Source organism: Lepidochelys kempii, chromosome 23 (genome assembly GCF_965140285.1).
Source record: "Lepidochelys kempii isolate rLepKem1 chromosome 23, rLepKem1.hap1, whole genome shotgun sequence".
Classification (NCBI taxonomy): domain Eukaryota; kingdom Metazoa; phylum Chordata; order Testudines; family Cheloniidae; genus Lepidochelys; species Lepidochelys kempii.
The window spans coordinates 8,804,094-8,875,399 of record NC_136402.1 but is presented as its reverse complement, the minus strand read 5'-3'; the positions used below and the strand labels follow the sequence as shown (position 1 = coordinate 8,875,399).

Below are 71,306 nucleotides of genomic sequence, written 5' to 3'. Positions count from 1 at the left end.
CCTGCCCCAGCCCTGAGCACCTCCAAAACCCACAGCACCCTTCTGCACCCCAAACTCCTCATCTCCAGCCCCAACCCAGAGCCTTCACCCGCCCTGCACCCCAACCCACTGCTCCAGTCCAGAGCTCTCTCCCACACCCTGAACCCCTCATCCTGGGCCCCACCCCAGAGCCCTCACCCCCTCCACACCCCAATCCCCTGTCTCAACCCGCAGCCTCCTCCCACACTCCAAATCCCTCAGCCCCACCCCTCAGCCTGGAGCCCCCTCCTGCACCCCAAACCCCTCATCCCCAGCTGGAGCCCTTACCCCCTTCTGCACCCCAACCCCTCCCCTAGCCCAGTGAAGGTGAATGAGGGTGGGGGAGAGCGAGCCACCAAGGGAGGGGAATGTAGTGAGTGGGGGCGGGGCCTTAGGGAAGGGAAGGGGAGGGGAGGGGCTAGGGTGTTTGGTTTTGTGTGACTACAAAGTTGGCAACCCTATGCTGACCGGAGCCGCCAGGGTCCCTTTTCAACTGAGTGTTCCGGTCGAAAACCCAACACCTGGCAATCCTATCCCTGCCTCAATTAATTCTGCCCTGCCAATCTCCAAATCAGTCCTGCCCCCTAAAAATCAGTTCTGTTCCCCTAGGATCCATCCTGCCCCCAGATCAATCCAGCTCCTATATCAGTTCTGTTGCCCCCATCCCCAACCTTACCTCTGCTCCCCCTGGGGTTCTTCACCCCCCTCTCTCAGGCTGGGAGGGCAGCTGCATTCTAGTGCCCTTGCTCCCTGCCCAGGGAAGGTGTTGCAGAGAGGGAGAGGGGAGGAGCAGAGGAGCCCTCCCGCTGCTCACAGGAGTGGACGGGGAGGCATCCTTTGTTACAGGACTCTTTCTGCTTCCTAATTCCCAATTTCTCTCCCAAATCATTGGTCATGGTAGCTGTGCCTGTGGGAGCTTGTCCAGAAACACTCTAGCAGGGAAAAAGATTCAAACAACCACAAAAGTCCTGCTATGTTTTGAGGCTGTCATTCCATTTCCTGCCTGAGAAGTATGTCCTGGGAGCAGTGATTTCCCTACACACACCCCCGAATTTCCCCAACACCCCCCCACCCAGTTTTGTGAACTAGTTACATGCCAATTTAGTGACTGTTTGGAAATTTGAAATTAAATTGAAACATTAATACACACTTTAAAAGCCTATACAGTGTATGATAAAATACATGTATCTGAAAAAGTATAATAGATTTGACAAGTATGACCATAGACCAGCTTCCTTATACAGCTGTTGTTTTTTATGACAATGTCAGTGCATTCATTTCGGTGATGTTGGCCAACCGAATCATTTCAAATGATGATTTGTAAGCAAAGTCAAAATGAGCTCTCCCTGACAGCTAGTGATGAGCTAGGGGCTGGGGGGGAAAAGCTTCAGGACCAGATTGTATTTACATTCACACCTAATCTACCTAGGTATCCAGCAAACAGAGCTGTGTTGCTCAAGTGATAGATTTTGGCTGGGGTTGGGTTACAAATCTCTTGAATGCAGAGGTGGGGGGTGGGGAATGAAATGTTGTTGTTCTTATTGTATGAGTAAAGGGCAGTAGAACTGTACTTAGCCTGTGCTGATTGAGGGCAGCAAGAGAAAGGGTGGGGACAGGTGTTTTGCTTCATAATCTGTCTGAGACACAAGTACTATTTGACCTGCTCCTCTCTACTGTTTAAAGACAGAGCTGATTAGGATCCATAGAGAGTCTTTTGTTTTGTTAAGTGACCACTCCATGCATCCGATGAAGTGGGTTTTAGCCCACGAAAGCTTATGCTCAAATATATTTGTTAGTCTCTAAGGTGCCACAAGTACTCCTCATTCTTTTCACTACAACTGAAATCACTGATAATCAGGTCTAAGCACTTAGTCCTGCTGTGGGGAGAGTGTTGCTGTGGAAGAGACGGCCCAGACTGCACTAGCTGCGAGGTTCCCCCACTGAGAGCTCAGCTGAAATCACTGAGAGCTGGGTGGAACCTGAAGAGACCAACTCGCAGAGGTCATGGGGCAGGGGGCAGCAGAAGGTGATGGCGCAGAGCCACTGGCAACAGAGCGATGGAGTGAACGGTGGCACAATGAACAACAATGGCCAGAGTGAACCGTGAGCAGCTGGAGGAATGAGCAAGGTGCCTTCTTGCCCCCCACCTGGGAGGTGTACTCATGCGAAAGTACCTCTGAACTCTGAGTCTCCACTGACTAAGGACAACACTGGTGAGTGGAGTGACGTGGAGGGAAAAGTGAGGGGCACGTTAAATAAACATTTGTTTATTGGACTATATTTTAGTGACTTTGCTCCAGAATGCTAGATTTGTGACTGGGAATGGAAATTTACATAAATGTAAAAAGAACAAGGAGTCCTTGGGGCACGTTAGAGACTAATAAATTTATTTGGGCATAAGCTTTTGTGGGCTAAAACCCACTTCATTGGATGCATGGAGTGGAACATACATTAGGTAGATTGAGAGAGATACAGAGAACATGAAAAGATGGGGTTGCCATATCAACTCTAAGAGGCTAATTAATTAATTAAGGTGAGCTATTATCAGCAAGAGGAAAAAAATTTTGTAGTGATAATCAGGATGGCCTATTTCAAACAGTTGACAAGAAGGTGTGAGGAACAGTAGGGGAAAATTAACATGGGGAAATAGACTTCAGTTTGTGTAATGACCCAGCCTGTCCTAGTCTTTATTCAAGCCTAATTTAATGGTATCCAATATGCAAATTAGTTCCAGTTCAGCAGTTTCTCGTTGGAGTCTGTTTTTTGAAGTTTTTTTGTTGAAGAATTGCCACTTTTAGGTCTGTTTCTGAGTGACCAGAGAGACTGAAGTGTCCTACAGGTTTTTGAATGTTATGATTCCTGATGTCAAATTTGTGTCCATTTATTCTTTTGCATAGAGACTGTCTGGTTTGCCAACGTACATGGCAGAGGGGCATTGCTGGCACATGATGGCATATATCACACTGGTAGATGTGCAGGTGAACAAGCCCCTGATGGCATGGCTGATGTGATTAGGTCCTATGATGGTGTCCCTTGAATAGAAATGTGGACAGAGTTGGCAGAGCACTTTGTTGCAAGGATAGGTTGCTGGGTTGGTGTCTTTGTTGTGTGGCATGTGGTTGCTGGTGAGTATTTGCTTCAGGTTCATGGGCTGTCTCTAAGCGAGGACTGGCCTGTCTCCCAAGATCTGTGAGAGGTCAAGGCCAGGTGCTTCAGAGGGTATGACAGAACAGGTAATCATCAAGCGATCCATCCCCTGTTGCCCATTCCCACCTTCTGGCAAACAGGCTAGGGACACTCCGAGCATGGTATTGCATCCCTCCCCATCCTGGCTAATAGCCACTGATGGACCTATTCTCCAGGAATTTATCGAGTTCTTTTTTTAATCCTGTTATAGTTTTGGTCTTCACCGCACCCCCTGTCAAAGAGTTCCACGGATTGACTTTATGTTGTGTGAAGCAGTACTTCCTTTTGGTTTTTTTAAAACCTGCTGCCTATTAATGTCATTGGGTGACTGCTAGTTCTTGTGTTATGTGAAGGATTAAATAACATTTCCTTATTCACTTTCTTCACACCAGTCAAGATTTTATAGACCTCTATCATATCCCCCCCTTAGTCATTTCTTTTCTAAGATGAAAATTCCCGTTTTAATCTCTCCTCCTGTTACAGACCCCTAATCATTTTAGTTGCCCATCTCTGTACCTTTTCCAATTCCAAAATATCTTTTTTGGGATGAGGTGACCAGATCTGCACAGAGTATTCAAGAGGTGCATGTACCATGGATTTATATAGAGGCAATATGATATTTTCTGTCTTATTATCTATGCCTGTCTTAATGATTCCCAACACTCTGTTTGCTTTGTTGATTGCCACTGCACGTTGAGTGGCAATTTTCAGGGAACCATCCACAATGACTCCAACATCTCTTTCTAGAGTGTTAACGGCTAATTTAGACCCCATCAGTTGAGATTGTTTTCCAAAGTGCATTACTTTGCATTTATCAACATTGAATTTCATCTGCCATTTTGTTGCCCAGTCACCTGATCACTTTAGATAAGCTATTACCAGCAGGACAGTGGGGTGGGAGGAGGTATTGGTTCATATTCTCTGTGTATATATAAAGTCTGCTGCAGTTTCCACGATATGCATCTGATGAAGTGAGCTGTAGCTCATGAAAGCTTATGCTCTAATAAATTGGTTAGTCTCTAAGGTGCCACAAGTACTCCTTTTCTTTTTGCGAATACAGACTAACACGGCTGTTACTCTGAAACCTGAGATCCCTTTGTAACTCTTCGCAGTCTGCTTTGGACTTAACTATCTTGAGTAATTTTGTATCATCTGCAGATTTTGCCACCTCACTGTTTACCCATTTTTCCAGATCATTTATGAATATGTTGAACAGTAATGATCCCAGTACCGACCCCTCAGGGATACCACAATTTCTCTCTTTCCATTCTGAAAACTGATAATTTATTCCTACCCTTTGTTTCCCATCTTTTAATCAGTTACTGATCCATGAGAGGACTTCCCTCTTATCCCATGATGGCTTACTTTTCAAAAGTCAATTTAAATTAAATACACTTTTTTAAAATTATATTTTTTTAGAAATCTAGACCTGTTATGTGTTTTGGTGTATTTTGCATTATCCTTATGTTTAAATTTGCATTATACTAACAAAACATTTAATTTATTCATATCTCTTTTATATGTTGCAGGTCAAAGTGAAAATGAAAAGACAAAAAATAATACAACAATTTTTCCACTCAAAGACCCCAAAAACTAAACAAGGTGAAGAACATATCAACATGTCATCTGACGGGTCAAGTGGTGTATCTACATCCAGCCAGCCCGAGCTCAAATACAGCTACCTACTGAAGAAACAGTGTCTCCGAAACCTAAAGGCAGTTCCCGATGTTTGTCGGTCAAAGTGTTCCCATTTATTGAAGTTACAAAAGATGGCTACTGGTGCACCGCTTGCTAAAAAGCTTATGAAGAAGGAAAGCTTCCCAATGCTATAATTGGTAAAGGTGGAGGAGTTTGGTTTGTCAGACCGATCAGCAAAGCCAATGGTGACAAACTACATGAAAAGGCAGCAAAACACCATGCCTCTGGAGTGCATCAACATGCAGAAAGCCTTATAAGCCCCCTTTCAAAGCCAATTTTATAAGTACTTAATGAGGCTGTTAAGAATGCTGGAGACACAATATAGTTCATGTGAACAAACGTGGCTGTGGCATCCTACTTTCTATTTAAGCAAGAGATACTACACACTACAAACTGGAGGCCAATGTTAAGTGCATGGTCACTTGATCATCCTGAAGTTGAACACTGGTTTCGAACAAGACCAGCAAATGCTCACTATCTTTCTGCAAGAAACTCAACTGACTGGCTAGAAGCATGCGGTTCAACAGTTGAAAAAGTGAAGAATGCTCTCACCACATTCAAAACCTTTGCATACATGGCTGATGAATGCACCGATGCAAATGGGCATCAAGTATTAAGTCATTGTATACGTTATCTTGATGTCGGTGGTAGGCCGGTAGATGCATTTCTAGATGTTCAAATTATAGAAGACACATCCGATGCATCTGTGACAACCCATATCTTAGAAGAGTTAAATGCTTGTCAATTGGACCCCAAACAGATGGCTGCTTGTGCATTTGATGGAGCTGCAAACTTCTCTGGAAGACATGGTGGAGTACAAGCTTTGCTCAAAGAAAAGTGCAACCCTAATTTCTCCTATACACACTGCAGAGGCCATCTACTCCAACTAGCACTAGTATGAGCTGCAGAATCTTCAAAAGACATTTAAAAAGCTACAAATGTAATGTCTTCATTATATTTTTTCAGCAAGAGTCCAAAAAGGCTGAGTATCTTGGAAAATATAGAAGATACACTGGGACTGAAGTTCAAATTAGTCCAACCCGGGAAAACCCGCTGACTTTCTCATGAGCAATCCTTGGCTGTTGTCTTAAAATTACTCCAGCCGTTATTACTGGCTTTGGAAAGTATCTACCAAGATGGGGTGGATCTAAGTAGCGAGGCTGGTGGATTACTTTTGCTACTACATCCAGAGAAGACTATTGCCATTCTCTCTCTCTCTAAGTCTACTGTTGAAACCACTTGGGTCATTGTAGCAGATGCCTGGATGGCATTGTTTTAACAGTAGTAGATCTTTGTCCAGCAATAGAAGTTACATTTGGATCAATCAGAGAGCTATTCACCCACAAAAGCTTATGATCCAATATGTCTGTTAGTCTGTAAGGTGCCACAGGACTCTTAGTCTGGATCTGTAAAAGCGGCAAACACGGCTACCCCTCTGCTTAACAACATTCAGGTTATTCCCAGTCCCAAAGGACCAGTCACTTACCCCAGGTCAAGTGTAGATCTCAAACCAACACTTGTCACGAATCTTATATTAAATGAAGTAAAGATTTATTAACTAGGAAAAAAAATGGGAGTTATTTACAAGTTTAAAGCAGGGAAACGTACATGCACAAATGAGTTACTGGCTTAAGTTCCAAAGGGCGATAGTAGCAGCTGTATATGAAAGCTGTATAGGTCTTTTTAAGCAGATTGGGGATCCCTTGCTTATGCTTCGAAATATTGCCCTCTCTGAATTATAAACAGCATAGTGATACAGCATAGTGATTCTGGTCAGGCATTCATATTCACTTCAAACTGATGGAACAAGCATTGGTGCCTGCCTCCTCTTCGTGGTGAGGGGTTTGTGCATGGGCGGTGTGCTCTATGGGCCCGTGGTGCCCAGCTCCAGCACAGGTCTCTCCCTTGGCCCCGCCTTCCACCCTGTGTGTCCCCCGAGCCATTTAAAACAGCTCAGGGCCCCCATTCACCACCGACAGCGGAGCTGAGCGGCTTCCTGCGCGCTTGCTCCATGTGGCTGCCGGCCCCTCCCTGCAGCCCCTGGGTGGGGTGGGTCTGTGTCCCGCCTCCAAGCGCCCCTGCGGCTAATGGGAAGCTGCAGGGGCAGTGCCTGGGGGTAGCAGCACATGGAGACTCCCGGCCAGCCCTGCGTAGGAGCTTCAGGTAAGCACTGCCCTCTGGCACCCAAGCTCCCTCCCAGAACCTGCACCCCCCGCCTTTGGCCACCAAGCTCCCTCCCAGAGCCTGCACCCCCTCTCATCCCCAAGCTCCCTCCCAGAGCCTGCACCCCCACCCCACACCCAAACTCAGTCCCAGAGCCTGCACCCCTCATCCCCTCCCAGACCCCAACCATCCTTCACCCCAATCCCCTGCCCCAGCCCAGGGCCTGCACCCCAGACCTCCTCCCTGCACCCAAATTCCCTCCCAGAGCCTTAAGCACCACCAAAATTCTGCAAACCTGCTGCCCCTGTGTGTGTGTGTGGGACGGCAATCAACAACGTCTTTGTCCTCTGTTTCACAAAGGCTTATTTGGTTTCAGTTGGCCTTCTGGTGTGCAGGATCAGCACTTTACCCTTGTTAATTCTTCTTTCCTGTTTGGTGAGTTCCTCAGGTACAGAGGATTACAATGCAAACACTCAATATAACTTCATATCATGGGCTACAGCTTCTGTAAGTGAAATCAATACATGCAGCATCCTACAAGCATTTCATAAAGTCTAAGCACTTAATACATTTTAGAGGCTAATATCTAGTTTAACAATACTTACACACAGGTGAGCCAGACTGTTTTCCAGCTGTCAGTTGCAAGGGTTCAGTGTAGCCTCGGCACAAGCTGGCACCTTGCCTCCAGCTTTGCATGGTATAATTATTATCCATGCGAGCTATTTATTATCATTCCCTTCCTCTCCCACTCTCCCATCCCTCCTCCCATTTTCTAGGCCTCTCAGCCTTCAATTAATTTTATTTGCTAAGCTTTTAGAGAGCATTTCCATATTTTTCAATGTATTTAACATGTTTTCGTTGGTAAGGAGCCTTGGGGCTTTGGCAAGGGTAGTAGGTAGCTTGTGTGATGAAGTGGGACTGTTCTTAATGTTTCCTCTGAATAGTATGGGGGTGCCTCAGTTTCCCCTAGGCAGTTCTTAAGTATCTAGGTGGTGGGGTAAGGGTGTATGATCATTGCAGAGCCCTAGAGGGCCGGTGTGTGCAGGAGTCTGGACACAGAGAATGGCCGACACCCTGTTTCCTGGCAACTGATGGCCTGGGCCCTTCCCCCCTGCGAGGTGAGAGCTAAAGGGTTGGAGAACAAAGGAATCAGGTGACCACCTGGCCCAGGAAAGGAACAAAGCCCAGAGGAGGAGGGGCTGGAGGGGGTTTCAGTTTGGGGCTGGCTGGGACATGGAGTGAAGTGAAGACGTGGTCGTCTGGCTCACTGCCCCCCAAAATGGACCCAGCTGAGGGGTCCCGTTCTCTGCACCTGCAAGCTCTGTTTTAGACCATGTTCCTGTCGTCTAATAAACCTTCTGTTTTACTGGCTAGCTGAGAGTCACGTCTGACTGCGAAGTTGGGGTGCAGGACCCTCTGGCTTCCCCAGGAGCCCCACCTGAGTGGACTCGCTGGGGGGAAGCGCACGGAGGGGCAGAGGAGGCTGAATGCTCCGAGGTCAGACCCAGGAAGGTGGAAGCCGGGTGAGCGGTGTGTCCTGAAGACAGGCTGCTCACAGAAAGGCGACTACCCCAGAGTCCTGACTGGCTTCATGGGGAGCAGTTCCAGAGCATCGCCCAGGGACTCCGTGACAGCTTGTAAATTCATGTATTAATATTATTCAACTGGGAGAGCTCTACATAACATGTTTGATAGAAAGCCCCAGCAAGGGATGAGTGTGTCTGACTCCAGAGATTAGAAGGTGCACAATGGCAAACCCAAGAGGGGCAGGGTTGGATGAGCTGAGAGGGGCAAGGGTGGAGCAAGAGGGGTATGGGCCAGCAGAGCAAGCTGAGAGCTGTCTGGTGTAGGCCAGGTGGGCTCAGAGGGGCTGGGGAAGGCTGGTTGATTTGTTTTGGGCAGTTATAGTATTTGAGAAACAGCTTGGAATCATGTATAAAGACTGAATTATAATGCTACAGATCCAGAAGGGGGCAGAGTTAAGGTTGCACTTGTACCCACCTCTGCAGCATTTTGGGTGCTTAACCATGCATCCTTGACATTGCTGGAACAGAATATTTATCATTTAATTTCTTAGACATATTAAAAAAGGAGAGAGGGGACCATAATAAGGACCTTCAGTTTCCAGAACTCAGAGGTCTGAAGGCGTGGCAGAAGGAACATAGGATTTCCACAGCTGGGAACACCACCCCAATACCAAACCCATTTCAAGGGTCTCATCTTCAAAGCCCTGCAGGAGATTTTCCCACACTAGTTGGAGTACCACTTTGCCATGGATGACCAGGGTCTCCCACGACAGCTGCATGCCACTGAAACAATGGGACTGCCATCCTCATGAGTGAGGCTCAGGTGTGCAGGACAAAGAGTTTGCTCAGCCTCTGATCCCAGAGGCGATCCGAATGACCACAACTCTCAGTGCCTACAAAACAACATGCAGAACTCACTTCTATGCTAACCGCACCTGACAACACCAAATAATTCCTGCATGCAGGGGGGCCAAAGAGAAGAACAGATCTGTGTGTGTGCTCACGCAGCACTGAGCGAGTGCCGCGGTGCTAGAGAAACAGACAGACTGCAAGGGGTGAAACGCTGAAGGCAAGATGCACGAAGGAACTTCGCCACCTAACTGCCTCTTTAGGGGCAGCGCCCCCAATCAGCTCCTTCCTCTACCTCCAACCCCTGCATCTCCCACCTGCCACTGATCAGCTGTTCAGCGGTGTGCAGGAGGTGATGGGCGGGGGGGGGGGGTTGTGGGACAGAGAGGAGGGGGCGCGCTCGGGGAGGGGGCGAAATGGGGTGGGAAGAGGCAGGGTGGGGGCCAGAGCAGGAGTCGAGCACCCCGCAGCAACTCAGAATGGTGGCACCTTTGCTGCTGACAAAACCACTGCTCAATTGCTGCCTCGCCCCGAAGGTGCCGGAGTTCTCGCTGGTGGGCACGCGCTGAACCCCTCAAGCCCTGACCGGGCTGCACAGCCAACAAGCTGCTTGAAGCCCTAGCACAAGCCAAAGCCTCTGTGGGATTGTCCAACGAGCCATTCCCCCACCTATCTTGCCTGGGGGCCCAGTCTGGTAGGTGAGCTGTGAGAATGGCTACTGGATGAAGGCCCACACAAAAGACAACCAAAGGGAAGCAGGCTAGAAATTTTTCAGGCTTTGGCTTGTGTGTGTGCTTGTCCCTAGAATACCCAATAGCCCAGGGCTTAAGGCACTCACCTGGGAGATGACAGCCTGATCACAGCTGAGTCCTCCAGCCCCTGGGCCCTGGGGTGTATCTCACTCCATCTCTCCTGTGGGAGCTGTTCTGCTTTGTATAAATAAAATATTCATTGGAGCAGGGTTTGACTCTGAGTCTCCCACATCCCAGCTGAGTGTCCCAATCACCAGGCTTTTTACACAGCCCCTCTCCTGCACCCCAAAAGTTCCCGACTTGTGAGGCCCAATCCAGTAGCTATGCTCTGACAACATCTACCGGATCAGGCTCCACTGGAGAGAGATGTGGAACAACACCTCGTACGAGAATCCCTCTGAGGTGTAGGTATGAGCTAGGGCTCTGAGGAGCTTGTTAGCTGGGAGGAGACAAAAGGACTTAGGCTGCTTTGCCTAAGGGTATGTCTACACTACGGAATAAGGTCGAATTTGTAGAAGTCGTTTTTTTAGAAATCGGTTTTATATATTCGAGTGTGTGTGTCCCCACAGAAAATGCTCTAAGTGCATTAACTCGGCGGAGCGCTTCCACAGTACCGAGGCTAGAGTCGACTTCCGGAGCGTTGCACTGTGGGTAGCTACCCCACAGTTCCCGCAGTCTCCGCTGCCCATTGGAATTCTGGGTTGAGATCCCAATGCCTGATGGGGCTAAAACATTGTCGCGGGTGGTTCTGGGTACATATCGTCAGGCCCCCGTTCCCTCCCTCCCTCCGTGAAAGCAAGGGCAGACAATCGTTTCGCGCCTTTTTTCCTGAGTTACCTGTGCAGACGCCATACCACGGCAAGCATGGAGCCCGCTCAGGTAACCGTCACCCTATGTCTCCTGGGTGCTGGCAGACGCGGTACGGCATTGCTACACAGTAGCAGCAACCCCTTGCCTTGTGGCAGCAGACGGTAGATTACGACTGGTAGCTGTCATCGTCATGTCCGAGGTGCTCCTGGCCACGTCGGCTGGGAGCGCCTGGGCAGACATGGGCGCAGGGACTAAATTTGGAGTGACTTGACCAGGTCATTCTCTTTAGTCCTGCAGTCAGTCCTATTGAACCGTCTTATGGTGAGCGGGCAGGCGATACGGACTGCTGGCAGTCGTACTGTACCATCTTCTGCCGAGCAGCCATGAGATGTGGATGGCATGCAGTCCTTCTGCACCGTCTGCTGCCAGCCAAAGATGTAAAAGATAGATGGAGTGGGTCAAAACAAGAAATAGACCAGATTTGTTTTGTACTCATTTGCCTCCTCCCCTGTCTAGGGGACTCATTCCTCTAGGTCACACTGCAGTCACTCACAGAGAAGGTGCAGCGAGGTAAATCTAGCCATGTATCAATCAGAGGCCAGGCTAACCTCCTTGTTCCAATAAGAACGATAACTTAGGTGCACCATTTCTTATTGGAACCCTCCGTGAAGTCCTGCCTGAAATACTCCTTGATGTAAAGACACCCACTTTGTTGATTTTAGCTCCCTGAAGCCAACCCTGTAAGCCGTGTCGTCAGTCGCCCCTCCCTCTGTCAGAGCAACGGCAGACAATCGTTCCGCGCCTTTTTTCTGTGCGGACGCCATACCAAGGCAAGCATGGAGGCCGCTCAGCTCACTTTGGCAATTAGGAGCACATTAAACACCACACGCGTTACCCAGCAGTATATGCAGCACCAGAACCTGGCAAAGCGATACCGGGCGAGGAGGCGACGTCAGCGTGGTCACGTGAGTGATCAGGACATGGACACAGATTTCTCTGAAAGCATGGGCCCTGACAATGCATGCATCATGGTGCTAATGGGGCAGGTTCATGCTGTGGAACGCCGATTCTGGGCTCGGGAAACAAGCACAGACTGGTGGGACCGCATAGTGTTGCAGGTCTGGGACGATTCACAGTGGCTGCGAAACTTTCGCATGCGTAAGGGCACTTTCATGGAACTTTGTGACTTGCTTTCCCCTGCCCTGAGGCGCATGAATACCAAGATGAGAGCAGCCCTCACAGTTGAGAAGCGAGTGGCGATAGCCCTGTGGAAGCTTGCAACGCCAGACAGCTACCGGTCAGTTGGGAATCAATTTGGAGTGGGCAAATCTACTGTGGGGGCTGCTGTGATGCAAGTAGCCCACGCAATCAAAGATCTGCTGATATCAAGGGTAGTGACCCTGGGAAATGTGCAGGTCATAGTGGATGGCTTTGCTGCAATGGGATTCCCTAACTGTGGTGGGGCTATAGACGGAACCCATATCCCTATCTTGGCACCGGAGCATCAAGCCGCCGAGTACATAAACCGCAAGGGGTACTTTTCGATAGTGCTGCAAGCTCTGGTGGATCACAAGGGACGTTTCACCAACATCAACGTGGGATGGCCGGGAAAGGTGCATGATGCTCGCATCTTCAGGAACTCTGGTCTGTTTCAAAAGCTGCAGGAAGGGACTTTATTCCCAGACCAGAAAATAACTGTTGGGGATGTTGAAATGCCTATAATTATCCTTGGGGACCCAGCCTACCCCTTAATGCCATGGCTCATGAAGCCGTAGACAGGCAGCCTGGACAGTAGTCAGGAGCTGTTCAACTACAGGCTGAGCAAGTGCAGAATGGTGGTAGAATGTGCATTTGGACGTTTAAAGGCGCGCTGGCGCAGTTTACTGACTCGCTTAGACCTCAGCGAAACCAATATTCCCACTGTTATTACTGCTTGCTGTGTGCTCCACAATATCTGTGAGAGTAAGGGGGAGACGTTTATGGCGGAGTGGGAGGTTGAGGCAAATCGCCTGGCTGCTGGTTACGCGCAGCCAGACACCAGGGCGGTTAGAAGAGCACAGGAGGGCGCGGTACGCAGCAGAGAAGCTTTGAAAACCAGTTTCATGACTGGCCAGGCTATGGTGTGAAAGTTCTGTTTGTTTCTCCTTGATGAAACCCCCCGCCCCTTGGTTCACTCTACTTCCCTGTAAGCTAACCACCCGCCCCTCCTCCCTTCAATCACCGCTTGCAGAGGCAATAAAGTCATTGTTGCTTCACATTCTTGCATTCTTTATTCATTCATCACACAAATAGGGGGATGACTACCAAGGTAGCCCAGGAGGGGTGGTGGAGGAGGGAAGGAAAATGCCACACAGCACTTTAAGCACAGCACTTTAAAAGTTTACAACTTTAAAATTTATTGAATGACAGCCTTCTTTTTTTTGGGCAATCCTCTGTGGTGGAGTGGCTGGTTGGCCGGAGGCCCCCCCACCGCGTTCTTGGGCGTCTGGGTGTGGAGGCTATGGAACTTGGGGAGGAGGGCGGTTGGTTACAAAGGGGCTGCAGTGGCAGTCTGTGCTCCAGCTGCCTTTGCTGCAGCTCAACCATACACTGGAGCATACTGGTTTGGTCCTGCAGCAGCCTCAGCATTGAATCCTGCCTCCTCTCATCACGCTGCCGCCACATTTGAGCTTCAGTCCTCTCTTCAGCCCGCCACTTACTCTCTTCAGCCCTCCACCTCTCCTCCCGGTCATTTTGTGCTTTCCTGCACTCTGACATTATTTGCCTCCACGCATTCGTCTGTGCTCTGTCAGTGTGGGAGGACAGCATGAGCTCGGAGAACATTTCATCGCGAGTGCGTTTTTTTTTCTTTCTAAGCTTCACTAGCCTCTGGGAAGGAGAAGATCCTGTGATCATTGAAACACATGCAGCTGGTGGAGAAAAAAGAAGGGACAGCGGTATTTAAAAAGACACATTTTATAAAACAGTGGCTACACTCTTTCAGGGTAAACCTTGCTGTTAACATTACATACATAGCACATGCGCTTTCGTTACAAGGTCGCATTTTGCCTCCTCCCAACGCGTGACTACCCCCTCAACCTTCCCCCCTCCCTGTGGCTAACAGCGGGGAACATTTCTGTTTAGCCACAGGCAAACAGCCCAGCAGGAATGGGCTCCTCTGAGTGTCCCCTGAAGAAAAGCACTCTATTTCAACCAGGTGACCATGAATTATATCTCACTCTCCTGAGGATAACACAGAGAGATAAAGAACGGATGTTGTTTGAATGCCAGCAAACATACACTGCAATGCTTTGTTCTACAATGATTCCCGAGTACGTGTTACTGGCCTGGAGTGGTAAAGTGTCCTACCATGAAGGACGCAATAAGGCTGCCCTCCCCAGAAACCTTTTGCAAAGGCTTTAGGACTACATCTAGGAGAACCGCAAATGCCAGGGCAAAGTAATCCTTTCACATGCTTGCTTTTAAACCATGTATAGTATTTTAAAAGGTACACTCACCAGAGGTCCCTTCTCCGCCTGCTGGGTCCAGGAGGCAGCCTTGGGTGGGTTCGGGGGGTACTGGCTCCAGGTCTAGGGTGAGAAACAGTTCCTGGCTGTCGTGAAAACCAGTTTCTCCGCTTGCTTGCTGTGAGCTATCTACAACCTCCTCCTCATCATCATCTTCTTCGTCCCCAAAACCTGCTTCCGTATTGCCTCCATCTCCATTGAAGGAGTCAAACAACACGGCTGGGGTAGTGGTGGCTGAACCCCCTAAAATGGCATGCAGCTTATCATAGAAGCGGCATGTTTGGGGCTCTGACCCAGAGCGGCTGTTCGCCTCTCTGGTTTTCTGGTAGGCTTGCCTCAGCTCCTTCAGTTTCACGCGGCACTGCTTCGGGTCCCTGTTATGGCCTCTGTCCTTCATGCCCTGGGAGATTTTCACAAAGGTTTTGGCATTTCGAAAACTGGAACGGAGTTCTGATAGCACGGATTCCTCTCCCCAAACAGCGATCAGATCCCGTACCTCCCGTTCGGTCCATGCTGGAGCTCTTTTGCGATTCTGGGACTCCATCATGGTCACCTGTGCTGATGAGCTCTGCATGGTCACCTGCAGCTTGCCACGCTGGCCAAACAGGAAATGAGATTCAAAAGTTCGCGGTTCTTTTCCTGTCTACCTGGCCAGTGCATCTGAGTTGAGAGTGCTGTCCAGAGCGGTCATAATGGAGCACTCTGGGATAGCTCCCAGAGGCCAATACCATCGAATTGTGTCCACAGTACCCCAAATTCGAGCCGGCAACGTCGATTTAAGCGCTAATCCACTTGTCAGGGGTGGAGTAAGGAAATCGATTTTAAGAGATCTTTAAGTGGAAATAAAGGGCTTCATTGTGTGGACGGGTGCAGGTTTACATTGATTTAACGCTGCTAAATTCGACCTAAAGTCCTAGTGTAGACCAGGGCTAAGGGAATCTCAGGCATCTGCAGGGTTCAGTGGCAGCTGAGTAGTGGTCTTGAGAATGTTAGTGGTAAACCTACATGTTGGATTTAGGTGCCTAAATGCCTTAGTGGCTCAAGCCTTCGTGCTGAACTCAGAACTGAAGATTCCACTAGGCAGGAGGGCTTGCCTACGTGAAGAATTATTCCAAAATAGCTGTTTTCTGATTAACTCCTCCTAAACCTACTGATGGCTATACTTGCCTACATGTCTCCAGCTTCCATCCAGGACACATCACACGATCCATTGTCTACAGCCAAGCTCTAAGATACAACCGCATTTGCTCCAATCCCTCAGACAGAACAAACACCTACAAGATCTCCATCAAGTGCTCTTAAAACTACAATACCCAGCTGCTGAAGTGAAGAAACAGATTGATAGAGCCTGAAGAGTACCCAGAAGTCCCCTACTACAGGACAGGCCCAACAAAAAAAAATGTAACAGAACGCCACTAGCCATCACTTTCAGCCCCCAACTAAAACCTCTCCAATGCATCATCAAGGATCTACAACCTATCCTGAAGGACGATCCCTCACTCTCACAGATCTTGGAAGACAGGCCAGTCCTTGCTTACAGACAGTCCCCCAACCTGAAGCTAATACTCACCAGCAATCACACACCACACAACAAAAACACCAACCCAGGAACCCTGCAACAAACCCCAGTGCCAACTCTGTCTGCATATCTATTCAAGGGACACCATCATAGGACCTAATCACATCAGCCACGCCATCAGGGGCTTGTTCACCTTCACATCTACCAATGTGATATATGCCATCATGTGCCAGCAATGCCCCTCTGCCATGTACATTGGCATACCGAACAGTCTCTACGCAAAAAAATAAATGGACACAAATCTGACATCAGGAATCATAACATTCAAAAACCAGTAGGAGAACACTTCAATCTCTCTGTTCACTCAGTAACAGACCTAAAAGTGGCAATTCTTCAAAAAAAGCACTTCAAAAACAGACTCCAGGGAGAAACTGCTGAACTGGAATTAATTTGCAAACTGGATACCATTAAATTAGGCTTGAATAGACACTGGGAGTGGCTGGGTCATTACACAAACTGAAAACTATTTCCCCATGATAAGTTTTCCCCTACTATTACTCACACCTTCTTGTCAACGGTTTGAAATGGGCCATCCGGATTATCACTACAAAAGTTTTTTTTCCCTGCTGAGAATAGCTCACCGTAATTGATTGGTCTCTTAGAGTTGGTATGGTAACCCCCATCTTTTCATGTTCTCTGTGTGTGTGTGTGTGTGTGTGTGTGTATATATATCTATATATATACACATATCTTCCTACTGTATGTTCCACTCTATGAATCTGATGAAGTGGGTTTTAGCCCACGAAATCTTATGCCCAAATAAATTTGTTAGTCTCTAAGGTGCCACAAGTACTCCTCGTTCTTTTTGCGGATACAGACTAACACGGTTACCACTCTGAAACCCATCCTCCTCTGTGGACGTTCTTACTCCAGCATAAGAAGTGGAAGTGGATTAAACTAATTTGTTGTAAGGCACTCTTATGCAGGAATAAGAACATCCACAGAAAGAATTAATCAGGAATAGCTGTTCCTCTTTAAATTCACATCCTATCTTAATCTGAATTAATTCCCACTGTAGACAAGACCTGAATCCCTTTGTGGATCTAGCCTTTAGGGCCCAGTGCTATCTACTGTGAGTAACTCCACCAACTTCACGGGGACTACTTATGTTAGTGAGTGCAACAGACAGTAGCGGGTGTTTTGCAGGATCAGCTCCTTAGCAGGGACACAAACACAGCACAGCTCTTCCAGGGTGCACGTTACAAATTTAGCAAAAGCATCTAGTCTGTATGCTCTACATGTGATTTGTATAGGCCAATAATTCAGTCAAATCAAAGCTGATTTCCTCCAGGACAAGGCTGGACACTGCCCTCACTGGCGCTGTCTATGCTGGGAAAATGAGGTGTTGGAAAATGAGTTAACGAACACCTTGTCATCATGGTATTGAAGGACAGCCACACAAGGAACCTGTTGCTCAATTCCACTAAGCACCAGGCATAGACAAAGAGAGTTGCATTTAAAAACGTGAGCTGGCCTTAGGTGCCTTAACACATTTGTACATATGACTCTTTGTCTACACTAGGTGTGCTAAGTGGTGACAGTGTGTTAATTAAAACTTTTTCTAAGGGCTTGGGCTTGTCTACATGCAAACTGGAATCAAAATAACTTAAATCATTTTGAATTCACACCTTTAGTCATTTCATGATAGGTCTGGCCTTGTCTTCACTAGGAAGAAAGAAGTGAAGGGCCAACCCTGGAGTTGATCCCTGCCTGCTAACACTAGTGAAAATACAAATTGTCGTGGTGTGGATTTGCATTGCCTGCATAGGTGCTGGAACTACGGGTGCTGGGCGTGCTGCAGGACCCCCTGGCGTGAATTGGACTTCATTGTACACAGGGTTTACAGTCTGGTTCAATGGCTCTCATCACCCCCACTACACAAATTTTTCCAGCACTCCTGACTGCCTGTAATGATTTATGAAAATGATGTGCTGGTCTGGCCATTGGAGGTTACTGCCCATATGTATTGACAGGTTTCAGAGTGGTAGCCGTGTTAGTCTGTATCAATAAAAACAACGAGGAGTCCTTGTGGCACCTTAGAGACCAACAAATTTATTTGGGCATAAGCTTTCATGGGCTAAAACCCCACTTCATCAAATGAATGGAGTGGAACATACAGTAGGAAGGTATAAATACAGAGCATATGAAAAGATGGGAGTTGCCTTACCAAGTGGGGGGGGGTGTCAGTGCTAATGAGCCAATTCAATTAAGGTGGAAGTGGGCTATTCTCAACAGTTGACAAGAAGGGGTGGAAATCACTTTTGTAGTGATAATGATGCCAATGGAAACAAGGTGGCCTATTTCAAACAGTTGACAAGAAGATGTGAGTATCAGCAGGGGGAAATTATTTGCTTCAGGTTGGGGGGGCTGTCTGTAAGCGAGGACTGGCCTGTCTCCCAAGGTCTGTGAGAGTGAGGGATCGTCCTTCAGGATAGGGTGTAGATCCTTGATGATGTGCTGGAGAGGTTTTAGTTGGGGGCTGTAGGTGACGGCTAGTGGCGTTCTGTTACTTTCTTTGGTGATCTTCCAGAAAACACCATCCTAGCCGCTATGGATGTAGAAGCTCTCTACACCAACATTCCACATAAAGATGGACTACAAGCCATCAGGAACAGTATCCCGATAATGTCACAGCAAATCTGGTGGCTGAACTTCGTGACTTTCACCCAAAACTGTTTCAGATTTGGGGACAATTTATATCATCAAGTCAGCAGGACTGCTATGGGTACCCGCATGGCCCTACGATCCCTCACTCTCACAGACCTTGAGAGACAGGCCAGTCCTCGTTTACAGACAGCCCCCCAACCTGAAGCAAATACTCACCAGCAACTACACACCACACAACAAAAACACTAACCCAGGAACCAAACCCTGCAACAAACCCCAGTGCCAACTCTGTCCGCATGTCTATCCAAGGGACACTCTCATAGTACCTAACCACATCAGCCATGCCATCAGGGGCTCATTCACCTGCACATCTCCCAATGTGATATATGCCATCATGTGCCAGCAATGCCCCTCTGCCATGTACATTAGCCAAACCGGACAGTCTCTACGCAAAAGAATAAATGGACACAAATCTGACATCAGGTATTATAACATTCAAAAACCAGTAGGAGAACACTTCAATCTCTCTGTTCACTCAGTAACAGACCTAAAAGTGGCAATTCTTCAAAAAAACACTTCAAAAACAGACTCCAAGGAGAAACTGCTGAACTGGAATTAATTTGCAAACTGGATACCATTAAATTAGGCTTGAATAGACACTGGGAGTGGCTGGGTCATTACACAAACTGAAAACTATTTCCCCATGCTAAGTTTTCCCCTACTGTTACTCACACCTTCTTGTCAACGGTTTGAAATGGGCCATCCTGATTATCACTACAAAAGTTTGTAGTGATCCTGATTATCACTACCAGTGTGATATATGCCATCATGTGCTAGCAGAGGGGCATTGCTAGCATATGATGGCATATATCACATTGGTAGATGTGCAGATGAATGAGCCCCTGATGGCATGGCTGATGTGATTAGGCCCTATGACGGTGTCCCCTGAATAGATATGTGGACAGAGTTGGCAACAGGCTTTGTTGCAAGGATAGGTTCCTGGGTTGGTGTTTTTGTTGTGTGGTGTATGGTTGCTGATGAGTATTTGCTTCAGGTTGGGGGGGCTGTCTGTAAGCAAGGATTGGCCTGTCTTCCAAGATCTGTGAGAGTGATGGGTCGTCCTTCAGGGATAGGTTGTAGATCCTTGATGATGCGTTGGAGAGGTTTTAGTTGGGGTTCGAAGGTGATGGCTAGTGGCATTCTGTTACTTTCTTTGTTGGACCTGTCCTGTAGTAGGTGACTTCTGGGTACTCTTTTGGCTCTGTCAATCTGTTTCTTCACTTCAGCAGGTGGGTACTGTAATTTTAAGAACGGTTGGTAGAGATCCTGTAGGTGTTTGTCTCTGTTTGAGGGATTGGAGCAAATGCGGTTGTATCTTAGAGCTTGGCTGTAGACAATGGATCATGTGATGCATCCTGGATGGAAGCTGGAGGCATGTAGGTAAGTATAGCGGTCAGTAGGTTTCCGGTATAGGGTGGTGTTTATGTGACCATCGCTTATTAGCACTGCAGTGTCCAGGAAGTGGACCGCTTGTGTGGATTGGTCCAGGCAGAGGTTGATAGTGGGATGGAAATTGTTGAAATCATGGTGGAATTCCTCAAGGGCTTCTTTTCCATGGGTCCACATGATGAAGATCTCATCAATGTAGTGCAAGTAGAGTAGGGGTGTTAGGGGACGAGAGCTAAGGAAGCATTGTTCTAAGTCAGCCATAAAAATGTTGGCATACTGTAGGGCCATGCGGGTAAGAGATTAATCACTTAAGGTGGGCTATTATCAGCGGGAGAAAAAAAAACTTTCGTAGTGATAATCAGGATGGCCCATTTCAACTAGTTGACAAGAAGGTGTGAGTAACAGTAGGAGAAAACTTAACATGGGGAAATAGTTTTCAGTTTGTGTAATGACCCAGCCACTCCCAGTCTTTATTCAAGCCTAATTTAATGGTGTCCAGTTTGCAAATTAATTCCAGTTCTGCAGTTTCTCATTGGAGTCTGCATAGAGAGCTTCTACATCCATAGTGGCTAGGATGGTGTTTTCTGGAAGATCACCAATGGATTGTAGTTTCCTCAGGAAGTCAGTGGTGTCTTGAAGATAGCTAGGAGTGCTGGTAGTGTAGGGCCTGAGGGGAGAGTCTACGTAGCCAGACAATCCTGCTGTCAGGGTGCCAATACCTGAGATGATGGGGCGTCAAGGATTTCCAGGTTTATGGATCTTGAGTAGCAGATAGAATACCCCAGGTCGGGGTTCCAGGGGTGTGTCTGTGCGGATTTGTTCCTGTGCTTTTTCAGGGAGTTTCTTGATGGTGTAGCTTCTTTTGGTAACCCTCAGTGGGATCAGAGGGTAATGGCTTGTAGAATGTGGTGTTAGAGAGATGTCTAGCAGCCTCTCGTTCATATTCCGACCTATTCATGATGATGACAGCACCTCCTTTGTCAGCCTTTTTGATTATGATGTCAGAGTTGTTCCTGAGGCTGTGGATGGCATTGTGGTCTGCACGGTTGAGGTTATGGGGCAAGTGATGCTGCTTTTCCACAATTTCAGCCTGTGCACGTCGACGGAAGCAATCTATGTAGAAGTCCAGTCTGTTGTTTTGACCTTCCGAAGGAGTCCACGTGCAATCCTTCTTTTTGTAGTGTTGGTAGGAAGGATTCTGTGGGGTCAGAGGTGTGTTGGAAATATTCCTTGAGTTGGAGACGTCGAAAGTAGGATTCTAGGTCACCACAGAACTCTACCATGTTCGCTACTGTATCTTCCACTCCATGCATCTGATGAAGTGGTTTTAGCCCACAAAAGCTTATGCCCAAATAAATTTGTTAGTCTCTAAGGTGCCACAAGTTCTCCTCATTCTTTTTGCAAAGAGGGACAGAGGTTCAACCAGCCCTGACTAGTGACACCTGGGTTTTAAAATACCTGAGTTTTAAAACGTGTTGAAAAGACATCATTTTCCTAGTGAAGATGAGGTCCTAAAGGGGGTGTTTCAGTTGAGTTCAGCTCACTCCGCTGAGTTAACGCCATTGAAAAGACTAACATCTTTGCCCAGGTGGACAGGGCCTAGAACATCCTTGATTGCTCAAAAGGGAGGACAAACTTGCCTCCTGTTATCTTTAATGCTCTCTGATTGTTCTTGACAGCTTTGTTTATGTGCTGGATCTGCTCTCAGGAAGTCAGCTTTTCTAGGGCTACACCTAGATATTTGATATGACTGCTTCTCCAAGTCCTGAGGAAACAAGCCTCTTAAATTTAATTGTCATTCTTGTGGTTGACTGGAGAGACAATTAGTTCCTGCAGGCCTGTGTGTGCCACGCTTTCCCTAAACCTATGAATGAACCCTATGACTTTGTTCTCTGTTCTAGTGCACAGCAGACTGACGAGCCCAATGTTATAACTGCAGAATTTAAAAATTCATAGGCACAGGTAAAACTATTACAGTTCTTCTTTGAGTGCTTGCTCATATCGATTCCAATTAGGTGTGTGCGCGCCGCGTGCATGATTGTCGGAAGAATTTTACCCCAACAACACTCGGTGGGTCGGCTGAGGAGCCCCCTGGAGTGGCGCCTTCATGGTGTCGGATATATGCCCCAGCTGACCCAGCGCCCCCTCAGTTCCTTCTTACCATCCGTGACGGTCGTTGGAACTGTGGAGCACAGCGTAGCTGATCTCCACTCTCTCTAGCTTTCTCTCTTAGTACCTGTTAATAGTTGTAATTAGTTGTTTATAGTTGTTAGTAGTTGTTAATATTTAGTGTAGCTAGATTAGTGTAATTAGTAGGGTGGAGTGGGATCTTCTCCCCTCTCCCCCATCCCGGTACAGGGGCCTATGCCAGGGTTTCCGGGCTTCAAACCTTGCTCGGCTTGCCTGAAGCCGATGCCAACGGGAGACCCCCACGACTCTTGCCTAAGGTGTCTGGGGGAATCCCGACAAGTGCCGCATTTGCAAAGCCTTCAAGCCCAGGACCAAAAAGTAGCGGGACTTTAGACTCAAGCAGCTCCTTATGGAGGCGGCACTTAGCCCGGGCCCTTCCTCCGCGCACCGGGACTCAGCATTGTCTTCAGTGCAGAGTGCCCCTGCGGCACCAACTGGACCAGCACCGCGTTCGGACTCTGCTAAAGACTCACAGCGTCAGCCCCCCCCGGCACCTCCACCACCCCGGCGCTGGTCCCTGTGTCTGGGCCAGAAGAAGAAGCAGCCCAAGCAGGTGCCGACTCCTTCTTCTTTGTCGGTTCGACAGCCACTGACGCTTCCCGCACCACAGCTGGAGCCGTGTCCATTGCTGGAGCGCACAGGACAAGTAACGGCTCCTGCACCGTCGACTCCGGTGCCACAAGGGCCGTCAAGTCCGGTGCATGTTAGCTCCCAGGTGCACACTGCGGTCGAGCTAAGGCTGCCCTCCATGCTGGAGACCTTATATCATAGAATCATAGAATTTCAGACATGGAGCCATTGAGCCCTACCTGTTGAGCCCGACAATCTAGCCCAACTTTCTATCCACCTTATAGTCCATTCATCCAGCCCATACTTCTTTAACTTGATGGCAAGAATACTGTGGGAGACAGTGTCAAAAGCTTCGCTAAAGTCAAGGAACAACACGTCCACTGCTTTCCCCTCATCCACAGAGCCAGTTATCTCGTCAGAGAAGGCAATTAGATTAGTCAGCCATGACTTGCCCTTGGTGAATCCATGCTGACTGTTCCTGATCACTTTCCTTTCCTCTAAGTGCTTCAGAACTGATTCCTTGAGGACCTGCTCTACGATTTTTCCAGGGACTGAGGTAAGGCTGACTGGCCTGTAGTTCCCAGGACCCTCCTTCTTCCCTTTTTTAAAGATGGGCACTACATTAGCCTTTTTCCAGTTGTCCAGGACTTCCCCCAATCGCCATGAGTTTTCAAAGATACTGACCAATGGCTCTGCAATCACATCCGCCAACTCCTTTAGCACTCTCGGATGCAGCGCATCCAGCCCCATGGACTTGTGCTCGTCCAGCTTTTCTAAATAGTCCCGAACCACTTCTTTCTCCACAGAGAGCAGGTCACCTCCTCCCCATGCTGTGCTGCCCAGTGCAGCAGTCTGGGAGCTGACCTTGTTCATGAAGACTGAGGCAAAAAAAGCATTGAGTACATTAGCTTTTTCCACATCCTCTGTCACTAGGTTGCCTCCCTCTTTCAGTAAAGGGCCCACACTTTCCGATGACCACCTGCTCGCTCCTGTACCTTTCCTGGAAGACAGCCTTCCTCATAGCTATCACTTCGGCGAGGCGTGTGTCTGAGCTCAGGGCACTCACATCGGAACCGCCATATACGGTGTTCCATAATGACAAGGTACAGCTGCAACCCCACCTGGCCTTCCTTCCTAAGGTGGTGTCTGCCTTCCATCTCAACCAGGACATCTTCCTCCCCGTCTTCTACCCGAAGCAACACGCCTCTCACTGGGAACAACAGCTGCACTCCCTGGACATTCACAGGGCCCTCGCCTTCTACATCGAGCGAACGAAAACTTTCAGGAAAACGTCGCAGGTGTTTGTTGCTGTGGCAGACCTGATGAAGGGCCTTCCGGTCTCCTCCCAGCACATCACGTCCTGGATCATATCATGCATCTGTGCATGCTATGACTTGGCTGGTGTCCCAACTATGCACCTTACTGCCCACTCCACTTGGGCTCAGGCTTCATCTTCTGCTTTCCTGGCACACGTACCCATACAGGAGATATGTAGGGCAGCGACTTGGTCATCGGTGCATACCTTCGCCGCCCACTATGCAATAATTCAGGAGTCCAGGGGTGATGCTGCATTTGGTTCAGTGGTCCTTCACTCCGCGACATCTCACTCCGACCCCACCACCTAGGTAAGGCTTGGGAGTCATCTAATTGGAATCGATATGAGCAAGCACTCGAAGAAGAAAAGACGGTTACTCACCTTTGTAACTGTTGTTCTTCGAGATGTGTTGCTCATATCCATTCCAAACCCGCCCTCCTTCCCCTCTGTCGGAGTAGCCAGCAAGAAGGTCGGCTGGGGCATATATCCGGTGCCATGAAGGCGCCACTCTAGGGGGAACCTCAGCTGACCCACCGAGTGTTGCTGGGGTAAAAATCTTCCGACGATTGTGCACGCAGCACGCACGCACCTAATTGGAATGGATATGAGCAACACATCTCGAAGAACAACAGTTACAAAGGTGAGTAACTGTCTTACCTTAAAGCCTGATCCTGGGTGACCGGGTGCCCAGTTTTCGACCTGAAAGTCAGGTCGAAAAGGGGACCTGACAGCGTCTGGTCAGATCTACTGACCAGACACTCAAAATTCGGTTACTGCAGGCAAAGGAGGCACCGGGTCATCACCTGCTTCAGCCCCTACTCAGCCGGGACTGCCTCCTACCTGCGTCGGGGGGGGGCTACAGCTCCCAGCAGGCAAGTCCCTCGTGACCCGGGAGGGGAAAAGCAGTGAGCGATGGGAAGGGGGAAGAGGAGTGGACGGGGGCAAAGCCTGAGGGAAAGAGGCAGGGCAGGGGCCGGGCTTCGGGGGCAGTGGCCAGAGTTTCCAGAGTGTCCAGTTTTTAAATACAGCATTACAAAGTTGGCAACTCTAATCCCGCCCCTTAGAAGTCAATGGGAATTTTGCCACTGGCTTCAGTGGGTGCAGGACTGAGCCTTTAGTGACAAGTGCATTTTAGTATTGAATTCTGCCTAACTATACAGGAGATGAGGACAACACCAGCATCCAAAGACAGGGACATTAACTACCTCAGCTGTTCTGAAAGCATCAATTTATACTATGTGAGGATGATTCTAAAACCTCTCCCCTGTGTGTTTCAAAGTGGCTAGCCAGCCTCCCTGTGCTGGGATGTGTCATGTGCGCAGGGACAGGGATGGAAAGATTGAGGAGGATCTGCCCTGTGGCCTCTATAACAGGGAGTCCCTGAAATGAAGAGCAATGGGAGGGGTGCTTACATGACGCTGGATAACGATTTCAGAACTGCTTATGTGACGGAGGCACCTAAATCCCATTGACTTCCAGTGAGACTTAGGGCTTGTCTACACTGGGAAATTCAGAGACAAAACTATACTCCTATAATTATACTGCGAAAGTTATATCGGTATCAGAGGGCTGCACACATTGGTACATCTGCAGGCCAAATGCATTGCACTCACCGGGGCTTGTTGCGTTCCTCCCTTTCCTCGCCACAAGCTCTGTGTGTTACCCTCCCATTTGTCTTTCTTCTAGGCAGGGGGGCTGGAACTATTTTTGTAGTGGGGGTCCAGAGAGCCACTAAACCAAACCGTAACCCCAGAATATAAGGGAAACCACTTCAAGACAGGGGGTGCTGCAGCACCCCCAACACTCTTAGTTCCAGCACGTATGATTCTAGGGACTCCCTGAGCTCCCCAGGCCCCCCTCTTATGGGAGGGGCTCTGTGTGCCCCCCTCCCTCATCCCACGGTCTCCCCTTTCCCACCATGCCAGGGGCTCTGGGTTTCCCCTCCCTCATCCTCATCCCAAGGTCTCCACTTCCCCACCACGCCAGGGGCTCTGTGTCCCCCTGTTCCTCACCCCCCCCATGCTTGGGTCCCCTCTTCTTCCTTTCCTCACTATGCCATGGGCTCTGTGTCCCCCATATCCTTCTCCCATACCACTGTCCCGCATTCTCACCCCCTCCACTGGCCCCTCCTTCTCCCTTATTCTCCCTCTCTGGGGACAGAGGCTCCATGTGTCCCCTCATTCCCCCCTTACTCTCCATGGCCCCCATTCCCCTTTTTGGCTCCATTCCAGGGGCCCCCTCTCCAAACTCCTGCTGGGGTTCTGTATGCTGCCCATCCCCCCATACCAGTGTCTCCATTCTTCTTCTTATTATTATTTATGAGGTGTATTATGGTAGCACCTAGACCTTCCACCTTAAAGCAGGAGTGAGCCTTGGCGAGAGGATTGGGGTGGGGGGGCGCAGAGGGGTGCACTAGCAATTCCCACCAGTAGCGGATCCAAGCTCTCCCCCCTGACTTTCCGCAGCCCGGAGGGGCTGTTCTTCAGGTGGCTGAGTGAAGCTAACTCCGTGCACATCCGGATGCTCCCGGAGGGAGAGTGGGTGAATCTGGAGTAGAAGGGTAATGATGGCTGCCCTTCCTGCTCTCAGCCGGTGCCCACAGGGTGAGCAGGCTGCCACAGGCCCTGCTAGTGTAGCCACAGAGCAGACGGAGAGCTTGTCACGGTCAGAAATGCCAAGCTGGATTTCCAGCTGAAACCTGCTGAGCTCACCCTGGGAGTATTCCCAACCGAGGAGATTCATAAACTGCAAGGCCAGAAGGGACCATTGTGCTACTCTAGACTGCCCTGACTAGCACAGGCCAGAGAACTGACCAAAATCATTCCTAGGGCAGATCTTTTAGAAAAAACATCCCATCTTTGTTGAAAAATGGCCTGTGATGGAGAATCCACTATAACCTGGGAATTGTCGCAATGGTTAATTATTCTCACTGTTAAACATTCACACCTTATTTCCAGTCTGAACTTGTCTTCCTTCAACTTCCAGCCATTGGATAATTTTAGACCTTTCTCTGCTAGCTTGAAGAGCCTGTTATTAAATATTTGTTCCCCTGGTAGGTACTTACAGACTGTGATCAAGTCACCCCTTACCAATCACCCCTTACCCATCTCTTTGTTGAACTAAATAGGTTGATCACCTTGAGTCTATCACCATAAGGCAGATTTTCTAATCATTTAATCATTCTTGTTGCTCTTCTCTGAACCCTCTCCAGTTTATCAACATCCCTTGTGAACTGTGGGCACCAGAACTGGATACAGAATCACAGTAGCAGTCGCACCAGTGCCAAATACAAAAGTAAAATCACCTCTCTGCTCCTACTCGAGAGTCCCCTGTTTATTCAGCCAAGGATCACAATAGCCATTTTGGCCACAGTGTCACACTGGGAAGCTCATGTTCGGCTGATTCTCCACCATGACCCCCAAATTTTTTTCAGAGTCGCTGCTTCCCAGGAGAGAGTCCCCAATCCTGTACGTGTGGCCTGCATTCTTTGTTCCTAGTTGTATACATCTGCATTTAGCTGTATTAAACTGCAGCCCAGACACGGCCCAGGGATCAACACTGCAGTGAATTGGATTCATGATAGGCTGCCCCTTCAAACACCACCACTTGCCACCTAGCGCTCACTGGCACGGGGGCCCGAGTGTAGTGTTGTTCAGCAGAAGATGGGCGTGGGCAGCTTAGGAGAAATATGTGTCACTCCCAGAAGTCCCCAACTGCTGGGTGTAGCTCTTGATCCCTTGCCAACAGGTTCACAGTGGAGAAGGGACAGGCATCTTGCCTTGTCTCCTCGAAAGTCTGGTGATGGGGCCTGAGGCAAAGGTAATCCAAGTTAGAGGAAGTCATGGGATTGTAGCACACCCCATATGCCCCTCCTACCACTGATCCCTGCTTGGGTGTGTCAGCACCTGACAATTCCTGTTACTGAGCTGGAATTCCTGCATCCTCTGCTCTTGTTTACTTCTCATTAAAGATGTGTCTTTGTTACCTCTTCATTCCGCCCCCTCCCCATCTCTCTCTAATCCAGCACTGGGGAGTTCCCTAGGACACTTTCCCCTAGTGTCCCAGCCTCCTGCTCTTATCTGCTACAGGTACCAAGGTGACCGGGGGTGCGGGAGGGGACTGTCAGGGGAAGAGGCTACACTTGCGAGTTACAGCGCAATAAAGCCACCCAGAGCGCTGTACCTCACTCCCCGTCCACACTGGCAAGGCATGTACAGCGCTGTGTCTCGCGGCTACGGCGCTGCTGGACTCCACCTCCCCCAGAGGATCAACAGCTGCTCCGCATTGGCTGAGACGCTCCAGCTCCAGTGTAAACGGGGAGTAACGTTATTACGCACTGACTGACCTCCGGAAACACCCCATTAGCCTTTTACCTGAAGCGTCCTCTCTTGTTTTGTTGTGAACTCCGGACGCGGCAGTGCCATTTCAAAGCTCCGTTTCGGGGGCTGCTTATCAAAAAACCAAACACAGCCACTGCTGGCTTTGAATGAGCGAGAGGCAGGCAGGGGGGGTCCGTTTGGAGTGCCGACAGCTAATGTTTGCTTGAAGAGAGAGGCAGCGGGGAAGGCGGTTGAGGTCCGTTTAGCGAGCGGCTGCTTAACTCATCTATGAGGAAAAAAGAAACAGCTGCCATTTGCTTTCAGTGAGTGAGAGAGAGGTGGGGGAGTGAGGGGGGTCTGTATTTACAAGACAGCGTGCTGACACATTCTCAGCACCCCAAAAACCCACTCTCTCCCCACCACACGCTCTCTGTCACGCTCCACCCCACCCTCATTTGAAAAGCACGTTGCAGCCACTTGAATGCTGGGCTAGCTGCCCACAATGCACCACTCCAAATGCAGCTGCAAATGCTGCAAATGTGGCCACCACAGTGCGCTGTCAGCTGTCAGTGTGGACAGACTGCAGCACTTTCCCTACTCAGCTGTACGAAGGCGGGTTTAACTCACGGCGCTGTACATCTGTAAGTGTAGCCAAGGCCTAAGCCACTGATGCATGGAGTAAGATTTGGATACTTTGTCCACCAGCGGGCTCCCAGGGGTGACCATTGAAACAGGCTTGCAGTGAAGAGATGTGTGGTTGCTAAGCCTTCTGTACCCAGCACTGAAGATCAGATACAAGGTGGGCGTGAGCCAAGCCAGAAACTCCCTGGAACAGTGGTTCCCAAACTTTAACAACTCATGAACCCCTTTCACAAAAATATCAAATCTTGCCAACCCTGTCCTGAAAATGAATATTTCCAGGGATTTTCTCCCTTACCTGAGTGTAAATTATAGAGACAGTGATCTTGGAAATAATTTGTTAATTTATGACATGCTTATTACACACTATTTATTATTACATTATTATTTATCATTACATTATTAATTTTATTACATTATGAAAACAGCAACACTCTTCCAAGATTTCACTTTTGTAGCTCATATCACTTTGATTAAGCCTCCTACATGTTTCGTCAAGGAGTACCAGACGTGAAACAGTATGAAGGTATTTAAGAATCCAACTCAAATAAAGAGTTCCTCCCACAAGCATTCGGGTCTTGAGCAGTCCAGGCAAACAGCGCACAACTACAACAAAGCTTAAACTTGTTCTGCCAGGAAGTAATGGTCACGTGGCTCAAGCTGCCAGCCCCCAGTCCCCAAGGGGCGTGGGCTACCAGCCCCGGCGCCTGGGGTCCCTAGGGATAGCTCTGTCCGCCATTACAGAATTTTTTTCTGAGAACCCCCTGATACATTTCGCGAACCCCCAAGGGTTCACGAACTCCAGTTTGGGAACCACTGCCCTGGACTAATACTGCTGATATCAAGGCCAGAGGGCCCCAAGCCAACGTGAGCATCATCAACTGCACAGCTCTCAGACTTAACCCACACAACTCATCTTGGCAACTCCAGTGCCAGGACTGACCATGGCTCAGTCAGCTCAGGCAGGGGAGCAGGGGTGGGGGAGCACCCTGCACATCAGTAGATCCCCAGAGTCATTTTATCCCAGGTCTGACAAGGAAGGTGGACACACTGACCTGACTCCACCATTCCCTGCACCTGAGGTCAAAGCACAGTCCCTCCCCTGCTAGGGTGTCTGCCAGGTAGCCTGCCACCCAGAGCTGAGCCAGTGCAGGGCCAGCTCACGTATCCAGCTGGGTCTCGGTAACACAGGTGAGGTTGGGGCACGGCTGGCGATGGATTTATTCAAAACCAATCTGAGCAGCCAGTTTGGGACCCTGCCCCAGGCTGCCCCAGGCTCCTGGGAGACAATCTCAAGCAGAACATATAATACTTGGCCCAGGTCTACAGCTGATGACCAGGTGATAGCTCCCTGAGGAACATGACATCACAGATTGACAGCTGTCTGGGGTGCTGCATAGCTGAGCTGGGGGGGTCACAAGAAGGGAGATGCAGTGCTGTACTGTCCTCGGCTATGGGCTGGAGGAAAAATCCTAGAGAGGGACCTGTGCGGGTAGGGGGAAGATGTTGGAAGATAGGGGATAAGGGGGGATGAGATGAGAACCCATAGTGAAGGGGGAGAAGGGACAAGACAGGGAAAGTTGGGGGGAGGAGGGACGTGAGAGGAGAGTCTTGGGGGTGACTGGGAGAGGGGAACTTGGGGAGGGGGGACTGGAGTGGGGAACTTGGTGGGAGTGGGAGACGTGTGAGTAGAACCCCTAGGGGAGGTGGGGATATTTGGGGGGACAATGTTTAGTTTTTCCAAAAGCTCCAGCTCCTAGAGTCATGTTAACACCTGAGAATCTCAGCTTTCATTCCAAAGAGTAAAAGTTTTAGCTCTCCTGTTTGCCTAGGTAACTTGAAACCATGATGCCCAAGGCTCAGAAATCAGAACCCCAATGAATTATAGATCACATCTCCTGATTTTAAGCTTATCTGATGGTCCTTGGGGTCTTGTGGACCTGTCCTCCTGAGAGCCCCCCCAAAACCCTACAGCTGTATGCACATTGCACCCAGTAGGTACCATTGGCAGGGTAGAGCTTGGACTTAGCCCCCCTTGGGCAATCTCAATGCCCTTGGGCATGCTCAGTTGCATTGCTGAGCTCAAGGACATTCTGGGAGAACCCACCCCACAATGTTCAAGGTCACCGGGGAACCATACATTGCACAGGGGCCAGCGTAGGGCACTCAGGGGGGTGGGGGAGTGACACTGCCCCTGGGTGGACTAGGCTGGAAGGCTGGGGCAGAGTATGGCATGGGCTGGGCGGGTAAGGTCCTGGGGCCAGCGGTTGCAGCAGGGATGGCTGCACAGAGATGGGCAGCTCCACAGGGATCTCCCCGGTTTCCCCTGTGCTGAGGTCAGTGGCCACCCTGCCTAGGAAGCACTTGACTTTCAGTGGGTGACTCCGCTGCATCCTGCATTCGCCACTTGATACGTTGGGAGGTGTGCCCTTAGAAGCATGTGTTCATTGCTGGCTAGGGGACCATGGGGCCAGCACACAACACTTCTCAGCTGCAGAGAAGGTCTCAGAAAGTCCTGAAACCTAGCCTCAGGATTGTGGCCACAAGAGAGAATCTCTGCAGGTCCAGAGCCAGGCTGAGCCCCAGCTCCACGCTAAAGGAAGAGGCGGGTCAGGCCAAAGGGCATTAACTCTTTCCATCCTTCCAATCTCATTCCCCGAACAAACCCCGTCTGGGTGAGCAGGCCTTACAGTCCACAGGCTACTGCCAGGGTTGTGTCAAGACACCACTGCCATGTCCCTGAGCACTGGAGTCACGCCAACCAGAGAGCACAGAGTGGTGTCCGTGGATCAGGGTTAGCCAGGTAGGTCTGGATTCAACAGGCACAAAAGACACTGGTGTCTTTAAAAGTGGAAAGTCTCTTACCCAGCTCAAAAGCAGCCAAGTAACTGTCTGAGAGCCTGGTGGGAACTGACAACAGCTGCACTTGAAAGGGGAACTGGTGGCAGAGACAGGAAGCAGGGTGTGCGAGCAGGTGGCAATGCTCCTGGACTCTCACCCCATGGCAGCTGCATTTTACTTCCCCTTTCTTGCCAGTTCCTCAAGTCATTGGCACCGATTATGGTCCTGGGATGGCAACGCCAGAGACCCTGCCATAGAGAACCATGATGCATCCGATGAAGTGAGCTGTAGCTCACGAAAGCTTAGGTTCAAATAAATTGGTTAGTCTCTAAGGTGCCACAAGTCCTCCTTTTCTTTTTGCGGATACAGACTAACACGCCTGCTACTCTGAAACCCTTAATCAAAGCACACCTGGTGGCAGGAGAGAGATAACCCGCCCACATTCTGTGCTTGCAGCTCGGAAACGAAACCTAAAGAGTCACAGAGAGCCACCGGGGGCTACCACGAGCAGCAGCAGCAGCATTGGAAAAGTTCAGCATGGCTTTCCAGCAGCCTATTCTCAACCCGGTGAGTCAGGCTGGGTGGGAGCTGAACACCTGGAGATGCACACTGTCTTCTCTCTTCAGGAGACATCTGTCAGGGCTAGGGTGACCAGACAGCAAGTGTGAAAAATCGGGACGGACGGGGAAGGGGCAATAGGGTCCTGGGCGGGGGGGATAATTGGGTCATATATAAGACAAAGCCCCTAATATCGGGATGGTCCAGAAAATATCTGGACATATTTCTGGACATATTATCTGGACATAATATCGGGATGGGCCAGATAATATCGGGATATATTTCTATCAGGTGGATAGAAAACTGGCTAGATTGTTGGGCTCAACGGGTAGCGATCAACAGCTCAACGTCTAGTTGGCAGCCGGTATCAAGTGGAGTGCCACAGGGGTCAGTCCTGGGGCTGGTTTTGTTCAACATCTTTATTAATGATCTGGATGATGGGATGGATTGCACCCTCAGCAAGTTCGCAGCTGACGCTAAGCTGGGGGGAGAGGTAGATACGCTGGAGGGTAGGGATAGGGTCCAGAGTGACCTAGACAAATTGGAGGATTGGGCCAAAAGAAATCTGATGAGGTTCAACAAGGACAAGTGCAGAGACCTGAACTTAGGAAGGAAGAATCCCATGTACCGCTACAGGCTGGGGACCGACTGGCGAAGCAGCAGTTCTGCAGAAAAGGACCTGGGGATTACAGTGGACGAGAAGCTGGATAAGAGTCAGCAGTGTGCCCTCGTTGCCAAGAAGGCCAATGGCATATTGGGCTGCATTAGTAGGAGTGTTGCCAGCAGATCGAGGGACGTGATTATTCCCCTCTATTCGGCACTGGTGAGGCAACACTTGGAGTACTGTGTCCAGTTTTGATCCCCCCACTAGAGAAGGGATGTGGACAACTTGGAGAGAGTCCAGTGGAGGGCAACAAAAATGATTATGGGGCTGGGGCACATGACTTACAAGGAGAGGCAGAGGGAACTGGGGTTATTTAGTTTGCAGAAGAGAAGAGTGAGGGGAGATTTGATAGCAGCCTTCAACTACCTGAAGGGGGTTTCCAAAGAGGATGGAGTTTGGCTGTTCTCAGTGGTGGCAGATGACAGAACAAGGAGCAATGGTCTCAAGTTGCAGTGGGGGAGGTCCAGGTTGGATACTAGGAAACACTATTTCACTAGGAGGGTGGTGAAGCACTGGAAGGGGTTACCTGGGGAGGTAACCACTGAATGCATCCAATGAAGTGAGCTGTAGCTCACGAAAGCTTATGCTCAAATAAATTTGTTAGTCTCCAAGGTGCCACAAGTAATCCTTTTCTTTCTAGGGAGGTGGTGGAATCTCCATCCGTAGAGGTTTTTAAGGTCAGGCTTGACAGAGCCCTGGCTGGGATAATTTACTTGGTGTCGGTCCAGCTTTGAGCAGGGGGTTGGACTAGATGACCTCCTGAGGTCTCTTCCAACCCTAATCTTCTATGATTCTATGATCTGGTCACCCAGTAAGGGCCCTGATAGAGAGAAGCTCCCCAGCCACAATGTCCCAATACTGGGAGACACAGCAGAACACCTGCAGTAGGGCCCTGTGAAAATTACTACCCCACTGGCCAGTGTAGGTGTACGTGTATGTGCAGGGTATGTGCAGGGCAGTGTATGGTTCCTCTGCTGCCCTTAAAACTGTGGGGTGGTTTCTTCCAGAGCGTCCCCTATTCTGGACCCATCTTTGGAGGCCTGTGTGAAGGGAAGATGGTGTTAATCCAAGGAATAGTCCAAACCTTCGTGAAAAGGTTGGTGCTATTTACCCCATCCTGTGCTGCATTTCACCCGCTTCCCCCACCAGCACTCCATCTGGACTCAGCTCAACCAGGCCCTTGTGCAATCAGCACTCAACAGCTCTCCACTACCCCTCCCTCCTCACTCACCAAGTCCCCCTCCCCCCTCACTCACCAAGTCCCCCTCCCCTCCTTCACCGCGCCACTAACTCTGAGCTGTCCTTACTGTCATCCTTCACCAGCACGGCTTCTCCACCAGGCTCCTCCTGGCTGCTGTTAAGGTTCACCCCCTCCACTGGCCCCTCTCTCTCCCTGTTCTCCTCTCTCTTCCTGGCTCCTTTCCCTGCCGCTTAGCTGCACAGACCATGACTCTATTCCCCATACTAAACCGCCTCCCCTGAATCACCTGCCTCTCAACAAACTCCTCACCTCTCACTCCTCCACCATGGTTTCTACTCCCACTGCCCCAGCTCTCTGAAAAGGACTACAGGTAACTGTGAAACCCAGCTTCCAGAGCAATGCAGCAGCTGAGAGGGTGAAGGTGTTCCTTGGAGGTACGAATAGGGGAAGATGAAGTAAGGAGGTGCTGTCACCCCTATATGGCATTGATGAGACCATCACTGGGTACCAGGACAAGCTTGGTGTCCACACTTCAAACAGGTTGACTCACAGTTTCAGGACTTTAAGGCCAGAAGGGACCATTAGATCATCTAGTCTGACCTCATGTGTAGTACAGGCCATCACATTTCACCCAGTTACCCCTGCATTGAGCCCAATCATTTGCATTTGCTAAAGCACATTCCTGAAAGGCAGCCAGTCTGGGTCTGAAGACATCAAGAGATGAGAATCCACCACTTTCCGGGAGTTTGTTCCGATGGTTAATCAGCCTCCCTGGTAAACATTTGACTGTAATTTCTAATTTTACATTAGTCTGGCTTCAGCTTCCAGCCACTGGTTCTTGTTTGGCCTTTCTCCACTAGGTCAAAGAGCCCTCTAGTAGCCAGTATTTTCTCCTTGTGAAGGTGCTTGTGCAACGCCAACAGACCCTGTTCGTCAGTGGGCAGAATTGAACCGGGAACCTCTGGAGCCAAAAGCCAACTGGCTGTTAGCTAAGGCTGTAGTGCAAACTCTCTCTCTCTCTCTCTCTCTCTCAGTGCCACTAGATGGGACAGAACACCACACACAAGGCATGGGAGTTACACTTGTGCACTGTCACCAAGTCACCTTTTGATCCTCCTTATGATAAGACAGAGAGATTGAACTCCTTAAGTCTCTTCTTGACAGGCATTTTCTCCAGCCCTTAAATCATTTTTGTGTCTCTTTTCTGCACTGTCTCCTATTTACACCATCCTTTTTACTATGTGGCAATCAGAACGAGGCGCAGTCTCCAGTATTCCTCTCACCAGTGCCAATGTTGACAGAAAGGGAAAGTTCAGAAAAGAATGAGAATAACGCTCCAAGGGCTGGACAAGCTGCCGCACAGGGCAGGACTAAAGGAGCTCCGTCTATTGAGTTTCTCCCAGAGAGAGCAAACAGGTGACGATCACGGCGCACAGAGGGCAAAGATATCTTTAATCTCACCGAGGCAGAATGAGGTCCAGTGGTTGCAAGGTGAAGTGAGACAAATCCAGGCTAGAAATAAGGAACTAATTTTTAATAGTGATCAGGTTCTTAAAAGAAGAATTTTAATAGAAGAAAAAGTAAAAAGAATCACCTCTGTAAAATCAGGATGGTAAATACCTTACAGGGTAATTAGATTCAAAACCTACAGAATCCCTCTAGGCAAAACCTTCAGTTACAAAAAGACACAAAAACAGGAATTTACATTCCATTCAGCTTATTTTATCAGCCATTTAAAGGAATCAGAATCTAACGCATATTGAGCGACATTACTTACTAAGTTCTAAGACTCCATTCCTGTTCTGTCCCCGGCAAAAGCATCACACCGACGGACAGAGAGAGAGAGAGGCTTTGTTTCTCCCTCCCCCAAGCTTTTGAAAGCTTGGTCTCCTCATTGGTCATTTTGGTCAGGTGCCAGCGAGGTTATCCTAGCTTCTTAACCCTTTACAGGTGAAAGGGTTTTCCCTCTGGCCAGGAGGGATTTTAAAGGTGTTTACCCTTCCCTTTATGTTTATGACATTCCCTCTCCCCATTGAGACAGGGCTGCCCCCAAGGGCTCCTTGCCCCTTTCCCCCTCCTCGAGGCAGGGCTGCCCCCACAGGCCTTATTCCCCCTCCCCTCTAGGTAGGGCTGTCCCATGACTGCCATCCTTCCTCCCTCGCCTCACCCGAGGCAGTGCCTCTCCCACAGCCCCATCCACCCTGCCCCCTCCACAATGTGGTGCCATCCACACCCTCAGTTGCTCCCCACACCAGGCGGGGGCTGCCCCTGTGACACTTCCCTCTGCACACTTCCCTGAAGAAAGGCCCCATCCATTGCCCCCATTGTCCCTCTGTCCATAGCCCTATCCCAAGCCTACCTGCCCCACATGGCCCCTTCTCTACCCCACCCGCATCGCCCCATGATCCCTCTGTCCCACCATAGTCCCGTCCCCGACAATGGAGGGCAGCCCCCCTACCTCCTACCCTTTGCGCAGGCAGCCCCCCATTTCTGGTGTGGACAGCCCCCATGCCCACTCCCTGTCAAGAGCAGTCCCCCACACCTGGCTCAGGAAGCCCCTTCCCTGCCCCCTGGTATGGGAAGCCCCTATGCTCCCTCCCTGCCAGGGGCAGCCCACCTCCACAGTCAGTGCCTATTCTCCCCATTCCCCCTGTGATGGGTTCCCCCCAGGGTGCCACCTGGAACTGGGGTACCACTGAGCCCCCTGACCCACCAGCCTGGGCTCCCTTTTACACTGCACTACTGTGACAAGCTACAAAGCCTTCCAGCCTGCACTTTCACCATCATACACACAGGTAGGGATACACCCAGCTGCAGTTACATGCAGGCTCTCTGACTGGCCCCTGCCTGGGAAAGCTACTCCCAGCTCCTTCGGCACACCCCCCCTCTGGAGTATAGACCCAAAATTATATCATCTTGCACTGCACATGGAACTGTACAGCATAAGCTCATAAAATTCTCCCCCTTCCTCAATGTGGAGAGAAATATGCAAAAGCCTTTTGCCCCTCAGTTATGATTTCCACACAGTGGTTTAAATAAAGCAAAAACAAAACGTATTCACTTAAAATATTTCTTTTGTAGTTATTATAAGTGATAGCAAACTGATGAAAGCAGGTTACCTAGCAAATAAGTAAAAAAAGCAAACGAAACTTAATATACTAAATAGATTGGATATGAATTAGCAGATTCTTATCCTAAGAGATGATACAAGCAGGCTGCAGATTCTTAAGGGGCAAGCTGCACTTGCTTTACAGATTGGAACCTCCAGGTATTTCAGTCACAGGCTAAAAATCCCACTAGCCTGGGTCCAGCACTTCCCCCAATTCAGTCTTTGTTCCTGAAGTGTTTCCAGGAGTCTTCTTGTGTGGGGAGTGAAGAACACCTGATGATGTCACTCCCTGCCTTATATAGCTTTTGCGTATGGACGGAATTCTTTGTTCCCAAAGCTTGGTTCCCAGACTAGTCTATGGAAAAACACTGGCATCTGGAGATGGAGTCTAGAGACATGTGGTCATAGCAGCCATTATTCAGAGGCTGTCTGTAGTTCTCAGGAAGGCTCCCAAGGTGGGAGAAAAGCTTCCCCTAAGGCCTACTGTTTTATCCTAATAGTGTGTTGCCCTGAATGGGCCCTTCCCCACTCACTATCTAGAATGAAAGCATCTTGGCTAGTGGGAGTTACCCAGGTGTAACTACATTTGAAGTACAGATACATAGTCAATATTCATCACTTCAGGTACAAAAGTGATACACATGCATACAAATAGGATAATCCTATTCAGCAAATCATAACCTTTTCAATGACATCTGACATGATTATCTTGCATAAAATACATTATGATTATGTCATAATCATATCACAATCATATCACTGTGAAGAATATGGGGTGCAATGTCACCCCCCGTCCTGGCACGGGCAGCCCCGGTCACACCATCTTGTTCTGTTTCAGTTTTGTGGTGAACCTGCGGTGCGGGAACGGGGACATCGCCTTCCATTTTAATCCGCGTTTCAACGAGGGCCGCCCAGTGGTTGTGTGCAACACCGAGCAGAACGGCTGCTGGGGGCCAGAGGAAAGGACCTACCACATGCCCTTCCAGCCAGGCATCTACTTCGAAGTGATCATCAACGTCAAAGGCCACTGCTATCAGGTGAGCACACGGCCCTGGCAGGACGGCAGCCGGGGTGGATACTCTGCTGCTGGCAGCTGCCAGGCACTGCACCACAGCCCATCAAGGGCCACTAGCTCTGCAGGGGTGATGGAGGGGAAGCAGGTCCCCTTGCTGGGACAGGACACATCAGCGAGTACCAGTCTGTGGCCTTGAGGGGAGGCCAGTACAGACCAGTCTGTGCTTCTGGGGTGCCTTGCTGGTGCCTATACTTGCAGGGGAGGCAAGTTTGTATCATTTTTGGTGGTGCCTAAGGCTCTGGGAGGGAGTTTGGGTGTGGGGTCTGGGCTGGGGCAGGGGTGAAGGAGGGTTGCGGGGGTCGGACTCTGGGAGGAGTTTGGGTGCGGGCTGCGGGCTGGGGCAGGGGGTGGTGTACAGGAGGGGGTGCTGGGGGCTAGTTCTGGGAGGGAGTTTGAGTGCGGGATCTGGGTTGGGCAGGGAGTTGGGGTACAGGAAGGGGGCTTCGGGGGTCGAGCTCTGGGAGGGAGTTTGAGTTCTGGGGCAGGGGGTCGGGTTGCGGGAGAGGGTGAGGGGTGCAGCGCTTACCTCAGGCGGCTCCCGGAAGCGACCTGCACTCTCCTCCAGCAGCAGCTCCCAGGCGGGGGCCCAGAGGGGTCTCCATGCACCGGTGCCTGCAGGCACCACCCCTGCAGCTCCCATTGGCTGTAGCTTGGGATGGTGGCAGTGCTCGGAGACACCCCAGCCCCCCAGGGGCTGCAGGGTTGTGCTGGCCACTTCCGAGCACTTCCGGAAGCGGAGCGGGTGGGCAGGAAGCCACCTTAGCCCCATTGCGCTGCTGGCGGTGGCGGTGGGGGCCCCAGGCCCTTTTAAATTGCCCAGGGGCGGCAGGCGGGGCCAGGGCGGGATGCTTCGGGGGAGGTGCGTGGGGGCGGCAGGTGGGGCAGGGGGAGAGACCCGGATCCAAACTTCGGGGGAGCCAGGCCTCTGTGCTCTCATATTGGTGGAGCACGGGCACCATGGGCCCATACACCTCACCGCCCCTGGGTTCACACTGCTTTGTGACTGGCCTCGAGATGCCGCAGAGGGATGTGAAAGGGAGACAGGATCAGGCCCTAAGCATTGATGGAGTTCAGCTGATACCGTGTTTGGCAGGGAGGGGAGAGACTTGCAGGAAGGGCTCTCACTGAGGTCTGTCTCCGCAGCCTTGCAGAGGGTGCGGCTAAGTCTTCCTCTGTTACAAGGGGGAGATTTCCAAAGGCACTGTCACAAGGTGGCTGGCCTCTTAGGGGAGGGTCCCAGCTCCACACGGGCCGCGCGCGACTCCTGCATTTGGAGAAGCTGGGTGTGAGCACTGGAAGCTCCCTAGAAGTAGGGAGGGTACCAGTGCCTGGACCCCGGCCCCCCACCCCACTCCGCCCTGAGGCCTGTCCCAGCTCAGCCTCCTCACCCCAGAGGGGGGGCACCAACTAATGGGGAGGACACATGACCTCCCCTCATGTCTCCTCCCTACGCCCCCTTCCCACCGCACGTTACCTGCGGGGGGATGGGGGCTTCCAGGGACACTGGCTGACTCTGAGCATGCTGGAAGAACCGGCGGGCTTAGGGGGGTGCTCCAGAAGCAGAGGCAAATTAAGATTGCCTGGGACCTTGAGCCGGAGTTAGTGGGGTGGCCCCTCCGCACCCCTTTCGCCTGCAGCCCCGCCCACTGCCCCATCCCTTTCTGCCCCTTTCCTGAGGCCCACCCCTGTTCCCCCAGGGTCCACCCACCCCACCGCAAACCCCTGCCCTCCCCCCTCCCCACTGCAGCCCCAAGACCAGAGAAGCTCTGTCCCCATGCCACGGCCCCGGGGCGCAGCGGGGAGTGAGAGCTCCTCCAGTCCCAGCGCCACAGCGGGGGTCTGGGTGCTGGGGCTTCCCCTGCCACACAGCGGCTTCTGCCGGGACGGGTGGGTGGCACTGGGGCTACAGTGCTTGGGGGATGGGTTTTGCATACCCCTGAGGGCCGAAGCTACATCCAGCTAAATGTTAAGTGCAGACCAGGCCTCAGTGCGCAGTGGATCTGAGGCAGCAGCACCATGGGGAGCCTTTTACACCCTGATTCCCAAACTAGGAGCAGCCCAGAGCCTTTAAAAAGGGGAGCCTGTGACAGCTGGGCCCAGTAATCTACCCATGAGAACTCATGGCACATGTGCCAATCGAATTGTTGTAGGCAAATCAGAGGAAGGGAGGGGATAGATTGAGTGAGTTACTGCTAAGGTCATAATGACCCTACCTGAGTTACCTGAATTGTTGATTTGAGCCTATTTACAGCCTATATAACCATAACGATTAAATAAAAAAATTATCACTTAGCTAAAGAACAATGTAATTTCTTCAAATATAGCCTATGCACAAGAGGTCTAGTAATGTTAACTATATGTAAAGTTTGAAGTTTCATCGATCTGGGAGGTTATCGAGATCATTCTGGACAAAGAGACACTGGGTACTAAATTTCTTAAAGGATCCAATTTTTAATTAATTTTAACTCACAAACTAATTAATAGAGATGTACTTGTAAATCTTCAGGCAATCCATTCAGTGCCCCGTGAGGGAGTGCTGTAAGTTTGAGGAGCATGTGCTGTATTTTTCATATAAAACAAATCCCTGATTTAAGTGCAAAATGCAATTCCAGCTGAACTGTGGAGTCAGGACCAACACTTCCATGACAAGGCACTTTTGAACTGACACTGGGGATTGCACTGGTTGATCTAAATCAGTTTCTAAACCGATGTAGTTCAATTGGTATAATTTCCTTGTGTAGACAAGACCTACATCCATGGCCTCATTCTCCTTTTGCACTAGTGTAATCTCTGCAGCCTCTTTGGTGTTACTTCCGGTTTACACGGAGGTGGTGGAAAGTGGAGTCAAGCTCTACGAGTCAGTGGAGTTACCTCAGATTACCCCGATATCACTGGCAACAGAATCTGGCTCAGTGTCAGCAAAGAATGTTTCCGCTTGTGTCAAACGGGGATGCACAGAGCCTGGTTAACTTTCATGCAGAGACTGCAGTCACTTGGAGGCTCCTGCTCAGACAGGCCCAGACACCAGTGGACAGCAGAGTTCAGCTTTTATGGTGCTGGACATTTTTTCAGCCAAACTAAAAGTCATTGAATAGACTTTGCTGAAACTTTCCAAAATGTTTCCCCTTGGGCTGGGTGTAGCAGGGGAGATTTCAGCCCCAGAAGAGACATTCCTCCTTGGGCTGAGTGCAGCCGAGGAGGTTTCAGCCCCAGAGGAGACATTTTCAAGAAGCTGTGAGCAAGTGAGAGCAGGGAAGCCCCACATTCTTGCAATATTGGGTGTTTTTCTTAAAGCCCCTACTCCTGGAGTCATGTGATTACATCAGATTCTCAGCTTTCATTAAAAAAAAACAACAAAACCCAGCAAGTTTCCAGCTCTCATGGCTGTGGAGAAAAGTTGAAAATGTGATCCCGAAAGACCAGAAACCCAGAAGGCAAATAGACAGAGTCCATAATTCTTTATATTTAAGACAATCTCAAGATTTGATGAGGTGTAACTCATAATTTGTGAACACTGGGGTTGGCGATACTGCAGCCCTGACGTGATCTTAACTAGAGTAAAGGCTCTCCCACTGCGGATACCCTCATCTTCTCACTCCTCCTAGCACAGCCCTCACCCATCCCTCCCTCTGCCCTTTCCCTAGGTCTCTGTGAATGGTCAGCACTTCCTGGAGTACAGACACCGCCTTTCCCTTCATACGGTCCAGACCCTGGAGATCAAAGGGAACGTGACTGTGAACTGCATCAACTTCACAAACCCCAGCGTGAGTATCTGCTCTGGCCTTGTTAACACCAGTTCCACTGCTCAGGCCGGCTGCCCAGTGGCAAGGGACATTGTATTAACAGACCTCTCAACTGCCCCGAGTTTCGCTGGACTGTCCTGCTTGACCCCCCAAACCTCCATCCTGGTTAAAGGAGAACATTTTTCACATTCAGGGCCACCTGTGAGAGGAGAGGGGAGAAAGGGGCAGTTTGCCACAGGTCCCTTGTTTGAGAGGGGCCCCCAAACAGAGCGGCATTGAGACTCAGTGCACAGGGTCACAGCCCACTCAGGTTTGGCCTGGCCGCCTCTCTGTCTATGGCTGGCCAGGCCATACCTGAGTGACCCGTGCATTAGGTCACAACACCAATCAAACCTGGCATCTCCATCTCCAGAGGGGCAGACGGGTCTGAGCGGCGCTGTGTCTCACTTTAGCACTTGAAATATAGGGAGGCATGTGTTGATGCAGGGCAAGGAAAGCCAGAGGAACTGGGGGTGTTGTTCCATGGGACCCCCCACTACTGCACCCAGCAGGAGACACCATTCAGGAACTTGGGTGTGACTAATGTCTTGTCCTCCAATGGTGCCTCCCATGTCCAGGCCCACAGTGACTGGCCACTCGGGGGGCCAGTGCCCAATGGGGCAGGGAGTTGCCTGCGCTGCATGCAAGGCGAGTATCCCAGCCCCTCAGCAATCATAGATTTAACAGCTGGGGGAGAGAGGGAGAGGGAGACGGAGCCAGCAACTGCCAGTTGCAAGATGGCCACTTTAGAGCAGCAGCCGTCAAATTTAAAAGGGCGAGCCCCAGAAAGGCATGCTGGGGAAAAGCTCCCTGCAGTGTGGAGTGGTACTCAAGATTGGGAAGCCAGAAGGGAAGGTCCAGCTGGGGAGAAGGATCTGTTCAGGTGTTGTGCCAACTACTGCTACATCACCGATTCTCAGTATCTAGGCCTGCAGCTCTTTGCCTGCCTTGACTCCCCGTTACTGCCCTGCCCTGTCTCTAGTACCATTAAATCCCACATGCAATCCCTACTTGGCAGCCGGTATCAAGCGGAGTGCCCCAGGGATCGGTTCTGGGGCTGGTTTTGTTCAACATCTTCCTTAATGATCTGGATGATGGGATGGATTTCACCCTCGGCAAGTTTGTGGATGACACTAAGCTGGGGGGAGAGGTAGACAGGCTGGAGGGTAGGGATAGGGTCCAGAGTGACCTAGACAAATTGGAAGACTGGGCCAAAAGAAATCTGATGAGGTTCAACAAGGATAAGTGCAGAGTCCTGTACTTAGGACAGAAGAATCCCAGGCACCGCTATAGGCTGGGGGCCAACTGGCTAGGCAGCAGTTCTGCAGAAAAGGACCTGGGGATTACAGTGGATGAGAAGTTGTATATGAGTCAGCAGTGTGCCCTTGTTGCCAAGAAGGCTAACGGCATATTGGGCTGCATTAGTAGGAGCATTGCCAGCAGATTGAAGGAAGTGATTATTCCCCTCTATTCGGCACTGGTGAGGTCACATCTGGAATATTGCGTCCAGTTTTGGGCCCCCACTACAGAAAGGATGTAGAGAAATTGGAGAGAGTCCAGTGGAAGGCAGCGAAAACTATTAGGGGGCTGGGACACATGACTTATGAGGAGAGGCTGAGGGAACTGAGTTATTTAGTCTGCAGAAGAGAAGAGTGAGGGGGGATTTGATAGCAGCCTTCAACTACCTGAAGGGGGGTTCCAAAGAAGATGGAGCTCGGCTGTTCTCAGTGGAGGCAGATGACAGAACAAGGAGCAATGGTCACAGGTTGGAGTGGGGGAGGTCTAGGTTGCATATTAGGAAAATCAATTTCACTAGGAGGGTGGTGAAGCACTGGAATGGGTTACCTAGGAGAAATCTGGGGTGGTGGAATCTCCATCCATAGAGGTTTTTAAGGCCGGGCTTGACAAAGCCCTGGCTGGGATGATTTAATTGGGGTTAGTCCTGCTTTGAGCAGGGGGTTGGACTAGATGACCTCCTGAGGTCTGTTCTAACCCTGATCTTCTATGGTTCTATGGTTCACCTTAACGTACTTCTTTGGGTTTAGGGGCTGCAAGGGCAGGCAGCCCCTGCTTGTGGAATTCACTCCAGCAGTGTGAGTACAACTCTTACAGTCCCATGTTCAGCTAACTTAGAGGGGGGTGTGGATCTAAAGAGGAGATGCTCAGATCATCCTAGAAAAGTGAGCTGGAAAAGCTCCAGCAGACATCGGGGGTCAAAATGCTTCTGTCTCTGGCCATGGTAGCCTGCACAATACCTGACATGTCCCCCTGCTTGAATCAGCATGGGAGTAGTGGACTGGGTCCAACGGTCCCCCTGCGTATGACATTCAAACAGGGTTTGCCTCCCACTGCCCAAGACTTCCTTTCCTGGGCAAGGGCTACCAGACTAAAGAAGCCAGAAAAGTGAGGAGTGTTTTGTCTTCCTCCACCCCTGCTGCACTGCCTCTGTGTAGGCTGCAGGCTCCTTAGGGCAGGGCCTTGCTTTATACCTGAACTAGCACGCTTTCGGGTGCTCTACGAATGCCCCAGTCACCTGGTTGGGAAGCATCTTGCTGCTGAGACCCCTCAACCCTATCAGAATGGAGCAGCTACACAGCTCACCAGAGTGACACCCCAAGACCTCGCTTTTCAACATCCTTTCTGAAGGGTAGACACCTGAAGGTCCAGTTCCTTGCAGGAATCATTTGTCCGGACCCCTCATTTTGGGGCTTTGTCTGGGCCTTGGTGGGGCGAGCGGTCCAGCTTCTGCTTTGTCACGAAGCGAAGGGGCTGTTTAATTCTGGTGACATCATGCAGGCAGGGGAGTTTTAGCTGCTGAAGCTCACATCACAGTTGCTGTGCTTACCTGGCCTCTCTGTCCTTGCAGATCCCCAATGTGTTTGCCCAGCCAGTCTTCGGGGCTCCAGCTCCCAGAGTGAGTATTTTGCTACAGATGATACACATCGATCATTGAGAGACTTTGACAAGACCCTGGGATGTGAGGGGGCAAGATAGGGAGGAAGACCCAGTAGGGTAATATAATTCCTGGCATATTATACAAAGGGCCAGGTGAGGTGGCAGAGGTGTGGGGTATGCACACTATGCTTCAAGGACTCCTGCATGGAGGGGGCCATGAAGAAAACCCTGCATGGTTCCAAATCCCAGATCTGAAGAATCCCAATGCCTGGGTGGTGTAGTAGCTGGTGGCCTGTGGCTCGAGCAGTCATGGGCTTGCAGATTTAAACTTGGGAGCAATTTGTGAAATCCGAGTTCAGCAAATCACTGGGAACAGATGGAGCTATCAGAGGGTCCTGTGTGCAAGAGCAGAGACACTGACCAGGATCTACAGGCACTGTGACCATATAAAGAGCAGCTGCTCCTGAGGTTGGACAGCTGCTATCATAGAACTCTCTCTCCTTCCGCTCATTTGCACCTGCCTACTGTTATATGCCACTGAGCTTAGTCTCAAATTTCCCTGTGTCCCACACAAACTTGGTGTTTCATTTCAGCTGACTGAGGGCATAAAAATTATACTGTTAATGCAGTCACATTCTTTTAGTCTTCTTCACTCTACGACTGTGTCAGACGTATCTCATAATACTTTTTATACAATACAATTGACTTGTGGAACTCATTGCCACATGATATCACCAAGAGATTTAGACAAAGACGGGAAACTTATATGGATGACGAGAACATTCAGGATTAAATTCTGGTTGGACTGAAGTCTGTGGCAAAAATCCCACTGACTTAAATGGAATTAGCATTTCACCCCAACACCGTGTTAGAGAGAATAAAAAATATGAGACGCAAACCCTCCTGTTTTGGGGCATAAGCTAACCACTAACTGGTAGGGTTAGGATACAGACTAGATGGCCACAGGTCTGCTCTGGCATTGCAGTCCCTGTATTCCTACAGGTATGTTCCTATCTGGGTCCTAGCGGCTGGGAGTTGCAGGGTTGCTGTGCTTCAGACAGAAGCAAAGGAACTGCGGAGTTGTGAGCCTCCTCCTTGTACAAGGGAGAATGACTGAGGTGCTGATGTTCCTTGTCTGTCACAATTCTGAAGCAGACCCTGCAGAGCTGTGGATCTGGCCTGTGAAGAAATAGAAACAGATGAACAAGGAGAGAATAGTTCTACCTTGGATCTGGATATCTATGATCAATGGCATGAAACCAGTCTGTCTTCCATGAGGGAAAATAATCTGTCTCTGGCGTGCTAACGTCCACTGGAAAAAGTGAGCCAGGTAACCTGGTGGCTCCCAAGGGCTTTGGCTAAAATGCACGATAGGAGATGAAGGAAATTTGAAATTTGATACTCATTGAAGGGCAAAGTCTTGTTGGGATTTGAATCTAGTCATGTGAGACAGAAGTTGTCACAGTCACAGTGATCGGCTGCTCCTCAAAGAGGAGAGAGGCTAAAATGCCCAGCAAAGGGAAGAGGCACTGAACATGTGTGCTTTGGTGCATCCGTCTGATGAATAAGGAAGGCTGGGGGGATCAGAGAGAATTCACTTGTTTTTCCCATTAGAAAGTCAGGACCTGTCCAGGCTGAAAGACTCTGTGATGCCTGGAACATGAGTGAAATATTGGCTGCATTAGAGCCAAGAGAATGAGAGCGGAGCATTCGAGAGAAGAAAGGGGTTTTGATCAGACCGTTTAATACTCGGTACCTCTGCTTTGGCTGACACACACATAGCTCCAGTGGCTTATGAGTATTTTGGAAAAAGGATGCACCTTAAACAAACATTCAGCATGCTTCAGTTAATGTGTCCGAGCTCTGGATACATGCTGGGCTGACTGTGACTTTATTCACTGAATTTTGCCCCTCTTTGTTTATGATCATCCTGAGATTTTTTTCTCTCATTTAATTTTGAAATGATTCACTGAGTAATCCTTGGTCTACAGCTCATATGTGAGCTGTTTGTTTCCAGGGCCATCCCTAGCCATTCTGGGGCCCTACACAGCCCCCCACAAAGGGAGGTGGGGATGGGACCCCAGGCCTCCACGGGGGAGGCTTGGGGGGCAGGGAGGAACAGAACTCACCGGTGGTGCAGCTGGGGCTGGGTGGCTGCACTTCCCGCTGCCAATGAGTGCAGGCCTGACCTGCTGCAGTCCTTAGCGGACTGGGCTAGGGTGGAGTAGGGGCAGGAAGAGGTGGGGCTGGGGCAGAGGCCGGGGGAAGAGGCGGAGCAGGGGTTGGAGCAGCACGCAGCTGCGTAGCGCACCAGGAAATTTGCCCTAAATTTCCTGGTGCCCTACACAGCTGCGTACTTTGCGTACGGGTAGGGACAGCCCTGTTTTTTCATTTGGTATTCAGAATACATCAGTCACATGCTCTTGTTTCTGTTCCCTGTCTGGATGAATGTAACCCCTAGAATTAGGGTTGTGTTGTGATCACTTGTAAATGCAAATACCGAATTTGCTTTTGCAAATATTCTCTAGCATATGCTTCAAATATGCTGTTTCCATAAATGTCCTGGAGCTCTTGCCCACTTCTATTCTTGTTTTGGGTAAATCAACAAGTTAATGGCTGGAGGAAGAAGCTGACAGCAAGCTGGTGAGGTCTGTTGAGGATACTAAGGCTATGTCTACACTAGCGCTCTTGTCGGTAAAAATTTTGTGGGTCAGGGGTGTGAAAAGAAACACACCCCTGACCAGGGGTGAAAGTAATTTAAAGGACTTACCAGTATGCAGGGTGGCCGGGGTCCTGGACAAGGTGGGGGGTGGGGGGGGCGGCTCTGGGCCCCAGGAAGGGGCGGGGCCTCAGGCAGAAGGGGCAGGGCTGGGGGCCCTTCAGCGCAGCCCGGACCACGCTGCCCGGGGCTGCGCTGGCAATTTAAAGGGCCAAGGGCTCCAGCTGCTGGCATGATAGCAGCAGCAGCAGCCCGGAGCCCCGGGCCCTTTAAATTGCTGCCGGAGCCCCAGGATAGCGGCGGCCAGGAACCCTGCAGCTCCAAGTGGCAATTTAAAGGGCCCGGGGTTCCGGCTGCTGCTGGGATTCCCGGGCCCCTTTAAATCGCCGGGCCCCAGGGCAGCTGTCCCTTTTGTGACCTCCCCACCATCAGCGGCCCTGCTGGTACGGGTTGGCTGTGTACTGGCGGCCACTTTCTTACCGGTACGCCAGACTGGACCGGACCGGCTTACTTTCACCTCTGCCCCGACCCACAAAAGTTTCACTGACAGAAGTGCCAGGGTGCACAGGGCTATGTCAGCGGGAGAGAGTCTCCTGCCAACATAGCGATCGCTGCTCGTTAGGGGTGGGTTAATTATGCAGGTGGGAGAGCTCTCTCTCACCCGCACAGAGCCGCTACACGGGAGGCCTCACAGCAGTGCCGCTGTAAGGTCCAGAGCGTAGACACAGGCTGAGCTGGTTTGGTTTGTTAGGCTCTGTCTACAGCAGAGAGGGTGTGTCCTGCGGGGAAAATCACTTCTTGCCCCCTCACCAGCGGACCCCAAGTGATGTTTCTCTGACTAAACAAGTTGCTTTGACGTGTAATCGGCTGCGTGTCTATTGGTGTTAGTGCCATGGGTTGTGTGGCAGGGTGCACGCATCCCGTGCTGGAGAGGTACGGTCATTGCTCATGATCCTTCTTGACATTTTTGGATCTAATTTTTGGTTTTAAGAATATTTCCCATACCCTGTACCCAGTGTAACCGGAAACCCCCACTACAATGATGCTTCCCTGATCCTATAAACAATGGCCCGTGTGGCAAAATACTCAGTAGGCTCAGTCCTTTTTAGCCTCGGAGACTCAGGTTCGGGGCAAGGCGAATCCTTAGAGGTGGCCCAGGGTCCGGCTACTCCTCTCCTCAGTCAGTCCCTTGTGCTTGTTTTCCTTCCCCCTGGGGAGCAAGTGCAGCCTCTCTATTGGGAAGGTTTGGTGTCTTGCTGCAAGCAGCCTACTGGCAGCTTCCCCGCTCCTCTCACTCCTTCACTCTGCCCCTCCTACCACCCAGGGGAGGGTTTAAAAAGGTCCCAAGTAGTTGGAGTCAGCTGAACTTAATTGGTTCCCTAGCAACCCCTTTTCCAGCTGAGCCTTATTGCCCTCTGGTTCTCTCTCCTCAATGGATAGGGAAGGGCCTTTTAAACCCCTGGGACTAATTACTACCCCCCTTTTGTAGCTGTTTGTCCTGGGTTTACCACACCTGTTACTTACAGGAGAGCTAGAAGGGGGACCACTGCATCATCCAGGCATCCCATGGTCTTGGGTGTCCGACGGGTCTTCTAAGCTAAAACTTGTCTAAATCCCCCCTTTATGTTCTATACCTACATGCTTGCTGCACTTGCTTGCATCAGTCAATGTTCCACTTGTCTCAGACACATTCTCTTGCAGCGGTTACAAGCCTTAGAATCATAGAATATCAGGGTTGGAAGGGACCTCAGGAGGTCTTCTAGTCCAAACCCCTGCTCAAAGCAGGACCAATCCCCAATTAAATCATCCCAGCCAGGGCTTTGTCAAGCCTGACCTTAAAAACTTCTAATGAAGGAGATTCCACCACCTCCCTAGGTAACACATTCCAGTGTTTCACCACCCTCCTAGTGAAAAAGTTTTTCCTAATATCCAACCTAAACCTCCCTCACTGCAACTTGAGACCCTTACTCCTTGTTCTGTCACCTGCTACCACTGAGAACAGTCTAGAACCATCCTCTCTGGAACCCCCTTTCAGATAGTTGAAAGCAGCCATCAAATCCCCCCTCATTCTTCTCTTCCATAGACTAATGTTAGCCAACGGCCAAGGATGTTTGGTGAGGTGCCAGCTATGCCCGTTTATACCATCCGTGACTTTAACCGCTAGGACGCACTGTCCCTTCGCAGTGGGCAGCCCGGGCTAGGCTGACGGATGCCCCAAGGTCCTAACCACCCGTGACTTTAACTGCTAGAGCTCAGAGCTCCTTCGCAGCGGGCAGTCAATACTGACTGACAGGTGCCCCAATGGCAGCACTAAGAGCCTCTCCACACCCGTGACTTTAACTGCTAGAGCTCAGAGCTCCTTCGCAGCGGGCAGCCAGGATTTACTGACAGGTGCCCCAAGAGTTTGCCCCGTGGAGGCGGCACAACTCAACGCTAGGCTCTTAGTACTCTCACCTAATGGCCAGGCTTTAGAGCCAAAACGGCTGAGGTTCTTTAATTGTGTTGGCGCTTTACAGTAAACCAGAGAAAACAAGTCAGGTTTATGCATAAATGGTTACCAAAATTTATTAAACTAGATTCTAATCATGTGGTTACAAAATTGCTAGTGCCTACTTATTTAAATGTAGAGATGTTACACACACAAAGAAGTTACAAAACTGAAGCCACAATCCCAAAGAAAGAAAACAAAGTATAGAGCTCTATTTCAAAATATGTGTACACTAAAGATAGGAGATCAGGTGTGGGTGCTTCTTACCCTCCTTGGATCTCTCGATTCCAGCGGTGCCAAGCCAGGATCGGTCACTCAATTCCGCGGAAAGACGAATAAGGGACAAGGCTTAGGGACCCTCTTAGCTGCAGAAGCCTTGGGAGGCTGTCACTTATCTGACCAGCAGATAGATAGTGAAAAGCACTCAAAAATCATGGTGCTGTAGGTCCCCTACTTATACCTCTGTACTCCTTTATTCTCTTTCTCCTTTCTTATGCCAAATTGAGGCTGGTCTGTCTGGGTGACGCCAGCTCTCGCAAGAGTAGTTTACACTTGCAAGGGAGAGAAACAATAAGTTTCGACTACTGGACATTTCTTTTATCAGGGTAAATATTTTCCCACCTAGGATATTGGTGTGTGTGCATCACGCTATTTAGTAGGGGCTAAGAGCCATGTCTGTCACAGGGCCTCTGCCTGCTGTGAGCTTAATCATTGTATCTGTTCCCAGAGGCACACTGTAGCAGCACACCTGTGCTTTTCACAGCTTCAAAGGCTGTGCTGGAATATATGTTAAGTGCCCTGTTCCGGCTTCCTCCTGTGTTTCCAGCAATGCTGGTCTGAGGGTGGGGGGGCTGGCTGTCTGGCTACAATTAAACATCCAAAGTTCCCTCAGCCTCTCCTCAAAAGTCATGTGTTCCAGTCCCCTAATAATTTTTGTTGCCCTCCGCTGTCCAGTTGTCCAGGACTTCCCCCAATCGCCATGAGTTTTCAAAGATACTGACCAATGGCTCTGCAATCACATCCGCCAACTCCTTTAGCACTCTTGGTGCAACGCATTCGGCCCCATGGACTTGTGCTCGTCCAACTTTTCTAAATAGTCCCGAACCACTTCTTTCTCCACAGAGGGCTGGTCACCTCCTCCCCATGCTGTGCTGCCCAGTGCAGTAGTCTGGGAGCTGACCTTGTTCGTGAAGACAGAGGCAAAAAAAGCATTGAGTACTTTAGCTTTTTCCACATCCTCTGTCACTCCGTTGCCTCCCTCATTCAGTAAGGGGCCCACACTTTCCTTGACTTTCTTTTTGTTGCTAACATACCTGAAGAAACCCTTCTTGTTACTCTTAACATCTCTTGCTAGATGCACCTCCAGGTGTGATTTGGCCTTCCTGATTTCACTCCTGCATGCCCGAGCAATATTTTTATACTCATCCCTGGTCATTTGTCCAATCTTCCACTTCTTGTAAGCTTCTTTTTTGTATTTAAGATCAGCAAGGATTTCTCTGTTAAGCCAAGCTGGTCGCCTGCCATATTTACTATTCTTTCTACACATCGGGATGGTTTGTCCCTGTAACCCCAATAAGGATTCTTTAAAATACAGCCAGCTCTCCTGGACTCCTTTCCCCCTCATGTTATCCTCCCAGGGGATCCTGCCCATCAGTTCCCTGAGGGAGTCAAAGTCTGCTTTTCTGAAGTCCAGGGTCTGTATTCTGCTGCTCTCCTTTCTTCCTTGTGTTAGGATCCTGAACTCGACCATCTCATGGTCACTGCCTCCCAGGTTCCCATCCACTTTTGCTTCCCCTACTAATTCTTCCCGGTTTGTGAGCAGCAGGTCAAGAGCAGCTCTGCCCCTAGTTGGTTCCTCCAGCACTTGCAGCAGGAAATTGTCCCCTACATTTTCCAAAAACTTCCTGGATTGTCTGTGCACCGCTGTATTGCTCTCCCAGCAGATATCAGGGTGATTGAAGTCTCCCATGAGAACCAGGGCCTGCAATCTAGTAACTTCTGTGAGTTGCCGGAAGAAAGCCTCGTCCACCTCATCCCCCTGGTCCGGTGGTCTATAGTAGACTCCCACCACAACATCACCCTTGTTGCTCACACTTCTAAACTTAATCCAGAGACTCTCAGGTTTTTCTGCAGTTTCATACTTGAGCTCTGAGCAGTCATACTGCTCCCTTACATACAGTGCAACTCCCCCACCTTTTCTGCCCTGCCTGTCCTTTCTGAACAGCTTATATCCATCCATGACAGTACTCTAGTCATGTGAGTTATCCCACCAAGTCTCTGTTATTCCAATCACATCATAATTCTTTGTCTTTGCCAGGACTTCCAGTTCTCCCTGCTTGTTTCCCAGGCTTCGTGCATTTGTGTATAGGCACTTGAGATAACCCGCTGATCCCCATACTCTTTCTCAGTATGAGGCAGGAGCCCTCCCCTCTCACGCGCTCCTGCTCGTGCTTCCTCCCGGTATCCCACTTCCCTACTTACCTCAGGGCTTTGGTCTCCTTCCCCCGGTGAACCTAGTTTAAAGCCCTCCTCACTAGGTTAGCCAGCCTGCTTGCGAAGATGCTCTTCCCTCTCTTCGTTAGGTGGAGCCCGTCTCTGCCTAGCACTCCTCCTTCTTGGAACACAATCCCATGGTCAAAGAATCCAAAGCCTTCTCTCCGACACCACCTGCGTAGCCATTCGTTGACTTCCTTCTAGTGGTTTTAGCCAGCTTAAACTGGTTTTGTATGGTTTAAACGAACACAAAAGCAACCTTCTTTAACCTCACAAAAAAAACTTGAATTGGCCTAACAACAGCAAAGCTAATTATAACTAGTTACTAACCTAACTAACTTATTATTTTTCTATTAAGTGCCATCTTGCATTACCTATATTCCTTCAGTCCTCCCACTCATATCCCACAGTGCACTGGTCATTTCTGGGCTCCTTTCTGTACAACATTGCTCAGGGTTCAATTTGGCTGGAGCCCCATTGGTTCAAACAGTGCAGCATGCTACATGGATTTCACATGTAAGCCATTTCTGGAGCTAGCTACTTCTGCGTGCTATGCCTCTACTCCGCCCAGCCCTGCTTTAACCATTAGACATTATTGTCTTCTTGTACTAACAATGTTGATTGCATCTGCTGGGGATAAGTACATCTCATGTTTCAGAGCAAAGGTTGATCTGATTATTTGCAGGCATCAGGAAGGTCCATGTGGAGCATTTTACACTTGGCTAAGTGCATAGTTGAGGATTTTTGCCTTGCTCTGTAGCAACATGTACTGGCCCCTGGCTAGGGGCAGGATGTCAGACTAGATGGCCCAACAGTCTAATCCAAGATGATAAGCTGCTATATACATCAAGACCTATCAAAGAGAATCAGGCAGGGAGTGATTTAGGTGACACCAGGGACACCTTCATAGGGGAACATTCATTAATGGAGCCTCCAGGATGGTTCATTATTTTTCTAAAGATCCGGGCCAGTTCTTGTTTTTCAAAAACATTTTGCTTAACCTGTATCAAACTCTGGTTAGGCTGAATTCCATTTCAGCCCTGAGGGAGGACAGCTGAAGGGAAGACAGACTCTGCATTTCTGCAGAGCAAAATTGGGAAGATTCATAGTTTCACAAATTTTTAAGGCCATAAGGGACCATTACGAGTATTATCTAGTCTGCTCTCCTGTATAGCACAGACTAGAGAATGCAACCCAGGGAAGAACACTGGGCGGAACAGAACAGGATAAAGCAATGAATGGAAAAGAAAGATAAGGAAATGACCTTAGATCTATCCCCATTTGTTACTCAGGGGTTGGATGTGCAGGAGGCAATATGCTCGGAGTAAGATAAAAGGCATTGTGAAAGAGCAAAGAAACACAAACCAAGAGGTGCTGAGAACCTCTCTGACTCTATTGGGTCAAAATCAAGAGTGGTGGGATCTCAGAAATTAAAGATGGAAAAGACCTGTTTGATTCTGGAGAAGAAACAGCTGGAAGCATCAGCCTCACGGCTGCAGAGACAGCTGAACCAATAAGGGTCCCAGGTTCCCCCGAGTGTGTTCATGGAGCAGGGCCCACACTCAGGTAAAGGTGAGAGTGGGAATAAAATAACAAGCTGAAGTGCCTGAGAGACTGAATTGTGAAATCTGTCTTCTGTCTTTGCAGGGGAAGAAAGGGAAGAACTTCCCAGGACAGGTGTCAGCTGCCTTGGTATGGGGCACAGCCCAATGCAGTGTGTCTGTGACCTCATTCTCTGCTCTCTAGTGAAACGCTGAGAGCAGCTCTCTCCAGGGCCGTTTGAAAGTCAGTGGAAGGGCAGTGAGTTCTCTTAGGAGCCAGCTATCCAAAGACCCAGCAGTGTCCCTCATTCTCAGTGGGTGTCTGGGGGAAGCAATGCCTGGCTTGAGCAAATCCAGCAAATGTGTGTCACAGGGGACACTGACACAGCAGCTGGTGGTGTACTTTCTGGTTTGGGCGGACAAACTCATGCTAACATGCTAAACGCAGCCATGGAGCCACGGTGGCACAGGTGGTGTCATGGGGTAGCCCGGGGTCTCAGACAGGACTGTACTCTGGTAGTTAGCTCATGCTGACCCCTGCATGGCTGCAGCTAGCTACACTGCTATTTTTAGCATGCTAACGTCAGCGAGCCTGCGTGCGCATCCATCCAAGCTGGAAATTACACCTCCAGCTGCCGTGTAGCCAGACCCTAAGTCTGCCCACTCCGCCAGTGTGTGAAAGGGGGGATTCAATGGAGGGGAGAAGAACAGGATTTTTAAGAGGTTGCACATTGAAGGTAATTGGGGCAAGGGAAATAATGTTCTGGCTGGTAAGTGGCTGGAAGGCTGCACTGTCTTGTCATTCCTCTGGCAGAAGAAAGATTGCCACGAGTGGCACTGGGGTTCTACCGTAGCGGAGGGGTGTCCTGAGCCTCTTTTATAAGTCACAAAAGCAAGCTACCATTGAATCGGGCCTCCTTTCCTTGGGAGCGGTTCAGTAGGCTAGCAAAGATTGGCTGCTATTCAACCGGAACGCTCCTTGGCTCAGTTTCATCCCATCCCTCCTGCAGTTAGGTCCCCGGCTGCTGATGTCCGTCCAGCACTTTAGGTAGTCGTAAAGTCAGTTCTTTTTTCGTTGAGATGTTGCTGTGGGAGATCACATGGCATTTATTTTCCAGACTGTCCCATGAGAGGAGAGACATCAGTATCATTTAGTCCCATCACCTGCTTCTGTTCTACTCTCTGCCTCTGCCCCAAACACAGGCAAGGTGTAAAGATAGCTAGAGACGAAGGGCTTGTCTCCACTGCAAAATCAGGATATCACGCCAGCTCTGCCCCTAACTCGAGTTCCACTGACACACGCAGCTCCCCGCTGGAGCATAACAGGACACACCATCCAGCCAGCGCTCAAGTCGTACAGGAACGCTGGTCCCGTGCTCTTCTGGGGAGCTGGCCCAGCGTTCCAGTCCTGTCACTTGACCCACAGAGGCCGGGAGGGCTGGTTGTCCGTCAGTCTGTGAGCCTATTGTTCTCTCTCACAGTCATTCAGCCAGACAGGCGATACCTGTGCAGAGCCAACCCCTCAGCTGCCAGCGGGACCCACTCGTTTTGCCAAGCTTATATGGGGCGATGGGGATTTATCATTGAAGTGGCTGGTCCTGGCACTGGGGTGGGCACCAGAGCATGTGATTGACTTGCCCTTCCCCAGCCTGGAGCCAGCTGCCTCGGAGAGACACCCCCAAGCCTGCCAGGAGCCCCTGAGCAGCACTGACCCCCAGTAGCAAGGAACCAAGCCTGGAACCTGCTTGTTCCTGGCACCTGGCCTCTGCCCTGCCCTGGCAGCCTAGCAGACTGGGTGGTGCTCAGCCCTCTCCTGCAAGGGACTGCTGGGCAGGGTATTCCATCTCCCTAGCACCACTCCTTCCCTGTTGATAGCAACTGAGCTGAGCAGCGAGGGGTCCCCCTGCTGTGGCCGCTGCCACCACCTGCCGCACCCTCCCTTCCAGCACCATTTTTTAGGACTGGAGCACAGTCCCGGCCATCTTTTGGGGGGGCTAGGCATGCTCCGCGCACTCCTACTGAAGCAAGCCCACAGGTGATACAGGCTGGGTGACACCTAGCTCGCTCAGAGCTAGTGCGGGTACCTCTACCTGAGCGAGCATTACCCACTCCAATGACAGGGCAGTTTCATGGCCAATGATACACAAAGGAGTGATGTGGCCAGATCACATCTGACCACCTTTGACTGCCCTAACCTGATGGATCAGGTACCCCTTGAACAGGTGGGTGAACAGGAGGGCACCGTTCCCTTCAGGGGTGTAGCCAAGCACCTTAACCACTCAGCCACTGCACCTTTCTGTAAGGATTGAGCACTTAAAGAAGCAGTTAGGCAATACGGTCCTTTGTGGCTCTAGCCTGGAGTGAACAGTCCACGTAGATGGATCGCATGGTGAGCCATAGGTCAGGTGTGAAGGGTACAGACACCAGGGAGAAAGAGGACTAGTTTAGGGGGGCGCAAAGGGGGTAGACTCAGGAGTAAGGGAATGAAACTGAGCAAATGAAAGTGGGGTAAATAGCAGGAAGTGTTTTGGAATAATGAATTTTACTAAACTGTGAAAGTTTCCCAGGGAAAGGGCCATTGTCTGAGCTAATTAAAACAGGACCAGCCTAAGCCCTTGAATCGGCTACCCATCAGAGGAGGGAGGTTCTGGACCAGCCCTCCAAAGTAGTCATGGGGGCAAGAAACCTAGCTGGTTTTAAGATGGAGCTTGATAAATGCATAAGTGGGATTAGATGATGGGGTTGCCTGTGAAAGCAGGGACTGGACTCCATGACCCAGGCAGCCGCTTCCAGCCCTGTGTTCCTAGACCGTCCAGAAGGACCCAGCATGCAACTCTTTCCTCTCTGATTTCTGTGCTGTCCTGCAGCGGTGAATTCCACACACTGATTAGCTGCTGGGTAAAAGTGTGCTTCCTTCAATCCATTGTAAAGGTGTCACGGTTGCATTTTAGTAGGTGTCTCAGTTTAAACCCCAGGTCTCTCTCTCTCTCTCTGCACGGCTGCCCTCTCCCAAATTATAAGCACTGTGATTATTCTGTCCCTCAGGTGGGAGATCTAGATTCACTGAGCCCCATCTATGCTGCACAGTTCACGCTGGATCTCTCATTTGTGCTTATCTGTGCCTGTGAATCCAGAGGGAATTTGCCTCTCCTACACATCAGTATTAAGCTCATGGAATACTGATCCCTGTCTTCTCTTTGCTGCCTGTTCTCTGCCAGGCAGTTTTTATTCACTCCCAACCTGTAACTTGTTCTGTGGGTCTGTTTTAGCCCAGTGCTGGGATGGTGGCATTGGTATTCCTGATGTTCCCTGCTGCCTGGTCTGTCGGTGGAATCCCCAGCTGTCACAGCTCCACTGATTAGTTGATACTTTGCGGTGGATCAGCCCAGTTGTTATTTCTGTGCAACTCCCCACAAGGCACACTTTCCTCTTGGGTACACAGAGGAGGAGGAGCTGCTAGTTATTTAACGCGCTTCCTGCCCACCACTTCCATTATTGGTCTTGTGCTTTCTTTTATCCGCAGTGGGTTTCCTCTCCTGGCTTTTATTGCAGTGGGGTCATCAGGCTTCCTTCCTGGGATGTCTCAGCCCCCTGCCTGGCTGCATCTGCCCCCAGCTAGCTCCAGGGCACCAAGCACACTCCTTCCCTTCCCCAGGCTGCCCTTACCTGCCGTTCCATCACCCCTTGACCTTCAGGTCTGCTCTTTCCCTTTTATTGTTCATGCCAAACCCACGGCCCGGCATCTTGCTCCATTCCAAACCTCTTGAAAGAAGAATAGCTCCTCCTCAAGCTCCCAGCAGTGCAATGAGTTTGATGGGTCTCAATTCAGTTCCTGGTGGCAGGTGCCCCCTCACCACAGTCCCTCGACAGAGAGTCAAAGACTCAAATGGGCCACAGATGCTGAACGCCTCTCTGATCAGGAGTGATGACCCCTCCCTGGCAGAGGTGGGTCATACTGGCAGGAGAAAGGGCATGTTGGCTGCCTGGGATGCCCCGTCCTGGAGGCACTATGATTCCCCGCAGATCTGGGGGCAGTTTCAGTCCCTGGGGAGCAGGAGAAGCTGGGCTCTTCTAAGGTTTCTTTTTTATCCATCTTCTCCATTGCATTTGATCTCTCACAAACGTGCCTGTAAATTGCTGTTTGTTTCCTTGCTTTCCTGATTTTGGGCTCCTTCAAGGCATTATTGCTGGCAGGAAGGTGGCAGGTTTTATGGGTTGTTCTTAGTCAAAGCTGCTACAGAGGCTGGGGAAGCTCCTGTCAAAGGTGAGTTCAGGGCCCAGGGGAAGCTATGCTCAGGAGATGACCTAGAGTGCAGGCTGGATGCAGCGAGCGTAGGCGAGAAGAGTGCCCGACTGTAAAGTTCACAAGCTGAATGCTACTGAGAGCATTTCTGAGAATGGTGACAATGCTGAGAGCTGGGCGGGGGTTCACCCAAGGGCCCAGAGGCACATTCTGGGAGCCAGCTGTGGCCAGCTCCATGGAGATGGCAGCTGGCATTCACAGCTGCCTGATGTAGTCCTCGTGGGTCACTGGTCTGCCTTCCCTGACTCCCATGCCCACTGGCAGCGGGAGTGCCCGGGCTGCTCAGGACAAGAGCGCTGGGTTGTTATTGTAGGGGTGCTCATGAGTCCTGAGCAGCAGACACTGACTCCCCTCTGGGGAGAAAAGAGCTCTGTGGCCTTTATTTTAAGGAGGAACCCACACAGCGTTCCCTGCGCCCTGCAGAGAGATAGGAGGAAACACAGGCCGGGTAGGTTTGTGCCTAGTGCCCTTGCCAACGGCCTGTCAAAGAACAGGGAAGTCCTGGTGCAGTCCCCACACCAGAGCCTCCTGCCAGGGGCTTAGCCACTGGCGCTCCCCAGCCAGCACTGGGGGTGTTACACGGTGATGTATGAGGGACTGTTCTGACTGCCTTCGTGACTTCTCTCCTCAGCACAACACTCCTGTGACTGTGACCAACCCTGTGAGTACCCAGCCAAACAGCGAGAAGGAACTAGTGAGAGCCGGGTCGGGGTCAGGATTTTCCGGCTTATCTCAGCAGGAGCCGCCCCCCAGAATCACTCCTGCCTTGGCCCAGAGCCTCAACCCCCATCTCAGTTGCTCTCGACGATAGGAGCTAAAGGCCGCTGGGCTGCCCAGCGAGTGCTGCTGGCCTGGCCTCCACAGGTGTGGCACCAGAGGAACGGGGTCTGTGCAAGCACATGGGGACTGAGTCAGCTGCTCCATATGGAAGGCAGGAGCAGGAGCACAGCCCCGAGGTGGGGGCAGCTGCTTGCTTAGCCCTCTGCCCCAGGGCGGCTGTGTGGGGGCTGCACCTCGCTGAGCCTGGTGTGGCAGAGCTAAGCTGGTCGGGACACCACCAATCCTTGACCAACCGAGCCAGTAACAACCCCCCTCCAGCGGCGCTGTCCTTCCAGGGCCTGGCAGGAATGGAGGTGCCCCCTCCCCCTGAGCCACTCCATCCCCTACCCGAGGCCTTTAACCCCAATCTGTGGTTATGACAGCCTCCCCTGGCTCCCCACACTTGGGTGCTGTGGGAAAGGATTGTGGCCTATGAGATTTTGGGCATTCTTTTCAGGTCGTCCCATTCCAAGTGGCCATCCCAGGGAATATCGCCCAGGCCCGCAAGATCACCATTGTGGGGAACGTGCCTTTCCATGCAAACCGGTAGGTTTCTGATGCAGCCTGGAGGGGAACATGGGGGCTTTGGGACCATGTGAATGGGCTGGTTTTCACCCACCATCACACAAACACAGCTGATAGGTTACAGCCTGGGATAGAGGTGGGATGGGTGAGAGACTCACCAAGCAAGAATGCTTTAGAAATGGGGGGGAAGGGGTGGGTTGCTACACTCAGCATGTGACAAACAAAACCCTTTGTCTTCATTTGTGATGCAAACGCTAAGCACCAGGCCCAGCTGGATGCAATCCCCCTTCCTAATATTCCTTCTCCACAAGCAGAGTGGTCTGGTCACAAGATGCTGAAGGCAGATGGGAAAGTCTGGGGGGGGAGGGGGGGGAACTGCCAGGAGCTGGGCATAGGGACTCCTGGTCAAAGTTGTGTGGGCTCCAATGCCCAGAGAGGGGTGGGGGGCTGGGGGGGGGGGTTGAAGGTGGCCCTGGCTACAGGACATGGGTCTGTCCCACTCTCCAGTGTGCACCATCCTGGTACATTTCTCCCTGAGCCCTTGTCGTGAAAAGCTCTGAACAAACCCTTTCTCCCTCCTCATAGCTTTCACGTCAATCTGAAAAACAGCATGACCGGCAACATCGCCCTGCACATCAACCCACGGCTGAAGGATAGGGTGCTGGTTAGGAACACTCAAACGCATGGCACGTGGGGCTCAGAGGAGAGGCACAGTGCTACCCTGCCTTTTGCGCCAGGCCAGGCTTTCCAGGTGAGCCCCAAAGGCGGCTGTCTGAGGCACACTCGGAAACATGTTCTCAGCTTCATGCTTCAGCTGGGGTGCTGTGCAGTCGGGAATCAGGCCCACTGGGAATCCACAGAGCCACAGGCCCCTGTGGAACTAAATCCTTCAGAGACATTTCATGCTGAGACTGCATCATGACCAACAAAATATTTTCCCATCTTCCTTTCCCCTTTGGGGGTCTTGCCACCGACAGAGTGTGAGAATTTAAAGTTCACCCATATTGCAATTGTACAGATACAGAAACAGTCAAGATCCATTAGTTGGTTGTTTTTCACATGGCCAAGTGCCTACTAATTAGAGATTGGCTCAGCATGAGGTGTTCTATCCCTGTCAAAACTGTTAGAATTAACTAGTAGAATGCCAGATTTTTATATTTGTGTGTGTGTGGAATCTTGTTAATTTCTTGGCCTCAATGAAAGCCTGTGGCAGTGAGCCCTACAGTCTAACTGTGCCTAATGTGAAAAAGTATTTCCTTTAATTTCATGGAATAGCCCGCTATTCTTGTAAGAGGCAGGGATAAGATCCTGTGCTCTGGCTCTGGATCATTCATTTTTATAGCATCCGATGAAGTGAGCTGGAACTCATGAAAGCTTATGCTGAAATAAATTTGTTAGTCTCTAAGGTGCCACAAGTCCTCCTTTACTTATTATTAAGGTTGCTTGACACTTTCCATTACAAGAACCTGTTTTCAGTTGCTTATAACTTAGTCTGAAATTCAGGATGAAATTTCCCCAGCCAGGTATGAGCTTCAGACTGATTTTTTTGGTAAGTTTCAGTAGTAACAGTTCAGCCATTTCCAAGAATGAAGCTTGGAAGAAATAGGTTGTTTTGCTCATGCTCAAGAATCCTTGCGACCACTTTGCTGAGAAGCTCTAGGGCAAGACCCACAAAGGGGACTTATTTCAGAGTAGCAGCCGTGTTAGTCTGTATTCGCAAAAAGAAAAGGAGTACAAGGGGCACCTTAGAGACTAAGGGGACTTAGGCACTGCACTGCTGAGCCCAACTTATAGGTTCCCTGCTGTCTAGAAGAATCCACAGCCTCAAGCTGGGCATTCAGCTCCCCGTACAGTGCCAGGGGAAAGTTAGGTGCCTAAGACTGGGATCCACAAAAGCCAGCGGGCTGAGTGGCAGCTGCCTAAACCAGCCAACAGGAAATGCCAAGGAGCGGCCGGTGTCAACTGGAGTATTGTGTCCAGTTCTGGGCGCCACATTTCAGGAAAGATGTGGACAAATTGGAGAAAGTCCAGAGAAGAGCAACAAAAATGATTAAAGGTCTAGAAAACATGACCTATGAAGGAAGATTGAAAAAATTGGGTTTGTTTAGTCTGGAGAAGAGAAGGCTGAGAGGGGATCTGATAGCAGTTTTCAAGTATATAAAAGGGTGTTACAAGGAGGAGGAAGAAAAATTGTTCTTCTTAACCTCTGAGGCTGGGACAAGAAGTAATGAGCTTAAATTGCAGCAAGGGAGGTTTAGGTTGGACATTAAGATAAAATTCCTAACTGTCAGGGTGGTTAACCACTGGAATAAAGTGCCTAGGGAGATTGTGAAATCTCCATCATTGGAAATTTTTAAGAGCAAGTTAGACAAACACCTGTCAGGGATGATAATACATAGTCCTGCCATGAGTGCAGGGCTCTGGACTAGGTGACCTCTCGAGGTCCCTTCCAGTCCTATGATTCTATGATAGCTTCCAAGGCCAGAAGGGACAACTGTGAGCATCCAGTCTGACCTTCTGTACAACATGGGCTAGAGAACTAGCCCCACAAAAATTCCTCTTTAACTAGAGCACATCCTTTAAAGTGGTGTAGTGGCAGATAGAAGCCAAGAGGGACAGGACTCAAGAAAGGCAGCACAAGAGCAGATGTGTCTGTGTCCTCTAGAGCAGGGTTCCTCAACCTTTTCCTTTCTGAGGACCCGTCCCCTCCCCCCACCCCACCGCCACAACATGCTACAAACACTCCACGACCCACCAGTGCCACAATGACTGGTTTTCTGCATATAAAAACCAGGGCCAGCATTAGGGGGTAGCAAGTAGGGCAGTTGCCCAGGGCCCCAAGCCACCATAGGTACGGGAATAATGGGTGCGAAGGCGGGGGGGGGGGTGCTGCAGCACTCCTGGGGTCCCGGCTGCCACTCAACATACCCGGCGTCTCAGCTGCCTCCCCGTGCCTGGGGCTTTGCCTCAGCTCTGGGGAAGGGGGGAGAGTGGACAGCACCCCCACTATTTAAAACGTTCCAGCGCCCACTAAATGCCACAGGGATCCCCACAAAAACAAGTTACTCAGGCTTCGGCTTCAGCGGTGGCAGGGCTGGAAGCCCTGGGCTTCAGCCCCACACAGCAGGGGTTGAGCTTTCTGCCCTGGGCCGCAACAAGTCTAACATTGGCCCTGCTTGGCAGCCCCGCCCCCCCAAAACCTGCTCACAGCCACCCTGGGGGCCCCTGGACTGCTGGTTGAGAACTGCTGCACTAGAGCACACAAATCAGGATTGAAAATCTCACCATTCCTGTACGGTCAACACATTGCTGTGAAATGCACAGGCAAAGTGTGTCTCATCCCCATCTAGTGACCAGTCCATATAACAGCCTTCTACTGTTTGCTACCAGTTACTCAGCTTGAGGAGTTGCAGTCTGTGCTGTGGGCCCAAAGGTCCCAACCCTACTGAGGACCCACGTGGGGACCAATACAGCTCCATGTAATGAAGTTTCAGGTTTTGCTGTTTGCTTTTGCAAAAACCAAAAAGTTACATTTAAAAAGTATCTAGATTAAAAGAGCGTTAAAGTTGCAAGCACTCAAAAATTAAGAAATGCAAGAAGTAAGATTCCCCAGGCAACCTTAACTCTGCCCCCTTGTGGGTGTGCATCACAGTACAGCCTTTAATGCCAAGTACACCGACTAACGACTATTTTTTCAAAAGGATCTCTGCCTCATTCAGTGCACAGGATGAACTGTGCTCAGGGAGTGAGGCAACATTTGAAGACTTTTTTATCCTTCTCATTCAACGATTGGCTCCTGCCTTATTTGCCACACCCCACCTAAACATTGTACGGCATATAGAATTATTCCATTTCCTCATGGGCTTTTCAATGACACTCACTACTGTGACATCTGAGGGCAACACAAAGATTAGTGACACCTCTGTCAGGTGTGAGACAGTATTATCCACTTTTTACAAATGGGGAACCGAGGCACGAAGAGTCAGTACTGTCAAGAGTGATTTGGGGCACCTAACTTGAGATACCTGCATCCTGATTTCTCAGAGTGTTCAGCGTTTGTATAATACCTCATATGCTCAATTGTAACTCCCACTGATGTCCCTTGCAGTTACAAACACTCAGCCCTTCTGCAAATCAGGCTCCATGATCTCAAGTTGGGAATCCAGAAAATGAGAAACACACAATGACTGCCCCCACCCCAGTGAATATTTTCATTTAAGTGACTCACACAGGAACTCTGTGGCAGCATTCAACTGCCCTAACCATGGGAAATCCTTTCCTCTGCCTGCAATTACCCTGCCTCATTCACCACATATCTTCTAACTTCTGCAGCAAATGAGACCGGCGTCCTGCAAACAATAGCCACCTTTACTACACAAACCTGATTCATCCCAACACACCGTCCATCCTGTGCACTGAATGAGGCCGGGGTCCTGCAAACAATAGCCACCTTTACTACACAAGCCTGATTCATCCCAACACACTGTCCATCCTGTGCACTGAATGAGGCTGGGGTCCTGCAAACAATAGCCACCTTTACTACACAAGCCTGATTCATCCCAACACACTGTCCATCCTGTGCACTGAATGAGGCTGGGGTCCTGCAAACAATAGCCACCTTTACTACACAAGCCTGATTCATCCCAACACACCGTCCATCCTGTGCACTGAATGAGGCCGGGGTCCTGCAAACAATAGCCACCTTTACTACACAAGCCTGATTCATCTCAGCATGATTCAGAAAGGCCATAGCACCAATGCCCACACTGCCCCTGGCTCCTCCACTCGCACCTGTGTCCAGACAGAACCCAACCACAGATGCCTCTACACAGGCCTGATGCGGATTTTCAGAGGCTGTGGCCTGCATTTGCCCATCACAGAAAGCCAGACTGGGGGACCGTTCAGTGTGAGAGATGCCTACTGAGAGACTCTCTCAGGAAGCAGGTGGGAGAGTTTCAGGAGGAGGTGGCTAGGCTGAGGAGCAGCCGTGCATACAAGGAATTCATTGAAAACATGCATATGGAGACCTCCAAGGCTGAGGAAGCAATCCAGCTGGAGAGGACTGCATTAGCACCACCAGGGGAGGAGGAGACGGCTTCTTTACAGGGAGGAATCCAGCTACTGGTTACTTCTGATGGCAGGCAGTGCTCCACCCTTGCTCCCAACACACCATCTACAGAGATCAAAAAATGGGTATGCTGCCCTAGCAATGAGGGATGATGGATGGAGGAGAAGCCATATACTCCTGAGGCTAGCAGGATCACAGCCACCACTCCCAAGAGGAAACAAAGGGTGGCGGTGGTGGTCAGTGACTCCCTCTTAAGGGGGACGGAGGCATCCATCTGCAGTCTTGACCTGGCATCCTGGGAGGTGTACTGCCTGCCAGGTGCCTGTGTCAGAGATGTTACAGAGGGATTGCCGAGGATCATCTGGCCCTCTGACTACTGCTCTGTGTTGCTCATCCATATGGCACTAATGATTTACTGCAAGGTATGACCCTGAGCAGGTCAGCAGTGACTACAGGGCTCTGGAAGTGAGGCAGAAGGAATTGGGGCAGGGGGCAGGTATGTTCTCATTGATCCTTTTAGTCAAGGGTAGGGGCCCAGGCAGTGACAGACACATCCTGGAGGTGAATGCTGGGCTGCGTGGATGATGTTGCCAGGAGGGCTTCAACTTCCTCGACCACGGGATGCTGTTCCAAAGAGCAGGACTGCTGAGCAGGGATGGGGTCCATCTGTCAAGGAAGGGGAAGAGTATCTTCGGATACACACTGGCTGACTTACTGAGGCCGGCTTTAAACTAGGTCTGATGGGGGCGGGTGACAAAAGCTCACATGTAAGTCCAAAACATGGAGACTTGGGTGAAGGGTCAGACTATGGGACATGGGCAATCACAGCCGGGACAATGAAGAGAAGAGGGAATATAGAGGAGAAACCCAATGAACATCTTAGATGTCTGTATATTAATGTAAGAAGTATGGGGAATAAGCAGGAAGAACGAGAAATACCAATGAATAATCTCAATTGCAACATAACTGGCATCACAGATACTTGGTGGGATAATTCACATGCCTGGAACATTGGTATAGAAGAGTTCAGCTTGTTCAGCAATGACAGGCAGGGAAAAAAGCGGGGAGGCGTGGCCTTGCATATCAAAGATGTCTACACTCTAACTGAGGTGGAGATAGAAGTGGGAGAAAGACCTGCTGAAAGCCGCTGGGTAAGGATAAAAAGGGGTAAAAAACAAGGGTGCAGTCATGGTACAGGCCTACGATAGGCCACCTAACCAGGAAGATGAGGTGAATGAGGGTTTTTTTAAACAGCTCACAAAATCATGCAAAGCCCAGGACTTGGTGGTGATGGGAGACCTCAACTAACAGGACATTTGTTGGGAAAATAATACAGCAGGGCACAGATCATCCAACAAGTTCTTGAAATGCACTTTTTATTACAGAAGATGGAGAAAGTGACTAGGGGAGAGGCTGGTCTAGATTTGATTCTGACAAACAGGGAGGAATTGGTTGAGCGTTTGAAGGTGGAAGGCAGATGGGTGAAAGTGATCATGAAATGATAAAGAGTTCCTGATTCTAAGGAATGGTAGTAGGGGAAAAAAGCAGAATACAGACAATGGACTTCAAAAAGGCAGACTTTAGCAAACTCAGGGAGTTGGTAGGTAAGATCAATGGGAAGCAATTCTAAGGGGAAAAAGAGTTGGCACTTTTTAAAAGAGACATTATCAAGGGCACAAGAGCAAACTATCCTAATGCATAGGAAAGATAGGAAGTATGGCAAGAGGCCACCCTGGCTTAACCAGGAGTTCTTCAACGACCAAAACTCATAAAAGAGTCATACAAAAGTGTAAACTAGGTCAAATTACAAAGATGGATATAAACAAACAAGCAAAAACAAACACAAGTATGTAGGGGCAGAATTGGAAAGGCCAAGGCACAAAATGAGATTAAACTAGCTAGGTACATAAAGAGTAACAAGAAAACATTTTACAAATACACAAGAAGCAAGAGGAAGACCAAGGACAGAGTAGGCCCATTACTCAATGAGGACGGAAAGATAACAATAGAAAACACAGCAATGGCTGAAGTATTACTTGCCTTTTTTGTTTCACTTTCAACAAAAATGTTAGCAGTGATTGGACGACTAACATAGTGAACATCAGTGTAAATGGGGTAGGATCTGAGGCTAAAATAGTGAAAGAACATGTTAAGAATTACTTAGTCAAGTTAGATGTCTTCAAGTCAGCAGGGCCTGACAAAATAATTCATAGAATACTTTAGGAACTGGCTGAAGAGATCTGAGCCATTAGCAATTATCTTTGAAAACTCATGGAGGATGGGAGAGATCCCAGAGATTTGGAAAAGGACAAATACAGTACTTAGCTATAAAAAGGAGAATAAGGACAACCCAGGTTATTATAGACCAGTCAGCCTAAGTTCCATACCCAGAAAGATAATGGAGCAAATAATAAAACAATCAATTTGTAAGAACCTAGAAGATAATAAGGTGATAAATAACAGTCAACATGCATTCGTCAAGAACAAATCATGTCAAACCGACCTAACATCCTTCTTTGACAGGGTAACAAGCCTTGTGAATGGGGGCAAGTGGTAGATGTGATATATCTTGATTTTAGTAAGGCTTTTGATATTGTCTCACATGGCCTCATAAACAAAGAGAAATATAGCCTAGATGAACATATTATAAGGTGGGTGCACAACTGGTTTGAAAAGTGTACTCGGGGAATACTGATCAATGGTCCACAATCAAGCTGGAAGGGCATATAAAGTGGGGTCCCACAGGATCTGACCTAGGTCTGATTCTATTCAATATCTTCATAAATGATTTGGATAATGGCATAGAGACACACTTATAAAGTTTGCAGATGATTCCAAGCTGGGAGGGTTTGTAAGTGCTTTGGAGGAGAGGATTAGAATTCAAAATGCTCTTGACAATCTGGATAAATGGTGTGAAATAAATAGGATGAAATTCAATACGGATAAATGCAAAGTACTGCACTTTGGAAGAAATAATCAATTGCACAAATACAGAATGGGCAATAACTGCCTAAGAAGGAGTACTGCAGAAAAGGATCTGGAGGTTATAATGAATCACAAACTACATATGAGTCGACAATGTAACACTGTTGGGAAGAAAAAAAAAAAGGCAAATATCATTCCGGGATGTATTAGCAGGAGTGTTATAAGGAAGACATGACAAGTAATTATTCCACTCAGCCCTGATAAAACTTCAGTTGGAGTATTGTGTCCAGTTCTGGGCACCACACTTCAGGAAAGATGTGAACAAAATCCAGAGAAGAGCCACAAAAATGATTAAAGGTCTAGAAAACATGACCTATGAGGAAACATTGAAAAAATTGAGTTTGTTTAGTCTGGAGAAGACTGAGCAGGGACATGGTAACAGTCTTCTAGTACATAAAAAGTTGTTATAAAGAGAATGATGGTAAATTGTTCTCCTTAACCTCTGATGACAGGATAAGAAGTAATGGGCTTAAATTGCAGAAAGGAAGATTTAGGTTGGATATTAGGAAAAACTTCCTAACTGTCAGGGTAGTTAGGCACTGGAATAAATTGCCTAAGGAGGTTGTGGAATCTGTGTCAATTGAAAGTTTTTAAGAACAGGTGAGACTAACACCTATCCAGGTCTAGTTCAGTGATTCTCAACCTATTTACCATTGTGGGCCACATATGCTGCTCTCTATGTGTTATGTGGGCTGCATCCACACAATATATATACTACATGTATGTCACATGGGCCACAGCTGTGTGCTGATTGGGCCGCAAGTGGCCTGCAGGCCATGGATTGAGAACCACTAGTCTAGATAATCCTCAATCCCATCTCAGTGCAGGGGACTGGACTAGATGACCTATTGAGGTCCCTTCCAGTCCTACATCGCTATGATTTTATGTAATTAAAGACTGTACCATAATGCTCACACACAAGGCAGATGAATTAAGGTTGCTGGGAAATATTAATCCCTACATCACCTAATTTTTGAGTGCTTGAATTTGCAACATTCATGTTCTTTTAATGTGGGTTTTAAAAATATGATTTTATATACTTTGATCTGCTCTCCCCATTCGTCTCCTTTCCCAAGCAGGTAAGCTTTCTGCTGAAAACAAATCTTTTAAAGATACTTCTGAGGAAGTGGAGCTTGAGTTGCTATCTTAGCCATACTGTGTTCCCTATCAAAAGAGCTTGAAATAAACACTCTGTGATCATGTAATACAAGGGGTGAACTTGGAGATAAGCCAGCTGCTGTTTATTTCAGGAGCTCTGTTAGAAAATGTTACATTTGTGGTTTTGAAACACGCAGGTCAGGAGAAGGTTTTCTTGGCTTCAACTTTATCTTCTTGGTTAATGTGCTGCATGATGAACTGATGGCTCCCCTGGGCCTTGTGTTATCCGTGTAACAGTTGTTCTTGTATCCTTGGGTGTCAGGGCACACAAATGTAAATCTTCTCTCTCTTCCAGATGGAGATAATGAACACGAGAAACTGCTACCAGGTCTCGGTGAATGGGCTGCATGTGTTTGACTATGTCCACCGCATCCCTGCCAACCAGGTGGACCAGCTAGAGATAGCGGGGGATGTGTCACTCTCCTACGTGCAGTACTGATGGCCCCACCTGGGCCACTAAGTTCTCACTATTTGACTCAATCCACTGGGCTGAGTCTCATCTTCCACTCCACTCCACAGCCCTCCATCTTCCACAGCCCTCTCATCATCTTCATTCAACAGCTCCACTGGTGAGCCTGGAGATCTCAGCCACCAAATCTCACATCATACAGAAACTTGGAAGTCTTACTCCGGGGCTTGGGGGAGGGAAGGGCTTCTCTCATTGCCTCTTTTTTTGTCTATATACATTTCTGATACTGTAGATTACAGCAGTGATTCTCAACCTTTCCAGACTACTATACCCCTTTCAGCAGGGTTTGATTTATCTTTGCATATCACAAGTTTTATCTCGCTTAGAAACGACTTGCTTACAAATCAGAGATAAAAATACCAAAATGTCACAGCACACTATTACTGATAAGGTGCTTACTTCCTCATGTTTACCATATAATTATAAAATAAATCAACTGGAATATCAATATCGTACTTACATGTCATTGTGATACTTGAGCCTGTTTTTCACTTGTGAGCCTTGTCTGAAGGCTGAGCCCCATGCGGCGTGGCTAAAGCATGTAACTTAGCTTTATGGGGCCCCCTATGGCATGGGGCCCCAGGCAGTTACCCTGCTTGCCACCCTCTAATGCCAGCCCTGCACTTGCGAACTCCCTAAACCCATCCAGTAACCTCCCCTGGTGTCATGACCTTCCGGTTGAGAAACACTGATCTAGATGATTTGAGTACCCCCTGGAAGACCTCTGCGTACCCCCAGGGGTGTGTGCCCCCCTGGCTGAGAACCACTGGATTAGAGTTCCAGGGCCTGATTCAACCCTGTCTGATGATGAGTTTGGAGAGGGTGGGGGGTTGTTTGAAAGCCTGACAAAACACCGTATCACCCATGGGTGGACACTTTTCACCAAGCGATCACGCCACAGCTGACCTCTCAGTCCTCTTCCTCCAAGGAAACCTGCACAACACCGTCAAAAGACGAGCCTGGGAGCTTAAATTCAGAACTTCGCTAGATACTAAAAATCATGGACTGAATAGAGACACTGAATTTATGGCTTATTACAGCAACGTGTAATCCCCAACCCTCCTCCCCACCAAGCGTTCCCCTCCCAATGACTGCACAGGTACTGAGAGGCTACTTCACCTTTGAAATATGCGCTACCCACTTATGCTAAACAATCTATTCCATCTTGTATTTAGCTGTGACTATGACAAAGTGGGAAATTTTTTTAAGAGTTTTGCATGAATACTGTGTGGATCTCAGTGTCCCTGTGTGCTGCATGCGTAATGAGGTGGTGGGAGAGGGAGTTTTTGTTGCAGGGGACCAGGTGTGACCTCGCCTGACAGTTGGGACCCCGGAAAACTGCCTGGAGATGGGGGACTGTAGTGACCAGGTGGCCCATCCCAGCTTGGCAGTCAGCCAGTTCTGGCCACTGGGAGGACAAAGGGCTGAGGAGAGAGG

General features: G+C 49.7%; 2 protein-coding genes across 2 annotated transcripts in view; one reads left to right on the top strand and one right to left on the bottom strand.

The window, feature by feature from the left end:
• Positions 1-22,959, bottom strand: part of NKPD1 (NTPase KAP family P-loop domain containing 1) — a 124,625-nt gene extending 101,666 nt beyond the window's left edge. Inside the window, exon 1 of the mRNA XM_073322402.2 lies at positions 22,807-22,959. Within this exon, the coding sequence (XP_073178503.1) occupies positions 22,807-22,959 (153 nt within the window). The remainder of the gene's footprint in view (positions 1-22,806) is intronic.
• A 9,595-nt stretch (positions 22,960-32,554) lies between these two features.
• LOC140902309 (galectin-9) lies at positions 32,555-69,839 on the top strand. Its single transcript, XM_073322263.1, has 11 exons — positions 32,555-32,584; positions 34,247-34,335; positions 38,388-38,586; positions 42,269-42,388; positions 44,452-44,499; positions 45,273-45,320; positions 54,649-54,693; positions 59,477-59,506; positions 60,122-60,210; positions 60,775-60,940; positions 69,696-69,839. Exons 1-11 carry the CDS (start codon positions 32,555-32,557, stop codon positions 69,837-69,839), a joined length of 1,008 nt encoding a protein of 335 aa, XP_073178364.1.
• The last annotated feature ends 1,467 nt before the right edge of the window (positions 69,840-71,306 follow it).

Coding starts and splice junctions, on each gene's coding strand:
- LOC140902309 (XM_073322263.1), top strand. CDS start 32,555: ATGGCTTTCCAGCAGCCTATTCTCAACCCG. Junction 38,587..42,268: donor TCAAAGGCCACTGCTATCAG/GTGAGCACACGG, acceptor CCCTTTCCCTAG/GTCTCTGTGAATGGTCAGCA. Junction 42,389..44,451: donor TCAACTTCACAAACCCCAGC/GTGAGTATCTGC, acceptor CTTTGGGTTTAG/GGGCTGCAAGGGCAGGCAGC.